The sequence below is a fragment of the Quercus suber genome, unplaced genomic scaffold (assembly GCF_002906115.3).
Source record: "Quercus suber isolate HL8 unplaced genomic scaffold, Cork oak 2.0 scaffold_114, whole genome shotgun sequence".
In the NCBI taxonomy this organism is placed as follows: Eukaryota; Viridiplantae; Streptophyta; class Magnoliopsida; order Fagales; family Fagaceae; genus Quercus; species Quercus suber.
In genome coordinates, this window is record NW_027069579.1 from 159,284 (window position 1) to 230,852 (window position 71,569).

The 71,569-nt window shown below is 34.0% G+C and overlaps 5 protein-coding genes, 11 non-coding genes and 1 pseudogene across 17 annotated transcripts; 5 read left to right on the forward strand and 12 right to left on the reverse strand.

Moving 5' to 3' along the window:
* The first annotated feature begins 1,436 nt into the window (after positions 1-1,436).
* On the forward strand, positions 1,437-6,058 carry LOC136068407 (F-box/FBD/LRR-repeat protein At5g22660-like). Its single transcript, XM_065775533.1, has 3 exons — positions 1,437-3,332; positions 4,799-4,981; positions 5,530-6,058. The coding sequence occupies exons 1-3, from the start codon at positions 1,668-1,670 to the stop codon at positions 5,710-5,712; spliced, it is 2,031 nt and encodes a 676-aa protein (XP_065631605.1). The 5' UTR covers positions 1,437-1,667; the 3' UTR covers positions 5,713-6,058.
* Positions 6,059-9,958: 3,900 nt separating this feature from the next.
* LOC112014956 (putative pentatricopeptide repeat-containing protein At1g03510) lies at positions 9,959-12,620 on the forward strand. The gene is made up of 2 exons (XM_024047340.2): positions 9,959-11,848; positions 12,161-12,620. The coding sequence occupies exon 1, from the start codon at positions 10,365-10,367 to the stop codon at positions 11,649-11,651; it is 1,287 nt and encodes a 428-aa protein (XP_023903108.1). The 5' UTR covers positions 9,959-10,364; the 3' UTR covers positions 11,652-11,848; positions 12,161-12,620.
* A 16,619-nt stretch (positions 12,621-29,239) lies between these two features.
* Positions 29,240-29,342, reverse strand: LOC112014963 (small nucleolar RNA snoR97). The gene has a single exon (XR_002883122.1). It is a non-coding gene; the product is annotated as a small nucleolar RNA snoR97 (small nucleolar RNA).
* Positions 29,343-29,754: 412 nt separating this feature from the next.
* Positions 29,755-29,871, reverse strand: LOC112014970 (small nucleolar RNA Z278). The gene has a single exon (XR_002883129.1). It is a non-coding gene; the product is annotated as a small nucleolar RNA Z278 (small nucleolar RNA).
* Positions 29,872-30,164: 293 nt separating this feature from the next.
* Positions 30,165-30,257, reverse strand: LOC112014969 (small nucleolar RNA Z223). Its single transcript, XR_002883128.1, has one exon. It is a non-coding gene; the product is annotated as a small nucleolar RNA Z223 (small nucleolar RNA).
* Positions 30,258-30,349: 92 nt separating this feature from the next.
* On the reverse strand, positions 30,350-30,437 carry LOC112014966 (small nucleolar RNA U36a). Its single transcript, XR_002883125.1, has one exon. It is a non-coding gene; the product is annotated as a small nucleolar RNA U36a (small nucleolar RNA).
* Positions 30,438-31,428: 991 nt separating this feature from the next.
* LOC112014962 (small nucleolar RNA snoR97) lies at positions 31,429-31,531 on the reverse strand. Its single transcript, XR_002883121.1, has one exon. It is a non-coding gene; the product is annotated as a small nucleolar RNA snoR97 (small nucleolar RNA).
* Positions 31,532-31,670: 139 nt separating this feature from the next.
* On the reverse strand, positions 31,671-31,792 carry LOC112014961 (small nucleolar RNA Z278). The gene has a single exon (XR_002883120.1). It is a non-coding gene; the product is annotated as a small nucleolar RNA Z278 (small nucleolar RNA).
* Positions 31,793-32,020: 228 nt separating this feature from the next.
* LOC112014971 (small nucleolar RNA Z278) lies at positions 32,021-32,136 on the reverse strand. Its single transcript, XR_002883130.1, has one exon. It is a non-coding gene; the product is annotated as a small nucleolar RNA Z278 (small nucleolar RNA).
* Positions 32,137-32,255: 119 nt separating this feature from the next.
* LOC112014960 (small nucleolar RNA Z278) lies at positions 32,256-32,358 on the reverse strand. The gene has a single exon (XR_002883119.1). It is a non-coding gene; the product is annotated as a small nucleolar RNA Z278 (small nucleolar RNA).
* Positions 32,359-32,453: 95 nt separating this feature from the next.
* On the reverse strand, positions 32,454-32,547 carry LOC112014968 (small nucleolar RNA Z223). The gene has a single exon (XR_002883127.1). It is a non-coding gene; the product is annotated as a small nucleolar RNA Z223 (small nucleolar RNA).
* A 99-nt stretch (positions 32,548-32,646) lies between these two features.
* On the reverse strand, positions 32,647-32,736 carry LOC112014965 (small nucleolar RNA U36a). Its single transcript, XR_002883124.1, has one exon. It is a non-coding gene; the product is annotated as a small nucleolar RNA U36a (small nucleolar RNA).
* A 345-nt stretch (positions 32,737-33,081) lies between these two features.
* LOC112014967 (small nucleolar RNA snoR134) lies at positions 33,082-33,228 on the reverse strand. The gene has a single exon (XR_002883126.1). It is a non-coding gene; the product is annotated as a small nucleolar RNA snoR134 (small nucleolar RNA).
* Positions 33,229-35,356: 2,128 nt separating this feature from the next.
* LOC112014928 (uncharacterized) lies at positions 35,357-38,669 on the reverse strand. Of its 2 annotated transcripts, XM_065775548.1 has the most exons (3): positions 38,242-38,669; positions 36,143-36,648; positions 35,357-35,734 (listed from the first exon to the last, which is right to left on the reverse strand). In XM_065775548.1, exons 1-3 carry the CDS (start codon positions 38,603-38,605, stop codon positions 35,693-35,695), a joined length of 912 nt encoding a protein of 303 aa, XP_065631620.1. In that variant the 5' UTR covers positions 38,606-38,669; the 3' UTR covers positions 35,357-35,692. The 2 variants fall into 2 exon arrangements, with proteins under 2 accessions (XP_065631620.1, XP_023903076.2); XM_024047308.2 differs by lacking the exon at positions 35,357-35,734 and having other exon boundaries at positions 35,831-36,648; positions 38,242-38,667.
* A 21,398-nt stretch (positions 38,670-60,067) lies between these two features.
* On the forward strand, positions 60,068-60,691 carry LOC136068413 (uncharacterized). The gene has a single exon (XM_065775536.1). The coding sequence runs from the start codon at positions 60,068-60,070 to the stop codon at positions 60,689-60,691; it is 624 nt and encodes a 207-aa protein (XP_065631608.1).
* A 54-nt stretch (positions 60,692-60,745) lies between these two features.
* LOC112014932 (uncharacterized) lies at positions 60,746-63,648 on the forward strand. Its single transcript, XM_065775537.1, has 3 exons — positions 60,746-61,307; positions 62,865-62,946; positions 63,543-63,648. Exons 1-3 carry the CDS (start codon positions 60,746-60,748, stop codon positions 63,646-63,648), a joined length of 750 nt encoding a protein of 249 aa, XP_065631609.1.
* Positions 63,649-69,349: 5,701 nt separating this feature from the next.
* The window catches only part of LOC112014930 (LRR receptor-like serine/threonine-protein kinase EFR), a 4,513-nt pseudogene continuing 2,293 nt past the window's right edge, over positions 69,350-71,569 (forward strand).

The following is a 71,569-nucleotide window of genomic DNA, read 5'->3' on the forward strand; positions in this document are numbered from 1 at the left end:
AAAAAAAAAAAAGCCTCTGATTGGATCATTGGGCTTTAGTGTGAACAGATTTTTTGTACTGGAAAATAGGCAAAGAGGCTACTTCTCCCTACTCCCTACTCCCTAATCAACTGGAAACAAATTTTTTGAAGCACGAGGTATAACAACCACGTGTGATGTAGGGTACAAGCAGTTGAAACTTGAAACATGTTTTATATTTTTTTTTAATAAAACAAAGATTATTAATGGGGTGGCTTTTCTTTTGATATATTTTTTTTTCACTTTTATATTTCCTAAGCAAAAAGAGTGCTAATCAAGTTACAAAGTGCCCAAGTTTTTTGTCTTGGTTGTTTTTAGAACATTGTTAGATTGCATATATTAGTGCCTAAGTTTTATTGACTTTGTCATATGTATTCTCTTAAGGTAATAATTGTTTTATTATTAGTATAATTGTTCCATTTTTTCTCAAGCTCATCTCTTTCATATGAAATTATCCCTAACAATTGTTGTACCTTTTACTACAACTTCTTTTCATTTTTTTCAAGAAAATACGTTTTTTTTAATTAAATGATATTATTGGTGATTAAGTACTTGCTAATGTTGACAGCTTTTCTTATAATTTTTTCTTTTAAGGATTAAATACAACTTCACAATTCCCATTAAAAAATAAAAACAACATGAGAGTTGAGATGTGTAGAGCCTTTCCTATTTAATTTATTTATTTTGGTTTTCAGGTATTTAAATTTTTTTGTTATGGATGTGTACTTAGTGGCTACATTATAGGACTAAGTGGCTATCTTATAGGATTTTTTTTTTTTTTTTAACTTGATAACTCTCATTTAAATAAAAATTAAAAAAAAAATTAAAAAAACTTGATAACAAAACAAAATAATGTGAGAAATTTTCCTATTTAATTTTTTTTTTTTGGTTTTTTAGGCATTGAAATTTTTGTTATGAAAGTTTACTTAGTGGCTACATTATAGGATCATCACACCCTTAGTTTTTTTTTTTTTTTTTTTAGTAATTGGAAATGTAATAATCTCAAATTATAATATATGCAAATTACTAACTTTTTATAAATAAAAAAATATATAAAAGTTTTTGAGCATGCGCATGAGAGACTAGTTTTCTTTATACTTTTGGCCAGAAATTATTATTATTAGTTTATATATTATTTTATGGACAAAATTTAGATACAGTAGGGTACCTCAGTACTGTTTTTTAGGTTCTACTTTTAAAATTCTGTCATGTGACTACTTAACTAAAAAAAACGCTTCATCCCATAAAAAAAATAAAAAATAAAAAAACCACATAATAAAATTTTAAAAACAGAACCTAAAAAACAGCACATATATACTATAATTAAATCTTGTCCTTACTAGAACTGGATTCAAAGCCATAACCCATAACAATAGCGGTACCTTCCCTATATATATTTTTCTATAAGAGGCCGCGCAGCAATTACTACTACATATTATCTTCTTTCTTTGAACGGAAATCAAAATCCTAGTAGATCTCGGCATCTTTAAACCTTTTTATTTTTCCTGAGAGATACTAACAGACTAGACAGATTGAAGATTCAACCTCCTCCTATATTAGCCGCGTTGTTTTCCTACTCTCGTGCAAAACCCAGACCAGAATTCCGCTTCGTTGAAATTTTATCAAAGAAAAAAAAAAGGAATTCCGGAATGAAAAGAAGAAGAACAACACCACCACCACCACAACAACAAAACGCCGCCATGAATCCCAATTACCTTGATCGGTTTTCAGACTTGCCCGAACCCATCATCCACCATATCGTGTCCTTCGTCCCCACCAATTACGCGGCTCGAACCAGTGCACTCTCGAAGAGATTCAGGTCCGCTTGGCTTTCCTTCCCGATTATCGATTTCGATGCAACTTTGTTTCCAGGACGGTATAGAGACACGACCACTCAATTCACCACGTTCGTGCGCGACTCTCTTAATCGTCGTGATCCCAATGCTTGTTTAGAAAAGTTAAGGATTAGGGGTCTCTTTCATGGCTCTACGTTCAATCATTGGCTCATCAATTATGCTTTGGATAAGCACGTAAAAGAGATTTATCTTTTCGATGATTCCTACGTTGATACGTGTTTGCCACAGAGGATGTTTTGTGCGAATTCAATTCGGGTTTTGGAGTTAAAAGGATTTAAAGTAGAAGTCCCCGATTTGATTTTAAGCTGTCCTTTGATTGAGGATTTTAGGGTCACTGACTGTTCTGGGTTGAAAAGTATTAGGGTTTCAGGAGCTAAAAAACTCAAAGCTGTAAAATTGGACACCTGCTCTGGACTGGAGAAAATTGATATTGATGAGCAAAATCTTGAATCTTTTTCATATACTGGGTGTCGTGATGTTGATCCTAGTCAGCCTTCTCAGCCATGTGAGATCCTTATGACCACTTGTAAGTCTCTTAAAAGCTTATCCTTAGAGTTTGCTAGCATCATGGACCTGTGGCTCTATGACCATGTTTCTAAATTTCCTTTTCTTAAGATTCTGAAACTATATGAATGTCGAGGATTGAAATATATCGGTTTATTTCATACTAATATCGAAGAGATTGAATTGAAAAATTGTGATGGACTAGAGATGGTTGGCATAGTAGCACAAAATCTTCAATCCTTTGTATACAGAATGAATCGGCGCAAGCAATGTGACATCAATATTTCTGCTGGCAGATTCCTTAGGAATTTAATTTTACACGGTGCTACCATAACGGACAGGTGGATTGAAGATAACATGTCTGCGTTTTGTTTACTTGAGAGACTAGGATTGGAATGCTGCACCTTGTTGCAGAAGATTAAGTTTCATAATGCCAATATCAAAGAAATCGAGTTGAAAAATTGTGATGGACTAGAGATGGTTGACATTGTAGCACAAAATCTTCAATCTTTTGTATACTGTATGGATCGGTCCAAACAATGTGACATCAATATCTCTGCTTGCAAATGCCTTAGGAATTTAATTTTGCGTGGTGCTACCATGACAGACAGGTGGATTGAAGATAACATTTCTGCATTTTGTTTACTTGAGAGACTAAGATTGGAATGTTGCAAGGTGTTGCAGAAGATTAAGTTTCATAATGAGCTGCTTACATGTTTTCAATTGCATGAATGCGATGTGGAGGAGGCCGAAATCGATGCTCCAAATCTGAATTCATTTGAGTACACTGGGCAAATAATGGCACCTCCGGTGATTATTTCTTCTCATTGGGATGCTATGATCAAGTTGAAAGAAACTGATCTTCCTCCGTACTTGTGGTTCAAAAAATTGAGAGAATTTCTTCTGGGCTTTGATACTTGCAAAGTATTGACACTGATTTGCAACAATGATAAGGTAACTATTCTCTATAATTTCTATATTTTAATCTTCACTTCTTCTTCTTTTTTCCTTATTTTGTTTTTGTTTCCCCACATACATATATCTTAAATTACAAATATATGAGACATATCTTAAAATAATTTTAAGATATATGAGATATATCTTAAAATAATTTTAAGATATATGAGATATATCTTAAAATTAATTTAAGATATGTTATTTATATATGTGTGTGTGTGTGTATGCTGTTGTGATGGCAGAAACTTTGATATTAGTTTGTTGAAATTTGAGACTAGTAGAAGCATAATCACACAAACAAGAAATAAAAACATTCACATTAGGCACCAAAATTTATTGTGATTCGGCTAGTTTCTTATCTACATCTATGAGCAACACTAATTAACATTCACTAGCACCGATATGAATTACAACCATATGGCAAATTCTCACCAAACCAAATCCATGGACGCCCTCACAAAAAACACTCACAACATTTACAATCAAAACTCTCAGAACACAAGCTAACTTAGATCCCATTATGCCTAAAGCAAACTCTTAATTCCAACTGAAAAACCCACAAATGAGACACTTGCTTTACCAAAACCCCCTACATTCAATGGTGCTTTCTCACCTCAACAATCATCAAACAATCAAATTACCCTTCCAAGCCAATATATTCTTCTAAGAGTAGTCTCTTCTCCTTATGTGTGAGGACTTTTGGGTCAAAAGCACTAAACCTTTCACTATGCTTCAATTGATAGATTAGGAATATATATCTTGACAAGAAATACCATAATTATTATTTTTACTAAGGGATAGACTTTCTTTTCAGTATAAAAAAAATCCAAATTATTTAAGTCAAAATGGGGAGTTGAAGCAATTGTTAACACATATATTAATATATATTTTGGAGTACGGAAGCATGCATGTTTGAATTTGTGTGGAGTGTTTGCATGAGGTGGGGGAGTGTTGAAAAATGGAGATAAGTGGAAGCCTAGGGCATATGACCTTAGGGTTCACATAGAGCCCCCAGTAGAGGATATATGTATAATATGCTTGCAAGACTTTTTACAAACATGTTCATATTTTTGCCTTACTGATTTATTTGATCATTGTAGTTTGAGTTCTTGATTGTAGTTTGCCAGTGTAGTTTGGTCGATTTTATTGTTAATACAATTTTTGCCACTTATCAAAAAAAAAAAAAAAAAGACTTTTTACAATTAATTTGTGAATGTTTTCTTCTTTTGGTTTCGGGCTCCTTACACACGATTTTCACAAATTAGTGTAACTACAAAGGCTTTAGAGTCTCTAGATACTTGTAAAATGTTTTAATATAAACGCTCCTTTACAATCCCCAAGTTTTCTCACATTTCTAGATAATTATTTTCTATACACATTCTAGTCTCACCCCACATGATAAAATTGTAAATTACCCTGATTCTAATGAGTGGAACCTTTTTCCTTATTATTTTTGCTCTCAGGAATTGATAATTCCAAAAGAATTGACAGAGCAAATGCTTCCTCCGCTATTTGATATCAAGCATCTGAAGATACAATTACATTGCAGAACAGATCTGATGGGATTACTTCAAAGCTTGGTCTGGCTCGTTCCTCGTCCAGAGACCATATCATTTGTTAAGGGCTCCAATGAAGAATCCATAAAGGTAATGTAAATTATCAGTTTTCAAGTTTTTTTTTTTTTTTTTTTTTTTTTGAGAACAGTTTTCAAGTTTCTTAAATGTTGTTATACAAAGATATCATAATTCATACTTAAATTTATGGAGAAACTTTTATTTCTATGTGTCTTTTTAAGTCCAAGAATATTTAATGTTAGAATTGCTGATTTCTTGTTTGACCTTACACCCAATTGTTAAATGTGGCATTCAATATTGATGACACTTTAACAAGGTAATAAATGAGTATGAATTACTTTTGTGACTAATGATACATTAATTTGCAAGGTCTATGTAATAAAATTTATAGTAATTCCCTGGTATCATTTTTATTCTTTTTATAACAAGTGTTTTTAGTTCATGACCATAGTGTCCACCCTAATTTGATCTGAACCTTGTTTGATATCCTTTTGTATTTCAAAAGCAGCTACTTGCATACTTTTATGTGGTTGAAGTAGTGTCACATGAAATTCCCTGTCCCCAGTGTCCAGCTCAACGTCTCGAGCTAACATGTTTGGTATTTTGTTTTAAATTTACAGTTTCATTATTATATGTCGGTAGATATGGAAGAAGACTCATGTTGTTGTCGGTATCGCCTTATAAAGTGTTGTACTCATCGTCTCAGAAGTATTGCACTGCATAACTTTGGAGATGTTGCTGACAGAGATAATGTCATGAAGTTTTTTATAAGGAATTCAAAGAGGTTGGAGAATGATCTATGACAACTCAGATGCCTTCAAAATAGTTAAGGGCCAGTTAATATCTTCCTAAATTATTGATGAATGTGAGTCTTTTATTTCAGTAAGGCAGTAAAGCTTCAATATGTTAATTCCTTTGTACTCACAGATGAAGAGGGTAAGACTGTAAGAGCACTCGGTATGCACTTTAGCCCCACAGATCTGAAGATTTTCTGCAATTTTTTTCCCCCTTTTTTTTCTTAAGAAAAAAGCAAAAAAAAAAAAAAAAATGCAAATTTTGTTAATATTGCTGCTTCAAGCAAACGTAGCTTGTGTAATGTAATATCTATGTGTATCAAATTTATATGTATTTTTTTTCAAAAAAGAAATTTATATGGTTATTTCTCGCAAAAAAAAAAAAAAAGGGAATATCAGTGTGACAGTGACTGTCCTATTTGTCTGTTTAAGCCACGCACATAATCTCAGAAATATACTATATGAGATGAACAATAAAATTTTTATAAAAAAATGTGCAGTAAATTAGCTTCTTGCTTTATTACTAGAATACAATACGAAATTGAGAGTTTTTTTTTTTTTTTTGAGTAAACAGTAATTCTTATTAGAATACATACGAAATAGTAATACAGTATGAAATTGAGAATTTGAGAGTAGGTGCAACTTTGTGATAATTTCATAAACTTACAATGGCACTCAAAGATTGCCTGAGTGAAATTTACGACTGGATGCATTGATTGACAAAAATTTTCCATTTAGACTTCCTAGTGTATGGTAAAAGAATAAATTAACACACAAGTTGTGAGATGGTTTTTTTAAGCCTTGGAATTGCTTGCTTCTTTATATGTATGTATGTGTGTGTGTGTATATATATATACACACAAAAGATGTACATTACATTCCCTTACAACATTAGTATTGGTGGTATCAAATTGCTATATTGCCAAATTTAACAACCAATATAAGAAAAATAAGGTTGCATCAATGGAGCTAAAGGTATAATTTTTTTCTCTTAAAAATATATATATTATTTGTCTTATTATTATAATGATTATTTCCTTTTTGTTGTGGTTGTCGTTGTGTTGAATACTAAAATAAAACCATTGACGTTAGGTGTTTTGTAAAGTGAGATGGTAAAATAAATGAAATAGTTTTTTTTTTTTGTGGTGCCAAAAGCTAAAATTTATGGCACCACCAATGCTGATGTTAGCTAGTTACAAAAAATAGTCAAATTCAAATTATACAAGTGTGACTATGTACTAACTACTAACACCACATTAGGGTTGTCCAAGACAACCGAGAACCCAACCCACCTGAAGGACCCAAGCTAAAACTGAATCGATCCGACAAAGTGGCGATCAGTGGCAAATTGGAGCCTTCAGAACTCGATTCTGCCAGGTCGAGTCTTAGTTTCTCTCCTCCAAAATCTGATCAAACCAACCCGACCCATTATCTAAGCAAACTCCGACTAGATCTCAACAAATCCGACAAAATCTCACCATATTTGGTGAGATTTCCACTAGATTCAATGATATTTCAACTCGTTGAGATTTCTCAATAGATTCAGCGAGATCTCACCAAATCTGATGAGATTTCTATCGAATCCGACAAAAATCAAAGAAATTTCTGAGTTCCAGCAAATTCCAGTGATTTTCATTGTCGACCGAATTGATTAGCGTCCACCTAAGCCTTAAACCAACTTGACCCATTGGTGTAAGAGGTCGGCAACAGGTCTCTCTGCCTATTGCTCGATGTGGGCAGGTCAGGACTAGGTTGAGTCCAAAACCGAACCAACCTAAATTGAACCGACCTAACTCATGGACACCCTTACACCTCATTATTTAGATAGGTCAAATTGGGTGGTGGGTTGAGTTTTTTAAATCCCCAAGACCCAACTCAATCCACATATATATATATATATATATATATACATTCATTTCTTGTTAGTCTATATATAACGACTGGATGCATTGATTGACAAAAATTTTCCATTTAGACTTCCTAGTGTATGGTAAAAGAATAAATTAACACACAAGTTGTGAGATGGTTTTTTTAAGCCTTGGAATTGCTTGCTTCTTTATATGTATGTATGTATGTGTCTATATATATATATATATATATAGAAGATGTACATTACATACCCTTACAACATTAGGGACCCACTTTCTCTTGCCAAATTTAACAACCAATATAAGAAAAATAAGGTTGCATCAATGGAGCTAAAGGTATAATTTTTTGCTCTTAAAAAATATATATTATTTGTCTTATTATTATAATGATTATTTCCTTTTTGTTGTGGTTGTCGTTGTTGTTTATTATAGTGGATATATTATTTTATTGTGTTGTTTATATTATTTTAATGTGTTGAATGCTAAAATAAAACCATTGGCGTTAGGTGTTTTGTAAAGTGAGATGATAAAATAGATGAAATAGTTTTTTTGTGGTGTCAAAAGCTAAAATTTATGGCACCACCAATGCTGATGTTAGCTAGTTACAAAAAATAGTCAAATTCAAATTATACAAGTGTGACTATGTACTAACTACTAACACCACATTAGGGTTGTCCAAGACAACCGAGAACCCAACCCACCTGAAGGACCCAAGCTAAAACTGAATCGATCAGACAAAGTGGCGATCGGTGGCAAATTGGAGCCTTCAGAGCTCTATTCCGCCAGGTCAAGTCTTAGTTTCTCTCCTCCAAAATCTGATCAAACCGACCCGACCCATTATCTAAGCAAACTCCGACTAGATCTTAACAAATTCGACAAAATCTCACCCTATTTGGTGAGATTTCCACTGGATTCAGTGATATTTCAACTCGTTGAGATTTCTCAATAGATTCAGCAAGATCTCACCAAATCTGATGAGATTTCTATCGAATCCGACCAAAATCAAAGAAATTTCTAAGTTCCAGCAAATTCCAGTGATTTTCACTGTTGACCGAACTGATTAGCATCCACCTAAGCCTTAAACCAACTTGACCCATTGGTGTAAGAGGTCGGCAACAAGTCTCTTTGCCTATTGCTCGATGTGGGCGGGTCAGGACTAGGTTTAGTCCAAAACCGAACCAACCTAAATTGAACCGACCTAACTCATGGACACCCTTACACCTCATTATTTAGATAGGTCAAATTGGGTGGTGGGTTGAGTTTTTTAAATCCCCAAGACCCGACTCCATCCATATATATATATATACACATTCATTTCTTGTTAGTCTATATATCATATCAAATTTAAATTTTTTATTCTATTTTATTTTATTAACTCCATGATATACATATGCTAAAATGGAAAATGTAATATTTTTTCAACATATTCATAAGTATACATGATGACATTGATATGTTTAAGATTATTTTGGGGAGAAAATGTTAGAAAATTACTCATACTATAAGACGTGTACTTTGATCTATGACAAAGTGGACACTTCCTATAATTTTCTTTAATTGTTTATATTTTAATGCAAGTCCTTCAATGATTAATAGGAAATAATTTTTAAATTATTCATAAATGATAAAATTAATTTTGAAATTTATTATATATACAACACATAACTAAAATTAACCTGCCTAATCCATCGAGATGAAACTGCTCAAATTTTCAACCGACCTACCATTTTTGTGGTTTGCTAGGTTGATGATGGGGTTTGGAATTTTTCCAACCTACCAATGGTGAATTAGTTTAAAATTTCCTCCTCAACCTGTCCAATCTGACCCACAAATGGTGAATTAGTTGTTGACATGTCTTTTTTATTTATTTTTTCTTTTTTAAAGATATCATATGATAGTGCTCCATTAGCCAAGTTATATTACTCTATATTATATAGTTTTAATGGTAATCAGGATCAAATTAATTTAATTTTACAAGTTCAAGGATTAAATTGACTTAATTGATAGTTGGTGGAGCAAAATGAACTCAAGTCCATAAATGGAGGAGTACCGCATGAATAATGTAACATTTCTCTCTCTTTTTTCTCTCTTTTTTTTTTTTTAATATAAGTATCCGGATTCTTAAAGCACCTTTGCATTCTGAGTTCTTTTCAAAACAATTTTCAAATAGTTTTAAAAACAAAAACACAAATACTCTTATTAAATGGGCCTAGGTTTTTAAATACCTAATTAATCAGTCATGTGTTTGTAATATGCACACCACACTCCCATACTCTATTGGAGTAGCAATTTTTTTACACATCTTGTTAATGACAAAGTTCATTTATGTACAAGACTTCCATAAAATTCGTAAAGAAAACATTACAATTTCGTCCAAAAATCTGTAATTAGACACTAGTTCCCGACGTGAGAGAGAGAGTGTGTCGAAAACTCTTAGAACCCCTTACATTAGTTTCCAGTACTCTTTAAAACATTTGACTATTTTCTTGAATCAGCTCTGCGGAGTTGCAATTTACCAAGTCTTATTCATGACAAAGTTTTTGTTTTTTTTTTTTTTGAGAACCTTCATGACAAAGTTATTTCATTTGCAAGACTTGTCCATAAAATTTGTGAAGAAAAGATTACAATTTGATTCAAATTTCGTTGATTTGTGACGCTAGTCCTGCCATTTAATCCAAAAGGGTCAAGAATAAAGCTTATTACTATTAGTATTAGAAGAAAGTTTATTACTATTAGACGACCACTGCCTTGAATAAAGTTTTCCCTCTCCATTGATCATAACCCCAAACCAACATGGCTTCCTACACCTCCAACTACCTTCGTCTCCTTTCCTTCACCAAGCTCTTGTCATCACACGTGAACCAAGGTCGTCATGACCAAGCCCTTTCTCTTTTCCACCACATACAAGCCTCACTTGCCCTTGCTCTCGACCCCCATGTCTTCTCTCTCGTCCTCAAGTCCTGCGCAGCCATTCAACGCCCACAACTTGGCACCGCTATCCATGCCCATATCGCCAAATCCTCCTTCCTCTCAAGCCCATTTGTCGCGTCTGCTCTTGTTGACATGTATGGTAAATGCGTCTCAATTTTGCCTGCACGCAACTTGTTTGATGAAATTCCTCAGAGAAATGTTGTGGTGTGGAATGCCATGATATCGCTTTATACACATTCTAATCGTGTTCCTGATGCTTTGAAATTATTCCAAGTCATGGACATTGCGCCCAATGTGTCAACTTATAATTCAATTATAGCGGGTTTGGCAAAGTTGGATGATGGGTCATTTAAGGCTGTTGCTCTTTATCGGAAAATGAGGGAAATGGGGTTGATTCCAAATGTAATTACGCTTCTTGCTCTATTACCTGCTTGCATAGGTGTGGCGGCTTTGAATTTAATTAAGGAAATTCATAGTTATGCAATTAGAAATGACATTTATTCCCATCCCCAGTTGAGTAGTGGCCTAGTAGAGGCCTATGGGCGATGTGGGTGTCTTGTAAATGCGCATAATGTGTTTTGGGGTATGAAGGAAAGAGATGCGGTTGCATGGAGCAGCATAATATCAGCATATGCACTTCATGGGAAGGCAAGAACTGCACTGGAAATGTTTCAACAAATGGAATTGGCAAAAGTGCAGCCTGATGGAATCACTTTCCTTGGGGTATTAAAAGCTTGTAGCCATGCAGGATTAGCTGACGAAGCAATGGATTACTTTGCTAGAATGCGTACAGATTATGGCGTGGAAGCAAGTAGTGATCACTATTCATGTTTAGTAGATGCGTTGAGCAGAGCCGGGAGACTATATGATGCATATCAGGTGATACGAGAAATGCCAGTTAAGGTGACTGCAAAAGCTTGGGGTGCTCTTCTTGGGGCATGTCGGACTTATGGAGAGTTAGAGCTTGCAGAGATTGCAGGGAAAGCTTTGTCTGAGATTGAACCTGATAATCCTGCCAACTATGTGCTGTTGGCTAGAATATATGCTAGTCAAGGGAGACATGAGGAAGCTGAAAGAATGAGAAGTGAAATGAAGGAGAAGGGAGTGAAGGCTGCCCCTGGTAGTAGTTGGATAGTTTATCAGGATTGATGACAGTGACCTTTGAACTACTTTTTTTTTTTTCCCTGCTGAAGAGGGATAAACGTGCAAGATATATTAATTACTTCAGAGTTCAGACACTGTGCAAAAGCCTCCACTTGATATAATCATGCAGAGACGAAACGATCCCAACAATGACTAATATATGGCGTTATGGTTTGAGAATCAGTTTTGCCACAGTTTTTATGGTACCTCCTCCATCAAAAATTTATTAAAATCTTACTCATCTTTTTGAAATGAATGAATTGGGTTTTATCACATCATCTATAATTTTAATTGATATTAAAATAACAATAGTCATCATTTGTTCAAATATTGATGATGTGATAAAATTTAATCCACTCATCAAAATGTTGAGAGTGATCACATATGAATAATGTTATACGATAGGTACACTCAATATCATACTACATATTTCTAGAATACTGGTTGTCACCATGTGGTCCATGTGGTGTCATAGAAATCAGGTCACATTTGATGGTGTTTGTCTATCTTCCCAGGCTTTTGTAGAAAGGATGCGGTGTCTACAAGTAGCTTACTAGAATGCCAAGATCAAGGTGTGCAGGACAGACAAATTTTGCTTTTATCGCCAAGTCATCAAGAGAGGGTCAGCATTTTCTCGTTCACTGCTACAGCTCTCCATATCAAAATCAAGAAATGAATCAATGTTTAGGGGTAAGAGAAACGTTAAGGAAGGCCAAACTGCTTGGTTTGCAGGTTTATCATCCTAAGTATCAGCAAATAGGTAGAGGTTGTGCGCAAACTCCAGCATTATGCACAGCAAGGCTTACAATTTTTTGTCTATACGGTCCATAGGAAATCTTGACTGAAACATATTTGGTGGCTTATTAGTATCTAAGTCTTCGAAGAGCATTAACATTAGACTGGACCAAATTTTGGTCATATGTAACCCAAAAGGAAATTTTTTTCTATTTTAACTGGTCCAATTTTTCACTTCCAGTAGACTATTTTTCTTTTCACTACTCTACTTTTATTTTTTTGGTAAGGCACTACTCTACTTTAAATTTTAATACTATTCATTTACTCTATTTTATTATTAAAAAATATATATTTCTTATTTAACTATTAGATACTTTACCAATTGAGCTAACTGAAACAATAGAATCTACTGTTCTTAACATTTCTTAAACAAGAATCTTTACACTATTTTTAATATATTTAACATTTGTTGTACTGCATGTCTCTATTTTTTATGCTATGTAAAAAAAAAAAAAAAAAAAAAACCTACCATAATTCGACATGTTATAATAGCAAATGAAGAATTAAAAACCTAAATGTCATAGATACACTAAGAGATACCAATTGATTGCATTACAAAACTCTTGGTACATATTATATTTTACTTGACTTAAAGGATTTATCCACATAAAAAGAAGTAAATAAATAATAATAAAAAGACTCAAATGATTCATCTGATTATGATTTTGAAACATGCTTGTAATTGCAAAGCTAAAGTGGGGAAGGGATTCTAAATTCCAAATAATGTCAAATTTTACTAGCAAATCGAGATGCGTAATGCTATCTCTACAATTTTTACAATAATTTTACAACAAATATTAGATAGCAAGTTATACTAGTTCTAATCTGAACTCATCGCTAAAATTATCTTTTTGCCTAATAGTGATAGTCAATAACAACTGGCTACCTAGCATTTGTTATGAAACTGTTGTGGATGTAACTAAATGATACCATGTTAATCCACTCTTCCTCATTAATAGAATAGTAGATTTTCGACAAGGAACATTGTTGCCCAATAGTAATCTATATTACTTATAACAAAATTCTCCTTTTTGATCTGAACTTTTTTTAAGGTAAAAAAATATTTCATCCACTAACCAATTACTTCTCCTAGATCAATAACATCACAAGATTCCCCATAAAATTTCGTTTCTTGGATTAAATTTTTATGTGGTTCAAAAATACCCTTAATCACTTTCAAATACACATTAAAAAAAAATAAAAAATAAAAAAACGTTCACCTCACAGTCCATTCCAATTCAATGTTTGTGTTCTATTTGAATTCAAATACTAGCCTTAGCCACATACATTTCCTACTCCTTTTAAAAAAAACAATATTCCTCCTTATCCCAATCTTTTCTCTATATGACTTTTATTATTATTGCAGTGGGATAAATCTATAAATTATTCTTTATTATTGTAGAAAGACAAATCTATAAATTTTTCTTGCAACAAGGACAATTTAGGGGTATTTAACAAGGAAGAGGATACCATATCGTACCGTACCGGTACGTGCACTAGTACCGAAACTCCAATGTTTTGTACCGGTTTAAATACCGGCCGATTTCAGGTATTTTGGCCGATACCAGGCGTACTGGCCTATATAGGGAAAAAAAAAACCTTTTTTTTTTTTTTTTTAGTTTTGTAATTTTCGAATTTTTGTAAGAACAGAATGATAACTTATTTGTATTATTTGTTTTCTAAATATGCAATGAACAATTAAACTTTCTATTTTTTGTATTGTGTTTTTTTTCTTTTAGTTGATGCTAAAGTCTAAAACCATGAATAATTTGTTTTGAATTGAGGTAATGTTTTATGATAAACTTTTTATTATTATTATTATTATTATTATTATTATTATTATTAAAAATAGTGGTAAACTTAAAACAGTACACTGGTATTGACCAATGTCGAAATATATCGTTTCACTAGTCAAACCAATACAATTTCCAGTACGAGATTGACTCCCTTAGTATTTAACTCTCTTGGCTTAATGTATCATGATTAATTTCAATTCCAAATCTGTTGCTTCATTCTTCTAACTCAATTACACTATGTAATAAAAAATCACTAGATAATTGTTTTTCTTTTCTTTTCTAGGTTTATGGGTGAAAAAGCAAATCCTTGAAGCAATCTAACTCTAAGAAGAAATAGTATGCTGAGGTATAGTTTCCACATTATTAAAATCTCTTTTAATTTTAATTTTTTTTCAAAATTAGTGGCTTTAATGGATTGCTTCTTTGGTTATTAAAGTAAAAAAGTGGAAAAGATTCAACAAGATCGAAGGGTTTCAATACTAGGGTTGGGATTTCATAGCGGCTTATTTGCTTTGGTCATAATGGTTTTTGTTGGAGGCTGCTTGGAGATTGCACAACTATGATGGTAGAACTTGAGATTTAGCTGAGGGTAGTCAATTGACAGGGTGAGTGTTTGAAGGTATGGCTTTTTTATTTTTATTTTAATTCAAATAGATTTTGGGTGTCCTTTAAAAGCGGAGTTGTTAATTTCTATCTAGAGGTTTCAATTTTAAGTTCCAATTTAACCATTTTTTTTTTTTTTTGGTCACGTGCGTCACTTATTTTTTAATACAAAATTGAAAAATATGTATTCCAGAGAAAATGAATCTCTTTGCAATAAAGAGGATCACTTATGAGATATCAAAGTCTTTTTCCCCATCCACAAGCTTCAATTTTTAGATCTAAATGTTTGAATGGTGTTAATTAGGCTCATCAGTAAAAAATTTCTATTACTTTGATTTTGTAAGCATATAAAAGTTTAGAATGTGTATCTTTTTTGAAGACTTGCACAAGAAGTGCATTGGTTGAATCAAGTTAAGATTTCAGAGGGATTGAATAAAAAAAGTAATATAAAATAAACTTTTTATCTTTCCTGTGATCCTCTCATGCAGTCATTGAAGGACAATGTAAAAAAATTGGCTACTTTTGAAATATACTAAAAACACCCTAGCACAATATTTAGAACCCATAACACAAAGTTTTATTACTAAGTTGATTTTAACATTAAGTTAAACAATATAGTCCAAATGTAAGTTGATGGGGAAAGACAAGTATAACTCGTCCTTGAGTAGTCATCCATAGAATGTATAGCTTGTCCTAAAGTGGTTGTCCATAGGATGTACGATACCATGACAATTGGGTTTGCTCCTACTCACCCATTGTACTATTCATGGGGTGCCTCAAGGGAGGCTAGTCCAGACTAAGGAAGGTCGTCCAAGATATGGACAACCTTTCAATACTTATGAATATTCCTAAGTACAAGGTTTATCTACAATAGCTTATGAATCTGGCCACGTGTAACCATTCTAGTACATGAATGAGATCCTGATTCATCGCTATAACTTCCTGCCAAGCACTCAACTTCCAATGATGGTTATAGAAGATAAGAGTAAATATTATAACTTCTATAGCGGTTGTAAGAGTTAAGTGTAAACCCTCTGACGTCCACAAATATGGGGGAAGTTACAAGACCAGTAACCACTTCAAGAATACACTATATAATCACTCATTCACGACAAGTAAAAGTAAGTTGTGACAATTCCCAAAAAGTTAGAACTCTAGAATTTGAGAGAAAAACTAACTTAATCATCAGAGGGTCCTTGGCCGGTCAGCCCCAGTCTCCTTTGATTGTTTGTTTCCTTTTTAGGCCTTTCAAATCTTTGAAGCCCGAAGCATTCAGCCTACTGATTTTCTATGCATCATCAATTGACGCTGTCTGTGGGAAGTGGTAAATTTCGTGTTCTGTAGTTTATTTTTCTCTGACAAAAGGCTGCATGGTTCGAACAAGATCAAGGGCCATTAGCCCAGGCCACCAGAAGAGTAGGGATGCTTTTAGCAATTCCCACTGTGATTGTTAATCAACGTCTGTCATGCAAACGTCTTCCATCTAACACACACAGTCCATGGCAGCCGTCATGGCGAAGTTAACTTGTCAGAACCAGGAGTTAACTAAAGAGATTAATCTAAGGAGGCAACGTCATGAAGGATACGCTGAAGGACAAGCCTAGAGTCAAGAAGATAGAGGAGGAAATGTTGAGCCCGAGAGCCAGTCAAAGGGTGCCACACTTGTAAAAGGAGATGAGTCAGATGAGGAAGGTCATGGACGAGATGAGGGAGAACATAAGAAGGGAGAATCCCATAGAGGATTTAGTTCATCGAATAGACTCCCCTTTCACGGCTTCCATCAACAATCACCCCTTGCCTTCGAAATTCAAGATGCCTTTCTTGGATTCGTATGATGGAACGCATGACCCTTTTGATCATATTGCTACTTTCAAGACTACAATGAACCTTCAAGGGATTCTATACGAGATTTTGGGTAGGGCCTTCCCTACTACCCTTAAAGGGCCAACATGAGTATAGTTCAGCAAGATACCTCCGAATACTATGAGTTCTTTCGAAGAATTAAGCAAGTTGTTTGTCAACAATTTTACCGGAGGACAAAGGCATAAACGTTCCTTGTCCAACCTCTTAACCATAGAGCAAGGAGAAAACGAAAGCTTGCGGTCTTTCATTACACGTTTCAACAAGGAATTCTTGGCAGTGTATGAGATGGATGACAAGTTGTTGTTGGCGGCCTTTTATAATGGAGTAAACTCCAATCTATTCATCCATAAGCTTTATGAACAAGAGCCTCAAACCCTAGCTGAACTCGTCAACTCAACCCGAAACTTCATGAATGCAAAGGACGCAATTATAGCTAAGAAAAGGAAGAGAGCTAAATGAATGGCAGTAGATCTCTCGCACCATCCTGAGCAGGGTCCTTGTCCAAAGAAGGCAAAGACGGGAGAGAAGAAAGATCAAGATAATAAGAAGGCAAGCTCTTCAACACGGAGTTAGCAATATACGCCCTTGAACATGCCATTTGAACAAATTCTCATGCAAATCAAGGATGATCCTTCCTTGAAGTGGCTGGAAAAAATGAAGGGAGACCCCAACAAGCGCAACATGAACAAGTATTGCTGCTTCCATAGAGACCATAGGCATGACACGGACGAGTATTTTGACTTGAAGCAACAGATAGAAAATCTCATCAGGCAAGGAAAATTGAGAAATTTTCTTAGACGAGATCACAAAGATGAGAAGTTGAAGGCAAAGCTAGAGGAGCCATTAAGACCACTTGGAGAAATAAGAGTCATCATACAGGGAACCACGATATGACAATCTTCCAAGTCAAGGAAGACGTACCTGAAGGTGGTGCAAAACGTCCAACTTTCAGGACAATCTCCAAGGACGAGGACCACAGACGAGCAAGCCATTACATTCACAGACGAAGATGCTGAAAGGGTTCACCACCCACATGACGACGCGATCATCATTACTTTACTTATTGCTGATTATTCGACCAGAAGAGTGTTGGTGGACAATGGAAGTTCGGCGAACATCTTGTTTTATCCTGCTTTCCAGCAAATGAGACTTAGTAGGATTTGGAGGAATGAAAGTGCAACCCATGGGCACCATTATGTTACCTATGGTGGTAGGAGCACACTCACAACAAATAACCAAAGAAGTAGAATTCCTTTTCGTGGACTATTCGTTGTCATACAACGTCATCATTAAAAGACCAACCTTAAACAACTGGAAGACAGTAACGTCTACCTATCACCTATCAGTCAAATTCCTTATAGAGTACAAGGTAGGGCAAGTGCAAGAGGATTAGTTAGCAGTAAGAGAATGTTATTTGGCCTTGCTGGCTATGGACGAAGAGGTTTAGACAATGAGCATCAAGGAGAGGAGAGTTGTGGCAGAGCCCACCAAAGCGCTGGAAGACATTCCTTTGGACAAGAATAATCCTGAGAAGTTTACAAGGGTTGGAGCAGGTATGGAAAGGAAGACAAAGCAAGACCTTGTCCAATTCCTAAATAATATCATTAATGTATTTGCATAGAGTCATGAGGACATGTCAGGTATCAACCCTAGTGTCATCACCCATCATCTAAACATGTAGCCTTCCACCAAACCCATTCATCAAAAGGAAAGAGTCTTTGCTTCTGAACGAGATAATGCAATCAAGGAAGAAGTCCAGAAGTTGACCACAGTGAAATTTATTCGGGAAGTTTATTACCCGGATTGGTTTGCTAATGTAGTAATGGTTAGGAAGGCTAATGGCAAGTGGAGAATGTGCGTGGACTTCACCGATTTGAACAAGGCTTGCCCTAAGGATAGCTATCCATTGCCACATATTAACTAGCTGGTGGACTCAACTACAAGTCATAAATTGCTAAGTTTCATGGATGCTTTCTTGGTTATAATCAAATAAGGATGGACGAGGTGGATCAAGAGAAGACATCCTTCATTACTAGCCAAGGTTTGTTTTGCTACAAGGTGATGCCCTTCGGTTTGAAGAATGCAGGGGCAACTTATCAAAGGCTGGTTAACCATATGTTTCATCCACAGATCGGGAGGAATGTAGAAGTCTATGTGGATGATATGTTGGTAAAAATTTTGAATGGGGAAAAGCATTTAGACGACCTTCAGGAAACTTTTGACACGCTTAAACAATACAACATGAAGTTAAATCCGAGCAAGTATGCTTTCAGAGTCTTGTTTGGTAAGTTTCTTGGGTTCTGGTTTCTCATAGGGGAATTAAGGCGAACCCTGATAAAATACAGGCAATACTGAATATGGAGCTGACAAAGAATATTAAGGAAGTCCAGTCCTTCACCAGACGAGTTGCTACCCTTAACAGGTTCGTAGACAAGTGCTTGCCTTTTTTTTAAGGTTCTTAAGAGGTATTTGAATGGAAGAATGAGTGTCAAAAGGCCTTTCAAGACCTTAAGGCCTACCTCACAATAGCTTCTTTGCTGAGCCCGTCTATGCCAGGTGAGGAATTATACTTGTATTTAGCGGTGTCTCCATATGCAGTAAGTTCAATGTTGATCAGAGAAGTAGGGAAGATTCAGAAGCCAGTTTATTACATAAGTCGAGCGTTAAGAGGGGTAGAGGGACAATACACCATGATGGAAAAGCTAGCTTTTGCTTTGGTCATGGCTTCTAGAAAGTTGAGGCATTACTTTCAGGCTTATGTCATCAATGTTCTGACAGATCATCTACTGAAAAAGGCAATGAACAAGTTGGAAGCCGCAAAACGGCTAATCCAATGGGCCATAGAACTCAGCGAGTTTAATGTCAGGGACCAACCAAGAAACGCGATAAAGGCACAAGTATTGGCGGACTTCATTGTTGAGTTCAGTCCCAATCAAGGTGAGCTAGACGAGGTGGACGAAGTAAAGAGGTGGGTTGTCAATGTAGATGGCTCGTCCACATTATATGCAGGAGGAAATTGAGTTATACTCAAATCCTTGGAAGGAGACAAGTTGAAGTACACAGCCCATCTACAATACCAAACCACCAACAATGAAGCTGAATATGAAGCTCTCCTTAAAGGATTAGAATTGGCTAAGTCCTTAGGGGCAGAGTCAGTAATAGTCCAAAGGGATTCTCAGTTAATCATCAATCAAGTAAATAGAATGTGAGAAACTAAAAAAGATCAGATGAAGAAGTATCTAAACAAGATAAGGCAACTTGTTAAGAAATTCAAAGAGGCCAATTTTGTTTAACTCCCAAAGGAGGAAAACATGGAAGCAGATACTTTGGTGAAAGCAGCTTCGGCAGGGGGAGCCATGGACGAGTATGACAAAGTCCAATATATGCTAAACATAGATCTTTCAAAAGTTTAGCAGATTAAAGGAGAAGAAAAATGGATGACTCCAATAATGATCTATCTCAAGGATGGAAGGCTTTTAAAGGACAAGGACGAGACCAGGAAGTTGAGGATCAAAGCTGCCAAGTATGTCCTAATAGAAAAGGTGTTGTGTAAATGAGGTTTTTCTCAACCCTACTTAAGGTGTTTAGCCCTAGATGAGTCGAACTACGTGCTAAGAGAGGTTCATGAAGGAGCATGCGGAAACCACTCAAGAGCAAGAGCACTAGTCCATAAGGTTATTCGTGTAGGTTACTACTAGCCAACTATTCAAGGAGATGCTAAGGTTTATGTCAAGGTGTGTGACCAATGCCAATGCTTCAGCAATGTCTAGACAACCCTCGGAGTATCTAACCCAATGATGGCCCTATGGCCCTTTACGTAATGGGAACTAGATATCTTAGGTCCCTTTTACACTCAGAACTAGGCAAATGAAGTTTTTGGTAGTAGGGACCGATTACTTCACTAAATGGGTTTAAGCTGAACCCTTAGCGAAAATCACACAACATAATGTTAAGAACTTTGTTTGGAAAAACATTGTGTGCAGGTTTGGGGTGCCTAGGGTATTGATATCAAACAATGGACAGAAATTTGACAATATGCCTTTTAGAGACTTTCGCAAATACTTTGGAATCAAGAATCATTATTCCTCACCCTCCCACCTGCAAGCAAATGGCCAAGCAAAAGTGGCAAACCAATCCTTGTTGAAAATCATCAAAACTCGACTTGAAAGGGCAAAGGGAGTATGGCCAAACGAGCTACCAAGTGTTTTATGGGCTTATAGGACGACTGTGAGGACCCCCACAGGGGAAACCAATTTCAAATTAGTCTATGGAAGCGAAGCAGTCATACCTGCAGAAATGCACATGGCCAACCACAGGGTAATGAAATATCAGCACAATGAGAATGAAGAACAACTTCATCTTAACCTTGATCTCATTGATGAGGTAAGGATGGATGCAGAGCAAAGGATAGCAAGATACAAAAATCTTATAGCTAGGCAGTATAATGCAATGGTGAAACTTAGGCGTTTCAAGATTGGAGACCTCGTCCTAAAAAGGGTCTCTTTGGCAACCAAAAACCCAGCTTATGGGAAATTGGGACCTAATTAGGAAGAATCTTACAGGGTCATTAATTGCAAAAGGCAAGGATCATATTACTTGGAAGCCTTAGATGGACAGAAGCTCGAGCAGCCTTGGAACATTGAGCACTTGAGGAAATACTACCAATAAAGGGTCCGCCAAGACGAGCAACATCATGGACAAATTGAAATGTTTCCCTTATGTTTACTTATGTTTATTACTACTGCTGTGTATTTTGAATATTTTAATTCCCTAAAAAGTGCATTAGACTCTAAGTTATGCACTGTTTAAGGACAAGTTTATGATGGATGAAGTTATGTACTTAGTCTATCTGTTTGAGTATTTTTAATTCCCTAAGGCACTAGCTTCTAAGCATGTGTCATGCTTGTAGACAGTGTTTATGCTATGTATATGAAGTTCAAATTTTCAATAAATGTGATACACGAATCTACTTTCCATAATTTCATCCACAAGAAAGCTTAAGGCTCAAGACGAATAGTCTCTGGATGTAGGGACATAACGTCTACAAGCTTTCCTTGAAATGAGGATAAAGCAAAGAAAAGCCTAAGGTACATTCATCTAATCAATGGACAGGATAAGGCCTGAAGCGTATTCGTCCAAGAAATTTACGAAAAAATGCATGCATGTAACAACATTCAAAATCCATGGATAAACATCCAGCTATAACAATTCAATGCCTGGACGAGCAAATGCTGGAAACGTCCAGCCTATGGATGAAGAGCAAGAAACAGCTACTAAGTCTCTAGATGAGTAAAGCTGGTAAAAAAAATGTCACTCGTAAAGATGAATTATACTTGTAAAAATGTGTAGAATGATAAAAATATTGAACATAAGAAATTTACATTGACATGGACGAACTAAATGCCTCCATGGGTGGACGGACCACATTAAAAAACCAATATAATATGGATGATGTCAACAAAGAAAGATTCGTCCATACAATAGTATTTTCAATAGTAAATAAAAAGTAAAGGAAATAAACATCCATTCATAAAAGTTCAAAAAAAGGGTAGACGACCACCATCCAAAAACCCTTACAAAGTAAAAGCCTAAAAAGCAACTATTGGAAGCTCATCCTAAATATTATGAACGATTAAAATGTACTTTGATAAATTTCAAATGGTCCAAAACAACAGACCTTACAATAAAAAATAAAAAAAAATAAAAAAAGGAAGTAAAATTTGATATTTTCATTGAGGGTCATTTCCAGTGTTTGGGTCGTCTTGGGCAAGTTGATTGGTGGCATCATCTTCAATATTAACATCTTCAAAGTTCATCTGGAGAATAAAGCTTGTAGCAGCACCAAGGTTGAGCTTGATAGAGCTAAAGTCCACTTCAGGGAAGTTTTTCATGGCGTCTATGCAAAAATCTTCGAAACCAGCAATATAATTCACATCTAGAAGATCAATATACTATTTGGAAGCTTTGAATTCCATAACAACATCTTCTTTGGCTTTCTTAAGAAGGGCACTCAGCTTGTTATTTTTCTTTTGAAGATGATCAAGACGAAAGTCCTTTTCGATGACATCAGCCTTGAGCTCTTTGATGAGGTTTTGCATTCCTTTGGCCTCGTCTATAGCCTTGGTTGCCACCTCAACCCAACCCTTGTAGTCGTCCTTCACCCCCTAAATTCTCATCTTAAGCAAAATTCTTGTCTTATCTAGCTCAGTGGCTTGTCTGGACGCTGCAATGAACTTTGACATTGCCTACAAGAAATAAGTGATAAGAATAATGGTTAGACAAGAAAAGCATGAAGTGAAAAAGACAAGACAAAAATGAAATTACGTACCTTGAAAAGATCATGAACACCAGAATCTTCAAAGTCTTTTAAAGACATGTCATAGCATACAGCTATTCCTCATCTGACACAACCTTCTCAAAGCATTCCCAAGCCAAATCCTCATTTTCAATGAGATTCATAGGAATACGTTGAGAAGGTTGGGATGAGGCAGGCACAGTAACCTTGGACGGAGTAATCTCAACAGGGGTGGACGAGTCTACATCAAAAATCTAGATGGACAGTTGGGACATAGGGAGACTAGGCTTGACAGGTTTGGATGAGCCATGCTTTGCCTTCTTTCCTCGACGACTGGGAAGGTTTCCCAAGTTAAGCGTCTTGGATAAGGATTTCCTTTTATCCCCAGCAGAAGGACAAAGTTGGGATTGAGTTTCAGGCCTGTTTGCCTTGTCCATAACCTCATTTTCCTTATTTCCTTTCATAGTTGCCATCCCAAAAAAAAAATGATGACAATTAAAGTTAAACCAAAGAGTATGACAAATAATACTCATATAAATTCCAAGTAAAAAGAAACTCACGTCTACGAACAGTGACCTCGTGAGCAATGGCTTCAGCAGATGGTTCTGGGCCAAGTCCCCACCTAGCAAGACGTCGAAGGGTAACCAATGAATGGAAACTCCTATCAACGTAAAGACAAGTTCTGTGGATGTGGTCATGGTAAAATTTGCTTAAAGATGGCCGTCCAATAGCTATTAAAAAAAAAAGGTTAGACGATAATAAGCAAAATAAAAATAATAAATAGTAAGTTAAAAAAAAAAAAAATACCTACAAGATGAAGATTCCCTAAATCCCCAGTGTAAGGAGCAAATATATCCCTGCCAACCTCAACAGGGTTCCCAACCTAGAAACCAGAGACGAAGAAGAACTCCGTCTTCCAGTTTCTGTTAGACGAGACAAGAGATTTTATTAATCCACAATATGTACCCCTAACTGTAAATTGATAAAAGCCAAGGGACTGGTTAATTTCTGAGAACTTGTAGCAGAAGCAGAACTCGTCCACAGTAAGAGGACGATCCCCTCCATAAAACTTGCATAAAGACAACTAATCTGTTAGGATTAGTGCCCTTAAATCCTATTGTATGATGCTATGTACATTATTATGTGTGACATTATGTATGACTTAATGTTGTGATTAATAAAATTATTTTATTATTATCTAAAATAATAGTAATATGAATATTCAGATATTATCATATAGTCCATGAGATGCATAGTATGTGATTTATGTGAAAAGTCATAGAAGATATAAATCACAAGTTCTTTGTAAACTCAAAATTTTAGTTTATAATCGATGATGAAATTGGGCATTTCATCTGCGAAGACTATAACATATCAATTAAGATGATTTGTCTTGATCATGGAAGTGAAGACTTCTAGTTGATGTGTTGATATGTTTTAAGAGTTAAGACATATTAAACTGGACCACTATGAGATTTATTATTCTCTTAACGACTGTCAAATGAATAATAAATCTCACAACTTCTATTTACATGAACTTTTAATCCTGAGAGGATAATAGACCTGATCATGAAGTGTAGGTTGCTTTGATATATCATGAGTGAAATTTAAAGTAACGATCAAAACCTTAGTATGTTGAGCAACGACATTTAGTGTTGATGGAACATATATTCTCAAGATAGAATTCATAATCTCTTAATGAAAATATAAAATATTCTCTTGAGATAAGTTTAATGAGTTCGATTATTCAGAGAGTTAGGCCTAACCACTTTAGTAAAGAGTTACTAAAGTATATATTTATGAAATTGGATTTCATAAATATATGATGAATAACCTTAAAGGATTAAACTGGGTACTCAAGGATTAAGATGTGATAATTTACAAAGTGGCAATCTTCATTCATGACTTTGTATTACTGCGAATAGTTTATGAAGGGCTTGCATAGATAATAAAGTATTGGGATATAATCAATTAATAAGGCCTAGAGTGCAATTATATTTATATAGTGCTATTAAATATAATTAATGGTAACTTTGGACTTGTCAAAAGTTGACAAAAAAGCCCAAGGCCCATTAGAGCTAGTGTCTTATTTGTTCCCTTTTGGTTCCACTCTAAGTCACATACTAAAACCCAATTAGAAAAGCCCAAGAGGCTAGCCTAATTAGATAATCAATTATAAGGAGAGAAACATACAAAATTTAGTAAGAATATGAAATGGTTAGTATGTAAGTGTTGGACACTTTTTCATTCTCTTTTGAACATACACATATAACTGATTGAGATATCGCACTTCTTGGGCATCAAATGGAATTGGAGTGAAGATTAAAAGTGTTCCCAAGTGCTTTCAATCTTTGTTTTGAAATTCACCACACTAAGGTACACTCTCTTGTTCTTATATTCTGAAATTTACATAGTACATGTTATCAATTGCGAATGAAGTAAATCTGCTAATTTTCATCTGCGTATGTTTTGTATGCAATACAAACATGTAATTTTCCAACATAATTTCCATGCATTAGGGTTAAACTAATATACTGCTAAACCTAACCTAACAAGTAATTCCCTAGCAAAAGCATTAAGGGTAACCTAAGTTCCCTTAAAAGGTAAGCCTCATAAACGCCTATTCCAAAATTAGGGTTGTAACACCACTCCCCACAAACGGCTAACCTAAGGTTAAGCTCGTCTAGAATCTAGTACCACGTCCTAAGTGGGGTTATTCTCTGTTCACTTATTTTGGAAGAGATACCTATAAAACAACTATAAACTGTTTCTACCTCGCCTAAAGGACTAGGTGGAAGGACACTCGCCAAGGTGCCAGCTCTAGCCCCAAAAGCTGCCCTCATCCTAAGTTGTTCCTAAAGGACTTCGAAAGGGACTCCAGGAACACCAGACGTGTACTCCTCGTCTGTGGTGTTCCCCCCCACTACTGTTGTTGCTAGTATTACTATTAGAGCCACTATAGCTGGTTGAATCATGATACTCATCTATAGCCTTATCTATACTATTACTAGACGATGAGATGACAGTTTCAGACATCTTGAAGAAAACTTAAAAGAAAACCTATAAACGAGAATGAAGAAAATACCTGGCTCTAGACGGAAAAGGACTATAAATGCGGAAGAACTTCTAGATGAGGCTCTAGACGACAAATGTCAAGGAAGAAAAATTTTGAAATGAGAAGGGTAGAAGAGGAATTCTACTATTTATAGGTAACAAGGTTTGGCATCCGAAGCGATGTGACCAACCAGGATAGACCACATGGCATCTGTCTTGAAAGATGAAACGTCATTATTGAAATATGCCAAATTTAGGCCACGCGTTATAAAAAAAATTTTAAAAAAAAATAAAAATAAAAAGAGAGAGAGAGAGTACATCTTATGCCTGACAAGACAAGGACAAAGGGGCAACTGATGGGGGAAAGACAAGTATAACTCGTCCTTGAGTAGTCGTCCATAGAATGTATAGCTCGTCCTTGAGTGGTCGTCCATAGGATGTACGATACCATGACAATTGGGCCTGCTCTTACTCGCCCATTGTACTATTCATGGGGTGCCTCAAGGGAGGCTTATCCAGACTAAGGAAGGTCATCCAAGATATGGACGACCCTTCAATACTTAGGAATATTCCTGAGTACAAGGTTTATCTACAATAGCTTATGAATCGGGCCACGTGTAACCATTCTAGTACATGAGTGAGATCCTAATTCATTGCTATAACTTCCTGCCAAGCACTCAACTTCCAATGACGATTATAGAAGATAAGAGTAAATATTATAACTTCTATAGTAGTTGTAAGAGTTGAGTGTAAACCCTCTGACCTCCACAAATATGGGGGAAGTTATAAGACCAATAACCACTTCAAAAGTACACTATATAAACACCCATTCATGACAAGTCAAAGTAAGTTGTGACAACTCCCAAAAAGTTGGAACTCTAAAATTTAAGAGAGAAACTAACTTAATCATCGGAGGATCCTTGGCCGGTCAGCCCCGATTTCCTTTGATTGTTTGTTTTCCTTTTCAGGCCTTCTAAATCTTTGAAGCCCAAAGCATTCAGCCTACTGATTTTCTGTGCATCATCATAAGTTACTTAGCAAATTTCCAAACTAACTAACTACACTACACAAACATGGCACTATAGAAAGCTAGAGGAAATAAAGACCAAGAAAGCAAACTACACATAACACCATAAAGTGTTATGGAAGAGGAAAACCCAAGCCCCAAGCATAAAAACCTCTCCCCTAACCACCCATTGGAAAACTTCACTAGAATGAATAGTTGTACGTAGTACATTGATAACCATAAACCCTCCAAACCTATATCTTCCTATGTATTTAAGTCCTCCAAGCTTTATCTAGCAACCAACTCTACGAGTCTTTTCCTCACCTAGCAAGATGAGCTACCAACGAAAAGCCACAAAAGGATTTGGATTTGGATAAGGCTTCTCACGTTTATAATGCCATTCTCTCACTCACAAGGTTTGTGTTTGTGGATGAAGAAGTTGTTTATAGAATCTCTAACAATAGAAAGAGATGGAAAAGAAAGATGGGAACTTAGTTTTTCTTAAGGAAAAGCTCTCTCTTTTTATACAAAGACTTAGCTTCAATAATCTTTTCTCTCTTGCATATTCAAGGATTTCTTCAACTCTTATTTGAAGCCCTTTGCCATGCATCACAGCTGTGTGTGCTAGTAGATGTGTAGTGGATAGGTACATAGCAGAGTATAGAGATCGTGCATCTCGCAACTTGGTCGCCCCTTAAGGTCGAGAGATGGTCGTGAGGTGCACGTCAACATTCTCATCCATGCTAGGTCGCGAGAAGGTTGCCTCTAGTTTTGTGAGATCACTAGCTAATGTTGCTTCAATTCTTCAAGGAAAGGCTCAAGTACTCCACCCAAAAACACATGAAAACCTAGAAAACAATACATCAACATTAAAAGCATTACAAACAAACTTTTGTCACTGAATTAAGCCAATACTAAAACAAGACTTCTCAACTTTCATGAGTCGATGAAAAATGCTTAATTATTTCAATTAGTTACCCTAATAATCCATAACTGTTTTAATGTGTTAGTTTAGGACAAATATAAAATGAATTTGGTATTTATAGAAAACTAACCTATGCAATTTTTTTCTTGGCATCTGTTTCGGATGAGCTAAGAAATTCATCTTATCTACACTTTTAGTTTATTTTTACACCTTTAACTTATTTTTGTTACTATTCATGAATCTCATTGCACTTTTTGATACTATTCATGAGTCCTACTGTTATTTAGCTTATTTTTTAACATATTTTCTACACTTTTAACAAAAAGTTTTTAGTTTCAACTAAATAAGTTGTTCCCAAACATACACTTGATAGTTTTGAAACTTTTAAGGAATGCAATTACCGCTAACCTAATCATGTTTTTTTTTGAAAATTTTGAAAAATGGCTAGAGTCAAATTATGAAAAACTAGGCTTTAGGTGAATTAATTTTCACCATTATCTAGAACCATTTGGTTTGACTTATACTCTACAAATTTTAATTCTAATTATACTAGTCTCCAAGTGTGTGCTCAAAGAATTTTTTTTTTTTTTTTCCACTTCTAAAAGCTAATAACTTTCATTCATCATAATTCGGAGTAATACATTTTCCAATCTAAAAAATACACAAAATGCTTAGGAGTGTGATTAGATTTATATGTTTGTGGGTGAAAATATAATAACTTTAAATTATGATAAAAGAAAATTATTAACCTTTAGGGGGGAAAAAAATAAAAGAGCCTCTGAAGCATGTGCGACAGAAAATCCCTAAGGGTGTGATGCATTGTTCAATCACCAAAATCCCGTGACAAGATGTATGTGTTTTTAAATGTATTTATATTATGTACTACATCTCATCACACTCCTATCCCTAGGGATTTTGGTGATTAGAAAATACATTAATCTACTAGTGAGCAGTGAGAACAAGAATTGCATCCAAAGACAATGCAGAAGATCCTTGAAATGGAGACTCAAGTCCTAAAAATGCCCCGTAGCAAAAATGGTTGGGTTGGAGCTGTATTGGGTTAACGTGGTTCTTTTCTAGTCAATTCGAGCGTCGATATAGTGGCATGATTATAGAAAACAATTTGAACATAGAAGCACTAGAGCTGGCTAGTCTAACTACAACTAAAATAGAAAAATCCAATCTAGTTCTAATAGCTTCATAATGTGTCAAAATTTTGTGTTAGTGTAAATAACAATTAGGTTCAATAGAGAATTGGAATGTAGTGCTGTTATTTTACTCCAATCTCGTGAATGTGGAGAAGAAGCTGATGACAACAAACAATGTCGGAGTTTTTCAGACTATTCCCACAACAGGTTTCTCAAATATATATATCTATATATATACCATAACAGGGTATGAGTATAGTTAAAACTCAACATATAAAACAAACCGAACGACAATGCTATGTTCCATGAAGTAGATTGCACAAACTCTAAGCAGTTAACTCAAGATGAGTTTGGTTCAACTTTTTAATACTGTGTTTTTTTAAAAAGTTGCGGTATATATATATATATATATGACAATTATTTGTTTTAATTATCAAATTTGATTAAATCTAGGCGCACAACATTTTGAAAATCATCATAGGCTAAAACACAACAAACAGAACAGCAATATCAAGACGGTTACACAGGTCAACATAGGAATCAAAATATATTACACTAAACATATCTATCACGTATACTAAGACAAGGGACATAAAAAGAAAACTAATTTTATATATAATTATAGCCTCAGTTAAATCCATTAATTTCATAATAAGTGTAGCTTCACCAAGTAGGTTCACCCTGCTAGGCAGGATCTTGGCTCCACAACACCTCAACAAGGTGGATTGGATCATCATAGGCATCTATAAAAGCATCAAAGCTAAACTATAAAAACTGGTATTGGGTTAGGATTGAAAAGACAAACAAATTTCTAAATTACAAAACACAATTTTGTTTATAGAAAATGTCAGAATATTCCAGAAATTTCTTAATATAGCAGGCTCAAGTAGGTTCTCTCTGTAAACAGGGGCTTAAAAACATGGAAAAATCATCATCGAAATCTTTCAATTGGGCAATAACAGATTAAAAGAAAAAAATTTACAAATACGAGAAACAATTTTTAAAATCCAAGGCTTTTAAAGATATGATGGATCTAATGGCTCAGATCATAAAACAGCTCTATCAATCACGAATTTTCTGAAGCAGAACTGGCATTAAAGCTGAAAATTTCATCATCACTGCTGATTTATCAACAAAAATCACACTTGCGAAACTCATGAAAACAAATCAGAGAGAAATAGCATATGGGTATTTTCTAAAACCAAAATTTAAAATAAGTTGGCTCATATTAAGAAATTCAACCATTGTTTTTCCTTTTATGCTTCATCGATTTCTCTCAGAAGCGCGGATAAAATATTAAATCACAAAAAAAGTAGAGAGATCCTGCTCCGTAGTCGTTAATAGGGGAGTGAGGGACTTTTGGATGGGTTTACTGGGAAAAGGCCATTTTAAATAGCTTTGAATTATTGGTCCTGTGTAAATTAAAACCCACAAGATAAAGTGGTTTTCGACTGAAAAGTGAGAGTGAGACCCACAACCACGAAAACGAAATGAAAAGGAATTTTTGAAGTTCTTCGTTACAATACAATTTTTTTTTTTTTTTTGGGGAGGGGGGGTGTTTGGCGTGGGGCTAATTCAAATGTTCTCATGTAATATTGTAAAACCACAAGCCCCCATGTCCAACTCTTTCTTCTGAAAAGAAAAACAAAAAACAAAAGGGTTCGTCACCTAAAACTGACCTTTGCAATCACATTACAGATTCTACTTTTAAGTAAATTTTGATGGGTCTCAGATGTAACCTTCAAAAAAAACCATATAAGAAAACTGGCCCACTCTCTATTCATTGGGGTTGGCTAAAGTGAGGATATGAATAAAATTAAAATCTAATAAGACCTTGCTGCCCATGTAAAAGGACATATTCTGACTCCTGCAAGTGCTTGATCAATAAGGAAAAGCTAGCCTTACTAGCTGAAAGATACTCGACTAGCCGACTTCCATTGCCCTATGTCATATGTTGAATTAATTAGACAGTAGTGAGTGAGGACCATTGATTATCAGCAATTCCTGCTCTTTTGGTCAGTGAAATTTTCCTCGTTACAATGTTATCACATCCGAGGCCATACAGCCTTGATCAAAAAGCCAATTGTTACATAGAATGACTATGTTATCCGTCTGTTTTGGACCATATAAACAAGCAGTTGGGAAGTAACAACTGAATAATTTGTAAGAAACCGATTCCTCCTATAACAACTGAACTGTCCATTCACCAGTTTTATGATTGAAGAGCACCATTTAGGAAAATTAATTTATCAAAATTTTTTATTAATGTAAATAAAAATTAGGTTCAATAGAGAATTGGAATGTAGTGCTGTTATTTAACTCCAATCCCGTGAATGTGGAGAAGAAGCTGATGACAACACACAATGTCTGAGTTTTTCAGACTCTATACCCACAACAGGGTATGAGTATAGTTAAAACTCAATATATAACAAACCGAACAACACTATATGTTCCAAGAAGTAGATGGCACAAACTAAGCAGTAAATTATACATCCAAAGACAGCTGAATAAGAAAACAAGAAGACAGTAATTCAACCAGCGCCTCAGTTTACATAGCTTCAGTCAAAGGAAAACGCAGATACACCAAGTAGGTTCTCCCTGTAAAACAGGGTCTTGGGATCCAACGCCCCTCAAACAAGTTGGATTGAAAAACATCATAGGCTGATTATATTTTATGAAACACAAAACTTGAAGGCAGCCTAAACATTGTAACATTAAGTAATAAACTAAATAACAAACACAATTCCAAAACACTACAACAATGGAGAAAACTGAACATCAATATCAAAATAGTTACATAGGTCAACAAAGGAATCAAAATATATTACACTAAACACATCCATCACAAACAAGGGACATAAAATGTAAACTAATTTCACATATGATTATAGCCTCAGCTAAATCCATTACTTTCCTATTAGTGTAGCTTCACCAAGTAGGTTCACCCTGCTAGGCAGGATCTTGGCTCCACAACACCTCAACAAGGTGGATTGGATCATCATAGGCATCTCTTTAATCTATAAAAGCATAAAAACTCAACTAAAAAATTGGTAGTTTGGTCAAGATTGAAAACACGAAAAAAGAAAAATCTAAATCACAAAACACAAATGAATTTTTTTTTTTTTTTTTTAATTTCATACTATGGTATAGCAGCCTAAAGTAAGTTCTCCCTGTAAACAGGGGCTTGAAGCAAACTAACCTCAAAAACATGGAAAAATCATCATCGAAACCTATCAATTGGGAAATAATAGATTTAAAACCAAAAAATTGTACAAATTTGAGAAACAGTTTTCATACAATATATTTTGAAGGTATTATGTATTTAATGGCTCAGATCTTAAAACAGCTCTATCAATCAAGAATTTTCTGAAGCAGAACTGGCATTTAAAGCTGAAATTTTCATCATCACTGCCAATTTATCAACAAAGATCACATTTGCTGAATACAAAATAAATGTACATAAGAACAGAGAGAATTAGCATATGGGTATTTTCTAAAACCAAACTATAAATAAGTTGGCTCATATTAAGAAATTCAACCATTATTTTACCTTTTATGCTTCATCGATTGCTCTCAGAAGCGCGGATAAATATCAAATCATCGCCAACATTAATTCTAATATAAAACTAATTAACTATTTCAAATCTAACAACTAATTACCGAAAAAGCATTTGAGAAGTTGAATCTCAGATTAAAGAAAAAAAAGCTATAGCGGACGTTTTTAGAGGCAAAACTATAGGAAAAAAAGAAATGCTCCACGTGTACACCGCGACATCAATATTTGCCTCCATGACTAGCTTTGCTTTCATTAATGTTTAATGAGAAAACAAGCTAAAGGTGTAGCTGAGGCAAAACAGAAACTACAATAAAAACGACAGCGTTTTTTGGGGAAGAAAAAATAATAGACACGAACATGAAGAGAGAGAGAGAGAGATATATATATATAGATTTAGATGTGGGCGTCATTTTGACACAGCTAAGCCGTGGAGAGAAAGTGGCGAAACTGCAACACTAGACGTCAGTGGTTTTGGCACGATGATTGGGGCTTTCATCGTCATTGTTGAATTTCAGAGAAGCCCGGGGTTGTGCATCGTGCGTGCTATATATGCCCAAAACGAAACCCTAATACTGCTAGAGCGAAATTTGAAATTGAGATAGAGAAAGAGAGAGGGTTGAAAACCCTAATTCTAGAGCTGAGGCTGGGCTGAGAATGAAAATTGTGATGTTATTGAGAGAGTTGAGAGAATGGTTGCGTGAGAATTTGGAGGAGCTTGCGTTTGTTTATATAGGCGTTCTGGGATGAAAGTTATAAAAACCCTAGACAGCTCTCAGAGGCAATAGTAGGTTGTTTTGCCCGGGTTCGGGCCGGGTTTCAACAAACAATTATCAGGCCCAGCTAGTGCAACTGAGGAAGAGAGCAAGTCCAAGCTCACTCAAATGAAGACTGGCTTTGCTCTTATACAAGTAGAACCATCCGGCCCATTAATAGCTCTAATTTCTTCACTTATAAATTGACAGAATTGCTATTTTGGACTCAAAATCCACTTACATCTACAATCCAAATACTTTTCACAGCCCATTCGCTAAGATCAGATGATGGGGAAAGCTGTAACTCTCTTTCTTTTTCTTTTTTTCTTTTTTTGTTAAATTACAAACTACACCCCTAAACAACATCTAGAATCCAAATACTTTTCACAGCCCATTTGGTAAGATCAGATGATGGAGAAAGCTGTAAAATAACTCTAAGACATGGGCTAGAAGATTGAAGATCGAAGATGGGAAGGGCCCTAAAACCAATGTGCAAAAAATGAAAAGACTAACCACCACCACCCCCAAAAAAAAAAAAAATCAATTTAAAGTTTGTGCCCATCTTCGTTAGTCATATCCATTATTATGGGTAATAACTAATAATACAGCAAAACGAAGCAGAAATCTATTAATAAAACTCTACATTTTACCTGAAAGTTATTCATAAGTCAATTTGATGGACATAAAACACATAGGGTAATAAATAAATAAACCTTTATTTAGAGAGAAAATTTTGCTTAGATTAAGAAAATGAAAATGATTCTTCTATGTTAGAAAATGGAAGACGCAAAATTTTTATCAACAATTTCTTGTTCATTCTATTTCTCCTTGCCATCAAAAATATCAGAAAAATAAAAAGATGCTTGAAATTAAAATAGTTTCTTAAATTTGGGATTTTAATTAATAAAATTTAAATTTATGACCTAATATGAAACATGATATAAATTCCAGGAATTTTTATTTGGATATAGACATTGCTGACTAGAATGTAAACATAGTTATCAAAACGTAAATTGTATCATAAATCGATTTTTAATTTTTCGTATTATATATCGTAAGATACACAAACACTTGATAAAATTAATAAAAAATTATAAAATATACATATAGAAAATGTATATTCATTATAAATTTTAAATATATTCAACTAATGACTAATTTATTCATCACTTGTGTAATAATATTTAACAAGCTAACTAAAAAAATCAAACTAGCATATTTATAACATACACATTCAAATTACTTAAATTCAAAATTGCAAATATATATTTTATCCCAAAAAAAGTTATAATATATTACAAATTACCCAAAAATAATTATTTATTTTCATCATATTCATCAAATTGTCTAATCCGCCCCATCTAAGTCAATGCTATCATCATGTTTATAATTTTGCAAACTTATTTCTTCATTAAAATTTTCTTCATCGTTATTCGCCATTAACATTTACTATCTTTTCTTGTTTTTTTTTTTTTTTTTTTTTTTAATAATTTTTTATAAATTTTTAGCATTCTAGTTTTTTGGACTTATAAAAATAACGATTAAAAAAATTATATTGTCAATTAATATTTTATTCATAGTATATAAAACAAATTTATAAATATCAAAGTGAAAGGGTAAGTATATACTGTGTAGTCAAATCGTAGGAGAGAGGAAACTAATAATTTTGTGTTAAAAACAAATCTAACAACTTGTTAGATTCAAATAAAAGTACAAATTTTAACAAAAAATCTCATTTTAAAGCATTTGCCTATATATCATACGATACATACGATTTTATGATAAGATATGATTCATACGATGTGCATACTATATTGTACGATTCATGAGTACTTACGATATGCCAATACAATATAAAAATTTTTACACACAATACGATACTTATCGTATGATACTTATCGTACGATACTGACAACTATGAATGTAAATACTTTTTCGTTTATTCACTGAATGCATTATGTCAAATGAAAATCTCATCTGATTGTGTGCATGAACTCTATTCAGATTTCAGCTTTCCCCATCATCGTCCCTATTAGAAACAAGACAGCCCTTATATCTAACTTGGGGAAACTTTTTTGTGACTGAGAAAATTTCAACAGGAAACAATTTCCAATAAATAGTTTCTAAATTATAGACCTATCTCATCAAAGTTTCCATGCAAAGAGTGCAGATCCATGGCCATCTACCGGCGGTTGAGATACCAGTAAAATTGTATGTTGCAGATGACTCTGAAACCATTACTATATGCCACAGATTATCTGATTTTATCATATTTGCATAGTCTTTGAATCCTAACCTGCATGAAGGAAGAAGAAAGAAGGGGAACAACATAAGCAAGAAATTGTAGTCGCCATTCTATTCTACCCATCAACATGGAAAGATTACTAAGGAATTGAAAAGAATGAAAATTATATTGATTGCCGCCACAATAATTCCTCACACAAGCCAACTCAAAAATGTACAAGGGCAACTTTCCTCAAAACCTATGTAGGCACAAGTCAAGTTATCATGCTCAGACTATCTTCCATGTCAAGTGCCGGTACCCAGCCCACTTAGCAGCAAGATGGATTCCAATGGTAAAGGCTGCAACCAGCAACGGCATTGGAAGCCTCCTATTTGCCATTACAACTTCCACTTCTTCCTTTCCATTGGAAACCTTTTTTGAATGGTGAGAAATAGAAAGAGCCAGATATAAAGCTATTACCAGAACTCTGACCCATGGTTCTCCAACTGCAGCCAGCACAGCCGCAACAGGCAAGGCAGATGAAACATTATCTTTCTTTTTAACAAACCGTGAGAAACCATATAACAACAACAGAAGGGTCCAGAAGAATGGCTCCAAGATGTAACCACACACAGCTGCATACCCAATTAGGCCAGATACTGTGAGAAGATGAGTTTGGCTGTTTACAGAGTTGGGAGAAGCAACTTCTGCAATGGCAAGAACAGCTGAAGCCAGTAGGATAATTGTGGTCAACTCTGGGACAGGTGTATATGCCACTATGGCAGAATGGAGAGCTCGAATGGCATAGAGAGCAGTCTCAATACATCTAATTATTGAAGTTATGGGGTCACCAATGAAGTGGAATACGAGAGCCAGGGCAAGTTTGAAGAGGTATCCCACAAAACTAACAATACCAAGTGCAGCCTTTCGCCAATTAGAAAGTTCAAACAAGACTGCCCTCCATGCATAGACAAGGAAAGCGAGGGCTGCATAATAATCGACAGTAAGTATGAGTTAGTCAGCAGCATATGCATTTTATTTCTTTGAAAAAAAAACGAAAAACAAAATTCACTGAATATTTGAAGCAAGTAAAACAAGTTGTTTATTTATTTATCACTAATTGAAAAAGTTCTATTAAAAAGAAGAGAAACATGCTTCCAATGTACATAGGCAGTATACTAGGGCAACTACAAAAAACCATCTAAAATTACATAAATCTAAACTCGTCAAGTGAAGAAAATGAATGACCAATCAAATCAGCCATCTAATCATACAAAGAACATGACAAAAATAACCCAAGTAGTTTCGTTCTCTGCAAAAAGTCCACATAACACATAGTAGAAATTCCCCCCACAAATCCGCCAGATGATGTCTACCAGGCCCAGCCCTTCCAACAAGCAACAAACCCACTACCCACTTAAGCATAACCCAAGTGAGGCTTTTGGCCTCTATCTAAGAGTGAGTCCATGCCTCTGTGTTTGTGCGCAAATGCATGCAAGCTTGGCAGCCTCTTTTACTACAATGTCAAGGAAAACATTCTTTAAAGAATAATTTAGTATGGAAAAATTTGGTTGGTAAGTTACATGCATGCACCAGTGGGTTTTGAACCCACAAGCCACCCTCCACCTTGGTCTTACAAAAAGAGGAGATACCATTTTGAGCTAGAGCTTATTGGCAGTTTATATCACACAGAAATTATACAAAACAGCTCATGAACACTCGGAAAATTTACACCTTTAAAGATTTCAGCAAAACAGGAACCTCATCAGTTCTAGTGCATTTAAATAAAATAATTCACATCATATGATTCCGCAAAGATATGCAGGAAATAGAACCATGAAAAAATGGTAGTTAGGTGCAGGAATCTGCCTCACAAAAACACTTCTCTTCAACTACATTTCTTCCATCCCTCTACAAAGCATGCAGTTTATCAGTTACAAACTTCTTCCCATAATCTCTTAGGTGAAATTGGCTTATTGTTTTCCACTTTTGCTTACAAAATGTTTGATTTCAATATTGAAATTTTACTTAACTTTCAAAAAAAAAGACTCCATTTTGAGTACTCATAGCATGTAAAGAACCATGATGACATACAATTAATAAAAAAGAGTAATGAAATAGACACATTTATCCAGTACAAAAACAATCGTATTACTATAAAATAATCCTTAATACTCAGCTACGATATTGATTCCCAGTTTCCCACAATTAGTTCATGCACAAGTATAATACACTAAAAGCCACACTACATGAAAAATAATAAACAAACTTGAAACTTCTTTCCTTCCTTTCCTTTTCATTCATTTCTTCACAACCAAATAAAGCACAAAGTAAATTTCCAAATATTTATCCTCTGTTTATAAGCTAAGACAGTCAGGCAAAATGATAAAACAAAAACAAAAATCGAGCTTTATGTTACTCAACATTTATAGGTAATGGAAAACCCAACTCAACCCAAGATCAATACTTGGATCAGACCCAGATTTTCTTTTCTTTTTTATTGTTAAGTTAAACACGCACCAAGTTGAACAGGACCCAATTGAGAAAGAAAAAAAGAAAGTGAAAGAGTTGGAATTTACCTACAAACAAAGGCCATCTGAGTGGTGGGTCAGGAGCTTCTTTGGTCAAGTACCTGAACCGCTCTGGCATAGTGCTTTCCCCTCGAGCCTCTTTCTTAGCTTCTTCATCATCTTCAGCACCACCGCTAACATTCCCTGCAGTTGCACAAACCTTTAAGTCCAACTTTTTCTCAAACACAAAACCCAGTCTTTTCCCGGAAAACCCATGAAAATTTTGGCTTGGTATGGGGCCAAAAGATGGGGGTTTTGTTGGTAATGAACGAAATGGAATGGCTTGGACATGGGTTTTAATTCTGAGGTGAGAAAAGGGAGTGATTTTGAGTGAGGCATTTGGAGATGAGAGTGTGGGAAGAGTCATTGACATGGTGGATTGGGACTATAGAGAGGGTTTTTGCCATTATCTAAGGACGAACAGGGGTTTGGAGAATTCGGATCTTGACCCGATAAATGTAATCGGATCCTACCAATACCCATTTTAATTTTAGTTTTTTTTTTTTTAATATAAGATAATTTTAGTTTTAGTTTTTTGTTTTGTTTTATTTTACGTTTTTGTGCTGAAAATTTTGGAAAAAAATGACCGCATTGCACAATATCTCATCCTACTTAGAAAGAAGTTTTGGATTTTAATTTTTCTATATATTTTTAAATTTTTAGTTTAAATGATTTTAAAGTATAAAGCAACAATTCTTTAAGGGGCAATGTAAAAGCACAAAAATGGCCCCCCACCACACTTAGAATAGTACTAGGTATTTTTTGCCCAACACAGTTAATTTATAAGAGAGCAAGCTTGCTAAGTCAACTATAATGCTCTACATGATCAAAGTATGAAATCAATGAAGTCGTGACTCTTAATATGATGAAAATAAACACAAAACAAGTATAAACCCTTCCTCGAGCTTGTCTGAGGATGCAATGTTCATATATTATTTGCTCAAATCTTGATACAAGTTGATACTCTCTTCCCTTTTGTTCAAGTTCTATTATTCCAACCTCCTTTCTAGAGGGAGCCCCTTCCTTTATATAGTATCTCCTAATGCATCTGACCCCTCCACCTGTACGTCTATGGGTAATAATTGGGATGCTTGTCCCATCAGGACTTTGCTGGAGGTGGTAGAGAGTGTTGTGAACTGTGAAACTATTATTTAGGTGTATTTTCCTCATTAATGTGGCCAACTAAGTTAGTGCAGTGCATTGAATGTGGAGGAGATGGCTACCTTCCCCAAATATTTTCTCTCTTCTTTACTTGCATGTCTTTGATGTCTTCCACGGTGCTTTGTCTTTTGGTGCAAGTGGTCAAATGAGGCAATCCTAAGGTGCATTTGTTCCTCAAGCTCCTCAAATGATGGGTTTGTTCATTTTCCATCCTCAGACCTTTCTCTACATGTCAAGTCTTGATTAGAGTGGTCTCTCTGTCTTCCTTGCTCGGACTTTAGTCCATGTGTTGAGCCCAGATTGGTGCATGAATGGCCTTTGCCCATCCTCGGACTGGGCCCACGGGCTCTAGATTGTGTTCAAATCCTTCCCTCCCACGGGTAAAATGTAAAACACACCCTGAAGTTTGAGAGTATTTGAATTTCATACTCTAAAGTTTCAAATTTTTAAATTACTATTTAACCTCTATTTTAAAATAAATGATTGAATATATATATATAGGGGTATTTTGAGAGTTTTAGTAAAAAAAATTCATTAAATCTAATTTCATTCCCTCTCATTCCTCTCAATTTTAAGGGGAATGAAAATTTGAGGTTTTAAGAGAATAGAGGAATGAGTGTTCCCTCATATTCATTCCATTCCCTCTAGCTTAAACTCCCAAACAAGAGAATGAAAAGTACATTCCCTCTATTAAAACTCCCAAACAATGAGAGGGAATAATATTCTTTTTTCTTTTTTTCTTTTTTTTGGAGAAATGGTAGAAACTTTTATTAAGCAAAAAGAGTATACGTAAGGCTAGCAACAATTGAAACTAGCACAAGAGGGGCAATACCATGGTTGTCAAAATCGCGATTTAGATCATAGGATCGCACAACATTATGATCACACCTTACCAAAATGTTTAGGATCACACTAGGATCATATAAATGGTAGGATCGTATGTAGGATCATATGGGATCCTACCAAAACATCAATTTTTGTGTTTTTTTTTTTTTTTTGGGATAAATTTTTGGTTTCTCGTTTTTTAGGCATTTATTTCCCCAACACTATATGTTTGTGATGATTTGATGATAGCTTGTCAATTATTATGGCAAATATGGTGGATTTGGTGTCAAAACAATTCTGTGCTATAGTGTGTGACATTAACTCGTGTCCATACTGAAGAAGTTGTCAACAGACATTATTGAAGTAATGAAAACTAATAGTAACCATGATTTTGTTGAACATGGGCAGCGGAGGCATTCGTACCCAGGAGTCCAACTAGTCCAAACCATTAACCACATTTTCTGTGCTACATATAAATCACAAATATTGCCTGCTTGTTATGAGTCTAATGTAGATTGTGAATTGTGATACTTATATGGAAGGAAGGTGAATTTGTTTTTAAATAGATTTGTTCCGCGTGAAAAACTTTGCAAAATTTATATAAAATAACTGAAACACCAACAAATATTTGATAGATATAATCTATGAACATATCGCACTAGAACATGCACATGCGCACAAATTATCAATGCTTCTAACTTGAAATTTTGAAATGATGGATTTTGTCTTCACGTTCCTCTTTAGGTTCAACATTTGTTTTGCTATTTTGAATATACAACCAAATGAAGTTGTACTTGCATTAAATTCCAAATATCATTGTAAGAAACTGAAAATTTTCCCTTACATGTCTTACTAAATTACAGAGTATGGCATGGGTGGTGAGGCATCAATAGAAGCAGACGTGTACAGCTATGGTATATTACTACTGGAGATGTTCTTAGGAAAAGAACCCACTGATGACATGTTTAAAGACGGTCTCAATCTCCACAATTTTGTTAAGATGGCACTGTCTAAAAAGCTTGTTCAAATTGTTGGTCCAATCCTTCTACCAAGAGAAGTTGATGAAGCTCCAACCGCAATTATGGCAGCCGAAGATTATAATAATGGCAATGCAATTCAAGAAGATGAAATGGATCCCAATGTGCATAAATGCTTAGTATCAATCCTTGAAACTGGACTTGCATGTTCTATAGAGTCGCTAAAAGACAGAATGAAGATGAAGGAAGTTACTAGAGAACTACATTTGATCAAAAGTGCTTTTCTTGGTTCTGCTATACACAGATCTGAAATTAGGAGAATCCAAGTTTAAGGTGCTTCCTAATATTTTAAATTTTAATTTGTCCAAATAATAATCACCAATGACAATTACATTCAATCAGCAAGGGTTTTTTTTTTTTTAATTGGGTGGTTAATTTTCTGATCTTGATGAATCATTAGAGAAAGAATGTCTTTCTTATCAATTTTATCAATAACTTGACGTTATTAAACTCAGTCTTATTATAAATATTCATGTTAGTGACATTATCAATATCGACCCATGCCTTAATATTGATCTTCTTTCTAAGAAAAAAAAATTGAGAATTTTCCAATACAATTTTTTCTATATGAATATTGTTAGGTTCTAAGGTCTTAAGATTTTATGTATTTAGAACTCTAATGTGTAATGTTGGCAAACCATGATTAAAACACAGTATTCAGTCTTGTTTGGCTTTCTCAAAGTTGGCTTATTATTGTAAAGTTGGAATCGAGTGGCTGCAGAAGTACTTGGGACTTTCGGCCTGGCTCGATCGATCGAAGATTAGACTCGATCGATCGAAAATCGCACAGGTTGAATTTTCTGCAGAATTTCCAACTCAGCCCTACTTCATTAAACGTTTTGGGTTTATGTTTTTACCCTAGGTATATAAACAAAACCCTAGCCACGTTTTTGAGGGTTGCTCCAATTGTATTGTTGCTCATACATTGCTGTTTTGTGTAAATCTCTTGTGAGATCTTTGAGGAGTTTCCTTTACACAAAACTTAGGGTTTTCAAGTTGAAGATAATATCTACATCTTGATGATCAACTTGGTTGCTACCATTGAAGCTTAAAGATAATCAAGCGGGGGTGCTTGTAGCTGATTGAAGAATCCAAGAAAGAAGGAGTCCGTGGATTCGGAGCTTGCACGTGGTCATGTCAGTAAGTTCTACTGGTGGGTAGCATTAGGAAGTCAAGCGGGAAGCTTGTAGTCCTTCTGTATGAACTTCAATTCTTTCGCATAGTGGATTCAGCTTTACCTTGAGGATAGCTAGGTCAAATCCTCCCCAGGTTTTTACCGTGTGGTTTCCTGGGTCATATCTTGTGTTCTTTTATTTTCCGCTGCTTTATATCTTGATATGTTTGTTTGATTGTTTTAACCTAGAATTGTTTAATTTGACTAAGTAACAACTTGGCTAATTAATCTAGGCTACGCAATCTGTTGTTTTTAGGGGTCTAAAACCGTTCAAATTTTTTCTATATATCTATACTATCATCTTTAACGAGAGAGTTATGGATCTACTAAAATGATTGAAGACCATCTTAAGAGTTATAGATTGGCCATTAAGTTTTACAATCTTTTGTTTCCTATTAATTTTGCATAAATGAAATCGTGGTGGATAGCAATTTTATTTTTTATTTTAAATCATGGACGTCTTTTATTATTTTGATAAATGATTTTAATTCTATAAATAGTAATATTTTTCAATTCTCACCAACAATCAAATTTAGACTAAATTTTTTCACACTTTTAGATCCAAAACCTTAGGAAAGGTTCTTTCATATTCTATTTTTTTTTAAAAGGTCTCAAGCAGATGCAATAGTTGTTCTTGTTTCTACTTTTATGTTTTCTTATAGTCCGAGAAAAAACAAACATAGCTAACTTTGTATTTGGACTGCAGTGCAAGAAATTATTAGAAGACGTCACTAAAATCTGAAACTTCTTTCAGTGTTGAGCATATAGGTGTGCTAGTTCAATCTCCTTGCCAAAATGTTTAAGAAATGATTTCATATATTTTTCTTTGGATAAGGCAATCCTACTTGTGTATGCATATCATCACTTTTTGACAGTACAAGCATGTTGAACACTTCTATTATAGGTTCTAGTATAGTGTGTAAGTATTTTGTTTCGTATTGAAAATCAATCTATTACAAAAAAAAAAAAAAAAAAAAAACCCTTTTTGTATTGGGAATATCAACTATGATGCTTTTATTGATAATTTTGATTAGTTATTAAAGATATGACATGTATCTGAAATTCTTGAAATATTGAATGGCAAACATTTGCTAAAGGACACTGAGATTGTGAATCTTGTCCTAGATTAGGCTACTTTTTGTTATTATTTTTTAGTATAACTACAAGGCATGAATATAATATTATTCTATTTCAGTTGTTGGGGTGTGTAAAATAATGTGTGAGTAATAAACACTACACTCCTATTTTAGAAGGCCTTCTTCCATTTGTGCACCTTTAGGTTATTGCTTTAATGGCCCACCCTAGTAAAGGGATAGTACTTAAAAGGCATTTTGCGTCATTTACCAATCCTATTAGGAAATAAATAGATGAGGAAAATTCTAGGTTCACCAGGGTGGCATAGATGGGAAATAAGTCAATAATCACTATAAAATCAAGAAACACTCAAAAATAAAACCAACTAAGCACATCCATGGAAAAACAAACTGTAGAACGCCATCCAAATTAATAAGGGCTTGTTTGGTTTAGGCCTGTTTTGAGTGATATGACTGGAAACTGATAACTCAGTTATGAAAAAGCATGGGACCCACACAATTTTTTTTTGTTTGGTTTGATTTCCTCATTTTGTTTTCATCACTCAAACTCAAAATTTTGAGTGAGAGTGATGAAAACTGAAGACACCAAATTGGTGTTTTCAGTTTCTGAGATACATAACTCAGTGGCACTAAGGTAAATTTTTAGAATTTGTGAGGCCCATAAATTGGTTTTGTCAAGTCTATCAGACCCACTCACCAACGACATTTTCTCCTTCTTCTTTCTTTCCTTTTCTTTTTCTTTCTTTCTTTCTTTTTTCTTCTTCAGACCCACTCCAACGTTTTTTTTTTTTTTTTTTTTTTTTTTTTTTTTTTTTGTCTTCATTCTTTCTTCTTCAGACCACTCCACCATTTTCATACATGCATAAATTTATACCCATAAACAAAAACCCACACCTCATTTTCATGATTTTGATTTTCGATCTAAGGATTCTTAGGTTGGGTTTGGGTTTGGGTTTTCTGTGTTTGTGGTTTGGATTTGGCAATTCGGATCACCAATCTCAAAGATTTTATGTTGGTGGGTTTGGTTTTCTGTTTGTGGTTATGGCTTGAAGTTTGTTCGCTTGGATTTTTTGGTGGAGGTTGTGGTTGTGGATTTCTGGGTTTGCCGTTAGTGGTGGTGGAGCTGGGTTTCGGTGTAGCTGGGTATTGATGCGTGAAATGGGTTTCTGGGAAAAGAGATGTTAATGGGTATTGATGAAAGAAAAAGAAATAGAAATAGAAAGAAGAGTAAAGAAGACCAAACTCGTTTTCGATCTGAGCCGGCGTCGAACAGGTCTGTGTTTGGGTTTGTTTCTGGACTGGGTGTGCTGCATTGGGAGAAAATGTCTTGTGAGAGGTACAAGAAATCCCCATACAGGTACCAACCATAACAAACAGTATGGTGTCAGTGGGTGGCTCCACCATTTTGGCAAAAAGTAGGCTTAAATTTTGAGTTATATGACTGGGTTATGTTGCCAAACAAGAATTTTGGAGTTTTGAGAGAAAGTGTCTTCCATCAACGGCAGCAAGATCGTATGGTGAATCCTTTGCAAATTCAGTTGGCATGGACTCCAGTGTAGACATGGCTCCCAGTCAGCTTCCTTGATGACCTTTAGTATGTCTTCAACAACTATTTTGCTCCCTTCAGCTGATAAATGAATCCAAATATATATATATATATATAGACACACACACACATGTTTTATCACTAAATTATAATTAGAACACAGCCAACAACATATTGATTACTTTGGTACATCACACTTTATTGGCGAAGTCTTGACTGAAGACAAGTTGACTAACATGGTGCGTCTAGAGAAGAATGTGAATGCAATTGGTTTAAATTCAATATCAAAATGACTCCTCTCAAAAACTCAGACTACAAATCTATCACTTGATAACATGAGTGCCAAAAACACTATACCAAAAGATGGTGGTTTTGTTGGTAATGAACGAAATGGAATGGCTTGGACATGGGTTTAATTCTGAGGTGAGAAAAGGGAGTGATTTTGAGTGAGGCATTTGGAGATGAGAGTGTGGGAAGAGTCATTGACATGGTGGATTGGGACTATAGAGAGGGTTTTTGCCATTATCAAATGATGAACAGGGTTTTGGAGAATTCGGATCTTGACCCGATAAATGTAATCGGATCCTACCAATACCCATTTTAATTTTAGTGTTTTTTTTATAAGATAATTTTAGTTTTAGTTTTTTTTTTTTTTTTAATGTTTTATGCTGGAAATTTTGGAATGTATGACACAATATTTCATCCTACTTAGAAAGAAGTTTGGATTTAATTTTCTATATATTTTTAAATTTTTAGCTTAAATGATTTAAAGTATAAAGTAAGAATTCTTTAATGGGTAAATGTAAAACACACCTGAAGTTTGGAGTATTTGAATTTCAACTCTAAAGTTCAAATTTTTTATGTTTATATCCTCATTTTAAAAATAAATGATTGAATATATATATAGGGGTATTTTGAGAGTTTTAGTAAAAAAATTCATTAAATCTATTTATTCCCTCTCATTCCTCTCAATTTAGGGAATGAAAATTAGGCATTTTAAGAGAATAGAGGAATGAGTGTTCCCATTCCATCCTTCCTCCACTTAAACTCCAAACAAGAGAAGAGAAAGTCATTCCCTCCATTAAAACTCCCAAACAATGAGAGGGAAGAATATTCTAATTTTTCTTTTTTTTCATTCTTTTCCATTCCCTTCTCCTAAACGAGGGCTAAGTGTATAATGACTATACTGTTTTGATTAGCAGACTCGTATCAGTTAAGTGTTGATGTGATCCGTTAAGTGCCACATCAACTTGCCATGTATGTTCAGTTGATCCAATAAAAATATGGCATGTGTATAACACTATCATATATAATTAAGAAAATGCTCTAAATTCAAAATTACACTACTTTATATATATAAAAAGTGCATAAAATATTTTTTTCAAATATTTCTGATTTTCCTGAACATTCAACATTTTCCCAAATATATCAAAAAAAATTTCCCAAATAAACACCTAAAAAAATTATCAAATCAAAAACACAACTTAAGCAATCCAAAGCACCCAAACCAATCTCCAGTAAATCAAACCATTTTTTCCATGGGTTTGGATCCATTTCTACCATTCCAATAATTTAGTGTAAAAATCCCACCCACCTCCTTTGAAAGTTGAAACCAAAAGATCCAAAACTGGCCTTTTTTTGCCAAATAACATAATTTTAGGAAAAAGTATATTGCCAAACTTATTTAGTTATGTAGCACTTTTTTGGAACTCGAGTTTGACAAACTCAAGTTCCAAGTGAAACTGAGTTTACCAAACTCGAGTTTCAAGCAATAAGTAATATGATCAAACATAATACTTGGAAATTGAGTTCTATAAACTCAAGTTTGACAAGCTCGAGTTCTAAAAAGTGCTACATAAGAGCATTCATAGTGATGAAGCTAAAAAATTTAGTTTTTAGCAACTCCAAAAACTATTTTATCTATTTTAACAACGCGCTTTACAATACACCAAACATGAATNTGACGAAGTTTTAAGGGTTTTATTTTTCTATGTTGTGATGGTGATGACTTTTTTTTTTATATATATAAATATGTTAACATAAGAAAAATTTTCTAGTTTCTAGTTCACTTGTAATCAAAATGAAGGAATGCTTCATCATTTCTAAATGAAGAATTTATATTGGTTTGCTACCTTTTAAGCTATAATATTGTTAAATTGTGTTGATCGATAGACTAATTTGTGTCTAATATCACTGAAATGTTTTTCTTATATATAATTTTTTAGTATGCTTGTATTTGTATATTGATTGATTGATTTTTTTAGCATGCTCTATAATTGTTGCTAAGTGGTATAACTTGAATAGTTGAGTGTAAGTTCTATCATGATCTCTTTTGTAGTATACAATGGCTACATAGATGATGAATTGGATGATGATGATTAGGATAGTGGTTAAGAACCCTAGTATGAGAATATGTTCACTTCACCTTAATATTCATCTTGCTTTTGGATTTCATATTTTAGTTAGCTAGTTCCATTTGATAACTTAGTTTGGATTTAAACTTGGAACTTGGAAAATATTTCCATATATGTTGATAAATATTTTGGTATTGTGGTTGCCAATAAACCTTTATTAAACTTTTTAGATACATCGGGTCAAAACATAGATATATTTGTTTCGTTAGTATAGACGTAACGATATATGACATGCAAGTACATCATATGATGCAAGATCTATTTTTGTTTTTTTTTTTTTTTGTGGATAAAATCAACAATTTATATGATTATTCAACATACGAAGTCATTGTCAATGTGTTTTTTGCTCTTAAATCTGAAAATGTAGGATCTACGATTCACGTTCGGATCTTACATTCCCGTTCAGATCCTACGATCCACGATCTCACCTACCTCTTCACGATCCTACGTAGAACTCGATTTTGACAACTTAGCGCAACACCAACAAAACAATGGTGTCGCCAAAATGAGGGCTAAATGTATAATGACTATACTGTTTTGATTAGCAGCTCGTCTATCAGTTAAGTGTTGATGTGTCCGTTAAGTGCCACATCAACTTGCCATGTATGTTAGTTGATCCAATAAAAATATGGCATGTGTATAACACTATCATATATAATTAAGACAAATGCTCTAAAATTCAAAGATTACATACTTATATGTATATATAAAGTGCATAAAATATATTTTTTTTTAAATATTTCTGATTTTCCTGAGACATTCAACATTTTCCCAAATATATCAAAAAAAATTCCCAAATAAACACTAAAAAAGTTACAAATCAAAACAACAATCAAGCAATCCGCGCTTTACAATACACCAAACATGAATGGTTCTATATTTTTACCACTTTCATTTAAATATATATATATATATATATATTCTTTCTCTTTTCTTCCATCTCTCTCTTTCTATGAAGCATGAACAAACCCACATCCTCTGCTAGCCACTATCAGCCACCACCACTACTAGAAAACTCAAAACCACCACCACCACCACTGCCACCCATAACCCCTACAAATTGAAACCCCGGTCAAAACCAAATCACAAACCCACAACCCCTATATCACAACCAACCACCAACTACTGCCACAACCACAACTAGCCTACACTGCAACTCTAATTTAAGAAAAAAGAAACAACAACAACAACAACCACCATCACCACAACCATCATAAACCCACCTCAACAACCACCACAAATTGCCACAAAACTGAGCAACCCATTACCCCAGCAACCTACCACCACTGCCACAAACACGTATAGCCCACCCACTACTGCCACAACTGAATCCAACCAAAGCCGACCAAAACCAAATCAACCAAAACCGAAAACATCAAAGAGAGGGGAGAAGACAGTGGTAGTGGTGGCGCTACTGCATGTCAGTGGTGGCCCTCTCATAAGCTTCAAGTTGGGGCTTGGGTTTAGTGGCTTCAGTCTTAGGGCTTTTGTTTGAAGGCTAGGTTAGTGGGTACTAGAGGAAGAAAGGAGAAAAAAAACAAAAAAGAAGAAGAGAATGACTAAAGACACTCGGTGAAGAAAGAGAAAAGAAAAATAGAGAGAGAGAGAGAGACGTGCTTTTTAATTAAAATATGAAAGGAGAAATAAATTTCATTTATGTGTTTTGCTTTGAGCTATAGTGGATTGCCGTAGATGGCAATTTACTATAGTTCAATTGTTAAAAAATTTAGCAATAGCACCTTCACTGCAGCTTCATTTTTGTTGGGTTGGTTGTTAAAAATAGCAATTTGGCACCATCATTGTAAATGCTCTAACTAAATAAGTTTGACCAGACGCTTTTATCCTAAATATTTTCTAAATTTAAGCTATTTGGCAAAATTAGCCTCCTAAACCCACTAAACAAAACACAAATCTTCTCTCTCAAACAAAGCAACCGCTACTCTCTCTCTCTCTCTCTCTCTCTCTCTCACAAAACACAAATCTTCTCACTCAAACAAAGCAACCGCTACTCTCTCTCTCTCTCTGAAAACCTTCAACAACAAAAAATGGGTGAATGAAACTAGGCGATCTAAACTATATACACGACAAGGTCTACTAGGTGACCGAACACCTGACGAATCCAACAAGAAGGAGAAGAAAGACTTAAACCCCAAAAGGAAAAAAACCAAGGAAGACAAATCAAAAGTCAACAATCTTAGAGGCTTTATTTTTTTTTTTCACTCAAATATTTCTTTTTTAGGTAAGCTCAGGGGCTCATCTTAATAAGTTTCATGTTCTCCTATCAATAATCAATTACATGGTAAACGAAAAAGTTTTTAGATCTCATAAGCATTATCCCACTTTTCTAAGGAGGGAGTTAGATGATGCTTTATTTATTATTATTAGTTTTCAAGGAAAAAAACTATCATTCACAAAGATAAGCATTTACATCAAAGAACAAAGCCGCTAAGGCAGGAGAAGGAGGATCTTCCATTCAAGTTACATTAGTAGGAGCATCTCCAATAAATTAAGAGAGAGAGAGAGAGAGAGAGAGAGAGAGAGAGAGAGAGAGAGAGGTACTTTTTAATTAAAGTATGAAAGGAGGAATAAAATATTCATTTATGTGTTTAACTTTGAGCCATAGTGGACTACAATAAATGACAATTTACTATAGTTCAATTGCTAAAAAATTTAGCAATAGCACCTTCATTGCAGATTCATTTTTGCTGGGTTGGTTGTAAAAATAGCAATATAGTAATTTGACACCATCATTGTGAATGCTCTAGCTAAATAAGTTTGACCAAACACTTTTATCCTAAATATTTTCTAAATTTATGCTATTTGGCAAAATTATCCTCCTAAACCCACTAAATAAAACACAAATCTTCTATCTTAAACAAAGCAACCACTACTCTCTCTCTCTCTCTCTCTCTCTCTCTCTCTCTCTCTGTGAAAACCTTCAACAACAAAAAATAGGTGAATGAAACTAGGTAGACTAAACTCTAAACATGACAAGGTCTACTAGGTGACCAAACACCTAACGGATCCAACAAGGAGAAGAAAGACTTAAACCCCAAAAGGAAAATGCCGAGGAAGACAAATAAAATGTCAACAATCTTAGAAGCTTTATTTTTTTCACTCAAATATTTCTTTTTTAGGTAAGCTCGGGGGATCAGCTTAACAGGTTTCATGTTCTCCTATCAATAATCAATTACATGGTAAACAAAAAAGATTTTAGATCTCATAAGCATTATCCCACTTTACTAAGGAGGGAGTTAGATGATGCTTTATTTATTATTATTATTATTTTAGGGGAAAAAAACTATCATTCACAAAGAGAAGCATTTACATCAAAGAATAAAGCCACTAAGGCAGGAGAAGGAGGATCTTCCATTCAAGTTACATCATTAAAGATAGATTTAACAAACATAGCTAAAAGGTGCGCCATTGAGTTACCAAATGATGCTTTATTTAAGCAATTTTAAGTCAAATTATTTCTTTAAGAGTGAGCTTGAGGCTTATACTTAATGAACCCCAACACAAAAGCTAGTACGGCATTCTTTGCAATGTCTCATGTCTATAAATTGAATCCCATACCCCTTCCCATTTTCAACAAAAAGCAGAAAAGAAAAAAAAATTAATCAAGGTTTTTTTTTTTACTAGGTTTGATAACAAAAAAGTCTATTCATTTTTTTTTTTTTTAAATAGATATAGAGAGAATTTATTGAGGAGACATATTATGATTTGTATACAATAAAACTGATATTATGATTTGTATACAATAAAACTGCTATTAATGACAGGTTTATACAAAAAGTAATATTGAATTAATGATTAAACAACTTGTTATCTCAATAGACATAGGTTAACATAAGGGGAAAAAAAAATTATTCATACCTTTCGTAAGGACACAATTTGGTTCCTAAGTCCAAAAGGTAGAAGGATCTAGGCCCAAAGAGCCCAATATAATGAATTTGTAGAGAATGTGTTAGAAAACTAGGCTCTAATGAGTTTGATAACAATTAAAGCGGGTCTAGATGACAAGATAACAAAGATGAATGGGTTTTATCCAAAGAAAATCGTCCTCAACACAATCCGAGGAGATAAGTTCTTATATATATTTCTTTTGAATTTGATTACAAGTTCAGTTCTTATTGATACAATCTTTTCTCTTGATTCTTCGATCCCCCTCTCTTAGGAGCTTCTTTCTCTTTTATATTGTCCTATCTCCTTCATCTTCACCCTCCACGTGCAAGTCAAATTACTGGCTTTGATCCCTGTCACATCAGCACCTTCTTGAAGTATCTAAGAGTAGCTGTAAGACTGAAAATTACGGTTCAAGTATCACTTCCACATTAATGCGGCTAGAGAGTTAGCTGCAAAGCATTAAATGCGGTAGTAGCAACTTTTCTTTAGATATTTCTTAGCTTCCATCTGTCCTAAGCTTTTATGATGTTTATCTTTATTAATAGAATCTTCTAGAGTGTTGCTCTTGATGGCAGACCACACCTCCTGACTTCTGCTTTGCTTAGATGAGGAGGCACTCCTCCTCAGACTACCTTGCTGAACCCTCATGACTAGATCCCTTTCTTCATTCATTAATGTGGACTTCCGCGATAACGTTTACCTGTCCTCAGACTACTAGGTGTCCTCGGATAGGGGCCATGGCCCAATATGTATTACTGGGCCTATCATCCCTACACCTTTAAAAAGTGATTTAAAAAAAAAAAAAAAAAAAGCTAATAATAAGACCTCAAATTCTTAATGTAACAATTTATTCTCGTTCAAAAAAATTTGTGTAATAAACAATAACATGAGGGATAATTATACATAATAACATAATATATGTAAGTTGTACTTGCATCTATTTAACGATTAAAAATATTTTTATTCATAAGTGAAAATTTAAACTTGAAAAAATAATCAGAAAATGGAATAATCATGCAAAAAAATTTTAAAGATAAACAAATGTAAGGAATATTCTATATTTTTTGGGTTTTCTTACAATAAAATATCAATTTTTTTTTTCTTTTAGAAACAAAATACCAGTTAAGGTACACATAAATGACTTTTATATTTCATATTGGTTGAAAATATGCCAAATGAATAACTCACCCTCTAAGTTTGAGTTTTGTTATTTTAGTCCTTGAAGTTTCATTCTTTCCCAACTAAAATTAAGAAATAAATAAAAATAAATAAATATTAACTAAGGTCTAAAATGATATTGTTTTGGTAAGTTAATGACAGAAACTAATAGCACAGTAACTGAGGACTCAATTGGTAAAAAATGAAATTTAGAGGACTAAAATGACAAAATCCAAACTTATAAGACTGAAATGAAAAATGTTGAACTTAGAGATTAATTTTTGCATTTTAACCTTAAAAATACTATATATATGTTTGAGTGAATATATGAGTATAAATTTTATGGCTTAAAGTCAAATTATAGTTCCCCACTAACTAGCGGCATAGCCAGGATTTCAGTCAAGGGAGGACAAAAATAAAATAATATTAAAAGGAAGTTAAGTATTTTTTTTTTCTAATAATTATGTGTTACTTATGGGGACCACTAATTGAATTACTAGGAAAAAAAATGAGATAAGTAAGATTTTCACAATACTTTCACAACAAATCATAAGTAGTAAGTTATTACTGGTTCAAATTTCAACCCACCACCGAAATTACTTTTTTGTTCACCAATAACAGCTAGTAACAACCTGTTACTTAAGATTTGTTGTGAAAGTGTTGTTAAAATGTTGTGGATATAGAATTTCTCAAAACTAAAATGACTATAAATTTTACTGTAAAAAGCTCACAAACTGATGTGACAAAAATGTATTATACTTAAAAAATGTAATAAATAAATATTTGAATGAATTTTTTTATGATTGATAACACGTCAATTTGTAAATTTTGTAGTATTCATAATATTTTTTTTTTTTTTTTGATAACTGTAGTATTCATAATATTGTTCCACAAGAAAATAGTTGTGAATAGTAAACTGAAAATAATGATTAAGAAAAAAAAGGAACAATGAAATTGTTGGAGATGTACATGGTGAGATAAAACTAATGAAAATAGTAAATTTAATGAAAAAGTGATATGATTTGGTATGTGGGAGTGGGAGAATTTTTTTTTCCTACTTTCTTGGTGTTAAGGGTCCGTACATGTATTAAAGTGGGAGTCTCTTTTTTTTTTTTTTTTTTTTTTTCTTTTTGGTCAAGGTAAAGTAGTATTAAAGTGGGAGTCTCTTTTTTTTTTTTTTTTTTTTTTTCTTTTTGGTCAAGGTAAAGTATCAAAAAATAGTTCATAATATACCTACTTCAAGAATTTTTTTTCTAGAGCCAGGGGCAACTGCCCACCCCTCGATCTCCCTGCCCGTTGCCGATCTCCCTGCCCATTGCCCTTATCTCCCTATAAAAAAAGTCATACATTCATAGTATTGCTCAAAAAATAAAAAAGTGTGGACAGCACATCATTAACGCAGCAACAGTAGATGCCTGGAGAAATAGAAGTATGAAACACATTGTATTAAGAAAATGACACCTAGTGGTCCAATAAGTCTAAATTTGTATTTTTGTGATTATAACTGACCACGACATGTTTTTGACAGTAGGCTTGCAAGTAATTAGAGGCCAACAATTTAGCCCTGTATCGTGCAACGTCGGTTCAATACTTAAGTGGCTTTTTTAAGTTTATATAACTATTGTGCATTTTTAGTGTGATGGTTATTTCACAAGTATATATAGCGGCCGTTTGGACTCAGCGTTTTGCTGAGTCCACGTTTTGCGTATTGCTGCTTTTTCTTTTTTTCTTTTTTTTTCCCCGGAAAGTGAACAGTAAAATCACATGATTTTACTGTTCAGGAGACAAAACACTGTTCATGCACTGTTTGACACTGTTCACGTACTAAAAAACATTAAAAATGGGTCCCACGGTACTATTTACACATTTAAAAATTATTTTCCTACAGTATTTTCAGTTTTCAGTTTTCAATTTTCAGTTTCAGCAACAATAAGTTCAATCCAAACGGACCCATAGGGTGTGAGGGACAAAAACCAGACTTCAAGTCTCCAAAAAGGAAATTCTCACACATATACACTTTTTTCGTTTTTTCTTTTTTTTATAAAGATTAAGCTAAGACAAAACCATGCAGGACGAGGGTGAAAACCTCATCCTTTGGCACTGCCTCACCCTGTTTTCATCCCTATTACATTTTGCACTAAAATATTTCCAAGTCTCAATATCAGTTTTCCACTACACTTATTCTTAGAGTTTGTTTGAAATTTATTTATCATGTTTATGCAAAGTTTTGTGAAAGCTAAACCGTTACAACTTTTTAAAATATAATTTATTGTTTAAAGAAAATAAGTCAATAAAAATAAGTTCATCTAAACTTACTCTAAATAATGAGAATAATAAAGAGAAAAAGTTCAATATAACCGTTATGGATATTTTATTACAAAAACTATTACATTATTTAAAATGTGCTTGTAATCCAGTTTGTGCAGCTCCCTCCTAAGTGTGCTTTACAAGAAATAATTGAAACAATGATAACCATTTTCCCTTCTTTCTCTCTTGCTACTTGTTTTTCTAAATATCTTATTCAAGATTTTCATTCTTCAAATTCAAGTAGGCAGCTTTTACATGGGGATGAAGACAAATGACATATCTTATGCTCTGTTTGGATTGAGAGAGAGTAGAGGGGAAGGAGGGAGAATGATTTAAATTTACCTTGTTTGGATGTTTATTAAAGGAGGAGAGAGAGAGGTTTGGGGAAATCTTAAGAACTTTAAACCCCTTATTTTTAATTCTCCAAAATTGGAGAGATTTGGAGGGGGAATAGAGGAGAGTGATTGTAGAGCTAATTAAACATTTTGAATTATCTATTTTATCCTTCACCATTTTTAGCAATTACAAAATATACCCATGTACACATTTCTCTCTCAGATCAAACACACGCTCTCTACCCCTCTCTAGCTCCTCTTACGCATTGCTCTTCCACGCTAGTCTCTCGCTCTTCTCTTTGAAGTTGCTCTCTCGGTCTTCTTTCTCATACAAAGCTCTCTCTTATAGGTAAACTCTACCTTTATTTCTCTCTTGGGTTTCTATTATTTAACCCCTCATTTTTAATTCCCCAAATTGGAGAGATTTAGAGGGGAGTAGAGGAGAGTGATTGTAGAGCTAATTAAACATTTTGAATTACCTATTTTACCATTCACCATTTTTAGCAATTACAAAATATACCCACGTACAAATTTCTCTCTCAGATTAGACACACGCTCTCTGCTCCTCTCTCTCTCTCTCTCTCTCTCTCTCTTACACGCTGCTCTTACACACTGCTCTCTCGCTCTTCTATCTGACATTGCTCTCTCACTCTTCTTTCTCACACCCAGCTCTCTTTCATAAGCAAACTCTATCTTTATTTCTCTCTTGGGTTTTATTGTTTAATTTTGGGTTAATTTGGATTTATAATTTCGCTGATTCATATGCTTTTTTTGGATTTTTTCAATCTCTAGTTATTTTGCGGTTTGAGGTATCTATTCTACACATATTTGGTTTATGGGTTATGTTGAAATGGTGATTTTTGACTTGATGGTTTTTTTCCAAGAATTTTAAAGTTTGAAAAAGTTGCTCACAATGTGTTTGATAAATTACTTGAGTGATTGTGTATAGAGATAGAGTTGTTATTTTTTTGGAAGCTCCAATAGTAAGAGGACAAGGCCAAGTTTTAAGTCTTAACTTTGTTGCGTGAATCGTGCTTTGTGTTTGTTCTTATATTTAATTAACAACACGATCCTAAAATAAAGTGTTAAGTAAAGAAACTGAAATTCTTTTTAGGCACGTTTTCTTTTCTTTTCTTTTTTTCGTTTTTTAAACCTTTGGTCCTTACTTCTAAATAATTTCAATTGATACTCCCTTAAGAAATGTGAACTGCTGTCATTCGTAACTTCGAACTTCTGGGATGTCTTAGATATTTGAATGGTTGCAATGATCTTCTTGCATCTGCTTAACAAAACACAAGGAGTCATGATGTATGACTTTGTGATATTTGCTTAATTCTAAAATTTTTGTAAATTTGTAATGCACAAATTTTCCGCCTTATTGATTCATAATTTGTTAATGACGATAGTAATTTTACATTGAGGCTTAAAAAAAGGCATCATATCAAGAGAAACTTATATTCATATCAACATTTTTCGATTAATAAGGAGCAATAATGAGAAAATAATAATGATAGAAGTGCATTGAGGTTAATATATTTCATAATTCAGTTAGGAGAAGGAGTAGTTTTACTTGAATGGAAATTAATAATAATAATAATAATAATAATTGTAAGGACACGTTTTGCGGCTCAAGCCCAAAATATAAGGGATATTGGCCCAGGGAGCCTAGTACAATAGATTTGTAGAGAGTGGGTCAAAGAACTAGGCCCTAATGAGCTTAACAATGGCTAGTATGGACTTGTAGGATGATCAAGCAAGAATCATGCACATAAAACTAAATAAATTCACAGTCCGAGGAGACAAATCTTATTATAAATCGATAAAACTGATTACAAGTGCAACTTTGATTACTACAGTATCCTCCCTTTCTTTTTCGGTCCCCCTTCCTTCAGAGGTCTCTCACATTATATATCTCCTCCTTGGTGATCTTGGCCCTCCATTTGTCAATCGCCCAAGCCACTACTCGAGTACCCATCTCATCAAACACCCCTTCTAGCTCTCTGTGAGTTGCGGTAGCCAAGGAAGCACTGTTCAGGAGTCTTCTCCGCATAAATGCGGCCAAAAAAGTAACTGCAATGCATTTAATGCAGAAGTAGTAGCTTTTCCGTAGATATTTTTGGGTTCCTTTCCTTCTCCTGTGGTCATGAGGCACGCTTCTAACACTAGAGCTCTTATAGAACCATGGGATTTAGGACCTCCAACAATAGTATGTGAACATTGTGGAGCTCAACTTTGATATGAAGAGAGAACTGTAAAGTCAAAAACGCCTGCAAAACCGAAGTTTAGTTTGTGTTGTTCTGAAGGAAGAGTTGAACTCCCTCTATTGAAAGAACCTCCACCCTTTCTTGGAAACTTACTCAATATTAATAATGATCAAAGATCCATAAACTTCCAACTAGGGATAAGAATCTACAACTCTCTCTTTGCTTTCACTTCTTTGTGTGGTAATGTTGATAGATCAGTGAATAATGGTTCTGGTCCATATGTGTTTCGTGTAAATGGTCAAACTCATCATAGAATTGGATCACTACTTCCTATCCATGGCCAAAAACCTAAGTATGCACTGCTTTATATTTATGAAACTAATAATGAAGTTAAGAATAGAATTGATGCAGTTATACATGAAGATGATAGAAATTATGTGGATCCAGATATTGTTACTGGGTTGATGGAAATGTTAGACCAGTGCAACCAATTAGTTAAATGTTTTAGAATGGTCAGGGATAGATTTGATGAATCAGATATACATAATGTCAGAATTCGTTTAATACGAAGTCGCAATTCTGGTGAAAGGCAATATGACTTACTTGTAACGTCTGAGATAGCTGCTCTTATTGTTGGAGATTTTAATATTGAAAGTTCTGATAGAGATATTATTGTTGAGAATCGAAGTTTAGGATTGCAACATATAAATGGAACTCATCCAAGCTTTATGGCATTACAATATCCATTACTTTTTCCGTATGGTGAGGATGGGTATATGCTTGGTATACCTTATAGGAATTTGAATAGGAGCAATTCTAGAAAAAGGGAATCAATAACAATGAGGGAATACCATGCTTATAGGCTTCAACAACGCTTTCATGAGGGCAAGACACTATTGCTTGGTAGAAGGCTTTTTCAACAATATATAGTGGATGCATACACTTCTATCGAAGAAGAAAGACTACAATGGGTTAGATTCAATAAAAAAAAATTAAGGTCAGAGCTGTACTATGGTTTGAAAGATGCTGTTCTTCATGGTGATACAGATCCCATTACTGTAGGCAAATGAATAGTCCTACCATCCTCATTTACTGGAAGTCCAAGGTACATGGTTCAAAATTATCAAGATGCAATGGCGATATGTAGATGGGCAGGTTACCCAAATTTATTTCTTACATTTACTTGCAATCCAAAATGGCCAGAAATCAATCATTCCTTAGAATTTATAGAAGACTTGAAATATGAGGATCGGCCAGATATTGTAGCAAGGATTTTTAAGATAAAATTGATTGAACTATTACATGATTTGAGGTATAAATCTCATTTTGGAAGAGTTATTGCAATTGTGTATACAATTGAATTCCAAAAAAGAGGACACCTACATGCACATATTCTTCTATTCTTGGATCCAAAGGATAAGTGTCCAAGTCCAACAGACATTGATGGTATCATAATGGTTGAGATACCAGATCCAGATGAGGATCCTGTTTCTAATGAAGTTGTAAAACAATTTATGATGCATGGGCCATGTGGATCTGCAAAACCGAAATCACCGTGCATGATAAATGGTAAATGTACAAAACATTTTCCAAAAAGATTTTATAAAGAAACAATAATTGATGAAGAAGGCTTTCTAGTATATAGAAGGAGAAATGATGGAAAAACAATAGAGAAGAATGGAATTCTTTTGGATAACTAATATGTTGTACCTTATAAGGTAGATCTTTTGGTGAAGTACCAATCCCATTTGAATGTAGAATGGTGTAATAGATCTCGATCAATCAAATATTTGTTTAAATATATAAACAAAGGATCAGATAGAGCAACAGTTGTTGTAGAAGAGAATTTCCCAAATATTGGGAGTGATGGACAAGAGACCAACATTGTTGTTGATGAGACAAAAGCATACTTGGATTGTAGATATATTTCAGCTTCTGAAGCATGTTGGAGAATATTTGAATTTCCAATTTAGTTTCGATATCCACCTGTTGAAAGATTAAATTTTCATTTGGAAGACGAACATCCCATCATTTATCTGGAAAATACAAGCTTGGATAATGTTTTAAATATACCTGGTATTGAAGAAACAAAGTTTCAGAATGGATGAAAACAAATGAGGCTTTTGAAGATGCTCGAGAGTTGACTTATGCTGAATTTCCTACAAAATGGGTATGGCATAGTAATGACAAGTAATGGCAAAGAAGGTAATCTAAATATTGTATTGGAAGAGTGTATTACGCACATCCTTCAAGTGGTGAAAGGTTTTATTTGAGAATGTTGCTTAACATTGTCAAAGATCCAAGAAACTTTGAAGAATTAAGGACTATAAACGATGTTAATTATCCAACTTATAAGGAAGCCTGTTATGCACTTGGACTTCTTGATGATGACAAAGAATGGCATGATTCCCTAATTGAAGCTTCGAGTTGGGCTAGTGGGCAACAATTGCGTCAGCTATTTGTTACAATGCTATTGTTCTATGAAGTAGCTGATCCATTAAGTCTTTGGGAATCCAACTGGAAACTAATTACAGAAGATATACTAAATAGGCAAAGGCGTATCCTCCAATTCCAAGAACTAATCTTATCAGATGACCAATTGAGAAATTATGGGTTGTATGAAATTGAACAAATCCTCCAACAATATGGAAGATCACTGAGAGATTATCCACAAATGCCCCAGCCAAATATGGATCTTATTCAGAATGGGAATAGACTTATTCAAGAAGAAATGTCATATGATGTATCAAGTTTGAAAAGAGAACATGAGATCCTAATTTCTGGCTTAAACAATGAACAAAGAATAATCTACAGTTCTATAATGGAAGCTGTTGCTACCAAAAGAGGGGGAATGTTTTTTGTCTATGGACATGGTGGAACGGGCAAAACGTATCTTTATAGAACCATCCTGTCTGGTATAAGATCAAAAGGCAAAATTGCTCTTGCTGTTGCGTCTTCAGGAATTGCTGCTTTGTTGCTTCCTGGTGGAAGGACTGCTCACTCAAGATTTCATATCCCAATTAATGTAAATGATGACTCTACCTGTGACATAAAGCAAAGAACACAAGTAGCGGAACTTCTCTCAAAAACAAGTATTATACTTTGGGATGAAGCATCGATGGCACATAGGAATTGTTTTGAAGCTGTTGACCGCACATTACAAGATATACTACGAATTGAAGATCCTAAAAATGCTGAAAAACCTTTAGGTGGTAAAGTTGTAGTTCTAGGTGGTGATTTTCGACAAATACTTCTAGTTGTGATAAAGGGAAGACGAGAAGATATAGTCCAATCCTGAATTAGTAAGTCATATCTATGGAATGATTGTCATGTTTTTAAACTCCAAACAAATATGAGGCTTTTACAGAACAATATGAGTGGAATAGAAACATCATCTATAAAGGACTTTAGTGAGTGGATTCTTAAAATAGGTAATGGTGAATTGGGAGAAGGAGATGGGGATCACAACATTTCAATTCCAAGTGATTTGATTATCCAACCTTCAGAGAATCCATTGCAAGATATTATTGACAACACATATCTAGTTTTGGAAAATAAATACACAGATCCAAGTTACTTACAGGATAGGGCAATTCTCGCCCCTACAAATGAAGTTGTAGAAGAACTAAATGACTACATTGTGTCATCCTTAAATGGAGAAGTTCATGAATATCTAAGTTCAGATTCTATATGCAAGGCTTCTTCAAATGTTCCTAACCAAGATCTCCTGTATACTGTTGAATTTTTGAACACGTTGAGATTTCCAGGATTGCCAAACCATAAACTGACATTAAAAATAGGTTTGCCTGTAATGTTGCTTAGAAACCTGAATCAAAATGAAGGTCTTTGTAATGGAACAAGACTCATTATAACAAGATTGGCTACATGGGTGATAGAAGCAGAAATCATAACTGGTACTAATATAGGCAAACGTGTGTTCATTCCAAGAATAACATTATCTCCAAGTGATTCAAAATGGCCATTCGTTTTAAAAAGACGACAATTTCCAATTTCAGTGTGCTTTGCAATGACTATAAATAAAAGCCAGGGACAATCATTGAAACATGTTGAAGTGTATTTGCCAAAACCTGTTTTTAGTCATGGGCAATTATATGTTGCAGTGTCTAGAGTTACAAGCAGAAATGAACTAAAATTCCTCATTATTAACGATGAGACTGAAAAAAAGTCTGAAACAAAAAATATTGTGTATAAAGAAGTTTTACCAATCTTTGACTCAAGAAACCAACTAATAAAGGTAACAAAATTTTATATATTGTTTATTTTTCTGTCTATCTCGTCCAAATTGATTTAGCCACTTCGTATATGCTTACTGTTTTGTTAAATTTCATGTCTATAACATAATTGAATTACAAGCTAATTACTATTTTCTATATTTAATAAGCTAATTACTTTTTCGTGTCTTTATTATACTGCTACGTTTTGTTTTATTCTATGAAGTATCTAAATGAAAGATAGAATTTTTATAAACTTTCAAATTTATTAATCTATACAGGTAGGGATCCAAGATGATGCAATATTCTCTCCTTAATCAGCTTTGTATTGACAAACACAAAGAAAATTGGAAAGTCAAGATCAGAATATCAAGGATGTGGAATGCAATCAACTCAAAAAATAATGATATTATTAGTTTAGATATGATTTTAATCGATGAGTTTAGATATGATTTTAATCGATGAGCAGGTTTGTTTTTCTTCTATAGCTTTTAATATTGTTCGATCATTATAGATACAATGAACTCTATCTAAATAAAACCGGTGCACTTTACTTGCAAAATAATTCAATACATGCAATCATTCGAAATAATATTGCTAAAAAGTTCAAGCCTCTTCTGCAAGAAGGAAAATTGTATGAACTCTCTTATTTTCAAGTGGTTGATGGCAATGCATTGTATAGACCAGTAGACAATGACATCAAGATCATGTTCACATTGAAAACTAGCATTAAGGAAATAAAGGAGACTGATGTTGATATACCGCGTCATAAATTCGAATTTGTTGACTACAATAAAATACATCAACGCGTTAATAAACATGTCCAACTATCAGGTATCTCTATATATATTATGCGTTATATTAAATTTTTTAATAATTATGCATTATATTATTGTTATATATGAAAATAATTACATCCACATCTTTCTAATGCCTAGATATCATTGCAAATGTGATTGGTGTTGGACCGATTGAACAACCTTGCATCAAAGGATCAAATGTCTCAATGAGAAACATAAATGTCATGACTATAGAGTATGTCTTTTTTTTTTTTTAAATAAATAAATTATTTTCAATACATGCACCTTTTTTTTTTTTTTTTTTTTTTTTTTTTTTATTCANAACTGCATAAGAAATCATCCAATTGTTTGAAATACAAGATACTATGCCCTATAATCTAGACCTCTCTTTGTTATAGTAATGTACTTTTTTTTTTCTAATGAATCCCTTGAATTGCAGGAGAGTATAACTTATCCTCAACAAGTGCAACGAGAGTTTATATTGATTTGGACATTCCTGAGACTGCTGAATTCAAAGATCAGTAAGTGCTTGGTTTTGGATACACATTTTTAATATATTTACAATCTCTACAATACTATGTCTAATATTTTTATGTGATATTATAGGCTGGTGGAAAATAACCAACCAATAGTACAAATGCCAAAGCAATTCAAACTACAATTAACAATTCAAGAAGAGATGAACATCAACAGAAGAAGCATAAGTGAAATAAAAAAAAAAAATTATGTGGGACTCTGATAATGAGGTAAGAAAAAAATATACCTTCAACAATAACATTTTGTACTTAACATTGCTTTATGTACTATAGACTTGCTTTTACAAAATTTAACTATAAAATTATAAATTGATTGATATTAAATTCAATTTCTAGGAAACTATCTTTACCTGTCAAGGAAAGATTATAAACATTGACATAAACAATTTGGTTGGTACTTTATCTCTTGGAAGTATGTCGTAAAAAGGTAAAGTCAAAAGAACAATTTTTATGGTGTGACAATTGCAACAAAAAGGCATGCTTCCCAATCCCAAGGTACACGAAATGAAAATGTTTACTTTTTATATTAAAATACATAACAACTAATATAATATTAAAATTATATGTCATATCTTTTATAGGTATAGAATTCAATTAAAGGTTGAAGATAGTTCAGGAATGGCCACATTCATTTTATTTGATTCAGAAGCAGAAAAATTACTCAACATATCACCAAAGACCTTTTGAACAAATCTTTAGAGGTGAGAATGTGGAAGATAAAATTAGTATTTAATATTAAATAAACTTTACTTGAGTGTACAATTTGAAAAATGTTACTTTTGTTAGGAGCCCGATGAAGTCATCATTCCTGTGCAAATAGAAAATCTGAAAGGAAAAAATTTGTTTTCCAAATACAACTAAATGACTATAATCTCAACTATGGATGGGAATTCTACACCGTTAAGAAACTTTTTGACTCTTTTGAAAAAACTGACAAAGCAATTCAACTTGATAAAATGAAGAAGTAAGTATTCTTTATTTAGCAAAACTACAAATATGATATTTAAGATGTATATGTTCTAATACATTCTTCAACCTGTTCTATTGCCAGGCTTACATCAGTGATACTTCAAATGAATGTAGCAACAACATATCAATTGATGAAGATGGTGATTGTACAAAAATTCAAAAACTTGATGTTCAAAGCAATGTGCAACTCACACCAACATCTTACTCAAGGAAAACAAAAGGGCATATTCAGGGACTACTACAAAGCAACAAAGGAAAAAGATACAAAAAACACTTTAAAGTTGTCTTTCAATCTTTTAGATTTTCTATGCACAATTTGGTTTTAATGAATTTGTGATTTTGGTACTAAAGACGTATTGGAACAAAGGAAATTTTTTTTGCTTTTATGCACAATTTGGTTTTAAATTTAAACAGAGAGGAATTAAACTCTTATATTTAGTTATTTGATGATACAACTTTACTTCAACATTTTTTAAAATTTAATGAATACATTGAATATTTAGTGGAAGAAATCAAATAAGAAATTGAAAAATAAACTTGCTCACCAACTGAAACTTCCACTTACTAAGAATGTGCTACTACAGAATCGATGCTGAATTCCAATAGCTAATGTCACATCATTTGGAGATTCATCTTAATTTTTATTTATTTTAAATTAAAAAAATTGGTAGCTTTCCTGTGCATCGCACGGGTTGGCGACTATATTATATAATTAGGAGCAAAGTGTTTGACACTTCACAAGACATAAATTTTCCTTTGCTTGTTGGCTTCCACCTTAGGCGGTTATATTATATAATTAGGAGCAAATTATTTTCCACCCAAGTTGCCTTTTCCACATTAGATGAACTGGACCATGATCATTTTCCACCGTGTTTAATACTGCAAAATTTTTAAACTTTTTGCTCTATTTGTCACTTTATTATATCCTTAATTCATGTCTAAATTGAAACTATTTTGACATAAACTTGTTGATCACTCACAATCTGATTTCTTCATGAATTTTCATGATCCTACAAAAGTATTACTTAATTATGTTTGCCATAGGAACAAAATTCCTTGATTCAAGAAATAAAAACAACATTTTATCTAAAACACTAATGCTATGTTAGAAAGTTTGGAGGGAGAAAGAGTAGTGGAGAGGAGAGTAGAGGAGAATGGTTACCCTCCATCTCGTTTGGATATTTTTAAAATTAAGTATGGGGGAAGAGAATAATTAGCCATTTCTTATGTTTTGATGTTTCAAAAATTAGGATTGGAAGAAGAGGAAATTATTATTATTATTAATATTATTGTAAGGATAAGGGCTCAAAATTATATATTGGGCCTTAGGCCTGTCCAGGACATCGGCACGTCCAAAGAGGGACAATTAGTTATGAGAGATTCCAGTTTAGAGTCTCGTGAATAAAGAAGGGGCAGAAGGTAGTCTGAGGAGGAATTCCTCCTCGGCCATGGCAAGTATAGCTCAGATATGCATTCCAATGGTGAAAATGACCCCATAGGAGCTCTAGTGTTAGAAGCATGCCTCATGACCACAAGAGAAGAAAGGAACCCAAAAATATCTAGAAAAAGCTACTACCTCCGTATTAAATGCATTGAGTACTTTTCTGGCCGCATTTATGTGGAGAAGACCCCTGAACAATGCTTCCTTGGCTACCGCAACTCACAGAGAGCCAGAATGGGTGTTTGATGGGATGGGTACTCAGTAGTGGTGGACGATTGACAAATGGAGGGCCAAGATCACTAGGGAGGAGATATATAATGTGAGAGACCCTGAAGGAAGGGGGACCGAAAAAGAAAGGGAGGATTGTAGTAATCAAAGTTGCACTTGTAATCAGTTTTATCGATTTATAATAAGATTTGTCTCCTCGGACTGTGAATTTATTCAGTTTTATGTGCATGATTCTTGGTTGATCATCCTACAAGTCCATACTAGCCATTGTTAAGCTCATTAGGCCTATCAACATTACCGTCCAAAGAAGTGAAAGCAAAGAGAGAGTTGTAGATTCTTATCCCTAGTTGGAAGTTTATGGATCTTTGATCATTATTAATATTGAGTAATTGCCAAGAAAGGGTGGAGGTTCTTTCAATAGAGGGAGTTCAACTCTTCCTTCAGAACAGCACAAACTAAACTTTGGTTTTGCAGGCGTTTTTGACTTTACAGTTCTCTCTTCATACCAAAGTTTGAGCTCCACAATGTTCACATACTATTGTTGGAGGTCCTAAATCCAATGGTTTGTAAATTTCCCTATGACAACAAAAAACAAAATTTATTTTTTCTTCCTAATTTTAGAACTTTTTGGGAGAACTAAAAAATGTAGCATTTACGTTGTTTTCTACTTTCATCATTAATGCTATATTGTCTACGTCGAACACTCCTTTCAAATGGCTCGTCATCTCTTGTTCTTTTTGGCCGAGGTTACATACTAATTATTAGGTTACATACTAATTATGAGTTTTTTAAAGAAAAATATTTTTTTAATATCTCAATATCGTACCCCTTCTATTTCTCTTTTCAGATAAAATTAATCTTCATCTCAATCTTGCATAGAAAGCAGACTCCATGCTTGGGTAATAAACCAAAATCAAAGCATTCACAAAATTTTAATTCATAAATATAACTATATAGCAAAGAAAAATTAAAGAAAAATATAGCATTCACATACTAACTTCAGAATTTAAAAAAAAAAAAAAAAAACACAAATTAAATACAATAAAGATCACACTCTACAAACACAAATTAATCTTCTCTCTACAAACATATTACCAATAAATATGCAATAAACAGTACAAAATAAAGAAAAGACTGGTAAATACCTGACTTTCCTCGTCTTTAGTTGTATTACCAAATAAACCCCTACCTGCAAAACAGTAACAATCTAATTTTTAGCCAAGAATCATTAAAAGAAGAGAAATAGTGCAGTGCAAAAAGTTTGAAATAGTGCAGTTTGATTACAAACATCACCATCATTACTTTTAGCCATGAAAATATCCAAAATAAGCATATTCCCATAAATAAAAAAATTATCACCACAGACATACAATAGGCAGTACACTACCACCGCATTACAATGTACACATATATCCAGTAACTTCTTCATCACAAACGCAAAACAAAAAGAAGAAAAAAACCATTGCACCATATTGAAAGACCATTATTAAGAAAAAAAATCCAAATTTGTGAACAGAACACTACAATATACTATGATATTAAAACTCCAAGCATAAATGCAGATTTAAAATTTGAGAATGCTCTTTAAGAGTGACAATCCACATGTGCAATATAGACCACCCCAATAAGAGCAATTGATGAATTTTGAATGTTTCCTAAATCCTATATTAGACCTTGTTACAATAGTGCAGCCAAAAAAAAAAAATTGTACAATACTATCAACTATTACCAAAACTATCTAAATGTTATTTTCATTAATCATAAAAATTTCAAATCCATACCAATCCCAATATCTAACATATGAATCATAAAAGAATTTCAAATACACAATCTCAAAGAATTAGAAATTAAAATTACCAATCCCAATATCTAACATATGAATCATAAAAGAATTTCAAATACACAATCTCATTAAATTAGAAATTAAAATTCCTTATGAGGAACACATCATGTCAACAGGACATTATAAAGCAAACCTAAAGGAATACAATTCACAAAAATTGCAACCTAAAAGAAGTAGAATAAATAAACTCTACATTAGAACATGCTTCTAAAGCCTAATTCAAACTACAACTGCCTAAAAAATAATGATATCAAATTGATAACCAAGAGCTCAATATCATTAAAATGTATAATTGTTTCTTTCTCTCAAAATGACCCACATTAAGCAAAGGGGCATCTTTTCCATGTACACCTTCTTCATTTACTAAACAAATAAATTTAACATTAAGACAACAATGCCACAGTAGCAAAGGCTTCTCATATTCGAAATTCCCGATAAGAAAATCCCTAAAATGTTAAAAGTAAGTCATTCTCAACAACCCTGTCTAACATATGAATCATAAAAGAATTTCAAATACACATTCTCAAAGAATTAGAAATTAAAATTACCAATCCCAATATCTAACATATGAATCATAAAAGAATTTCAAGTACACAATCTCATTAAATTAGAAATTAAAATTCCTTATGAGGAACACATCATGTCGACAGGACATTATAAAGCAAACCTAAAGGAATACAATTCACAAAAATTGCAACCTAAAAGAAGTAGAATAAATAAACTCTACATTAGAACATGCTTCTAAAGCCTAATTCAAACTACAACTGCCTAAAAAATAATGATATCAAATTGATAACCAAGAGCTCAATATCATTAAAATGTATAATTGTTTCTATCTCTCAAAATGACCCACATTAAGCAAAGGGGCATCTTTTCCAAGTACAACTTCTTCATTTACTAAACAAATAAATTTAAGATTAAGACAACAATGCCACAGCAGCAAAGGCTTCTCATATTCAAAATTCCCGATAAGAAAATCCCTAAAATGTTAAAAGTAAGTCATTCTCAACAACCCTGTCTAACATATAAATCATAAAAGAATTTCAAATACACAATCTCAAAGAATTAGAAATTAAAATGACCAATCCCAATATCTAACATATGAATCATAAAAGAATTTCAAATACACAATCTCATTAAATTAGAAATTAAAATTCCTTATGAGAAACACATCATGTCAACAGGACATTATAAAGCAAACCTAAAGGAATACAATTCACAAACCAAAAGTAAGTCATTCTCAACAACCCTGTCTGGAGTCACATGTAAAATCTTTAGGATGGAATCAAGGCCCCTCACTTAGCCAAACCAAAACTATTCTTTGTTATGGGCTGACCCTTGTGAAGTTACTATGTATAAATGCTTCATACATAAAGGTAATTAATGTCACTCTCTATTTGAAATTTTAGCAAACAAATAGAGAGTGAAGCTTATAACTCAACCCAAATAAAAATTTTAGCAAACAAATAGAGAGTTTTGAAGCGGTAGCCACATGAACCCAAATAAAAATTCACAAAAAATGTAATGAATAACTAACCTCAATGTACTCCACACCAATTTCGCTAAGATTATCAGGAAGCAAGCTGATTACTCCTCCTCGCTTAGTTTCCACTAAACAAAGAAGAATCAAAACATTCAAAACTAATCTGATCAGTGACCACAATACCAAAACTTAAATCATATTTCCAAATTTAAAAAAGTGGAAAGAATCTAAACTAAAAGCTATAAAACAAAATTGGTATTATATATATATATATATATATACATATTCGGTCAGAAATACACCCAACCCAACCCGTCGAAACCCCACCATCCAACTTGTCATTTTTATATCATTGGGGATATGGTGGTCATTTCAATTCGTTGATATATGCATATATGCTGTACGTGAGCCAACATTCCACTAGTTTGCCTATACAACACCAAATATATCACCAACTTCCTTAATCCTTCTCCAAACCAAATGACGCTTCACCAAACCAATTTGTGTGCATCCTCGTCTTTTTCCATATACCTTCATCTCATGATTCTTCTCTTTCTCATTTTCCCACTCTGCTTGCAACCCACCATTACTGCTACTACTCCAACAAACAAGACTGATCATTTCGCTTTGCTCAAATTCAAAGAATTTGTGCCTCAGGATCCCTATAACATATTGAGCTCATTCCCTCATGGAATGACTCTATGCACTTCTGCAACTGGCTAGGAGTTAAATGCGGCCGTCGGCACCAAAGAGTCACAGACTTAGACCTACAAGGCCACAAGTTACGTGGAACTCTATCACCTTACATTGGCAACCTTAGCTTTCTAAGGTCTGTCATCCTCCAGAATAATAGCTTCTATGGCGAAATTCCACAAGAAATTGGTCATTTGTTCAGACTGCAAGGGCCCTTTCTCAACAATAACACAATGGAAGGGGAAATACCATCCAGCTTGTCCAACTGCTCCAATCTCAAGTTCTTAAATCTTTATGGGAATAAGCTTAAAGGGAAGGTTCCAACTGAGCTAGGCTCTTTGATGAAGCTCAAATTACTTCAGCTTAGCACTAACAATTTGGTAGGAGGGATTCCACCTTCTCTAGGAAATCTTTCTTCACTCACAAAGTTTGGTGTTGGAGACAATAATTTGGTGGGAAATATTCCAGATGCCATAGGCCAATTAAATGGCTTAGTGTTTTTCACAATTCGATTAATAAATTGTCAGGTATGACCCCTTTCTCTCTTTACAATGTGTCATCTCTCCAAATCTTTTCAATTTCAGGCAACCAACTTAATGGCACACTTCCAGCCAACATAGGCCTAAATCTTCCAAATCTCCAAAAATTCTATGTTGGCGGAAATGAGTTCTCTGGGTCAATCCCTACTTCATTATGCAATGCAACTCAGCTTCAAAGAATTGATTTAGTTAAGAACAAGTTTTTGGGATCAATTCCAACAAATTAGGAAATTTGCTGAATCTTTCATGGCTTGATTTGAGTCGCAATTATCTAGGAAATAGCCTCCGTTTCTTAACATCGTTGACAAACTGTAGTAGACTTAAAAAATTAGGTTTAGCTTTAAACCAATTTGATGATGTTCTGCCCAATTCTGTATCAAACTTGTCAAACGAACTCATTATATTATATTTTGGAAACAATGAAATATCTGGAACTATTCCTGGATCATTAACGAATCTCGTTAACTTAATTAGCTTGGGCTTAAATGAGAACCACTTCACAGGCATCATTCCTACTGCTTTTGGGAAGTTCGAGAAGATGCAAGCATTGGGTTTATATGGAAATAGATTGTCAGGAGAAATACCAACCTCCATAGGCAACCTTACTCAGTTGTTTAGAATCGACTTACAAGATAACATATTCGAAGGAACCATATCTCCAAGTTTACTAAACTGGCAAAATTTGCAACACTTGGACCTTTCACAAAATAACCTTAATGGATTCATACCCCTGCAGCTTATTGGTACTTCTTCTTTACCATTAGTAAACATTAATTTATCTCACAACTCATTCATGGGCAAACTACCATTTGAAGCAGGTAATTTGAAAAATATCAACGAAATGGATATCTCTAACAATAATTTGTCTGTTGAAATTCCTACATCTGTAGGAAATTGTTTGATCTTAGAATATCTTTATCTGCAAGGGAATTCCTTTTGGGGAGCCATACCATCATCTATGGCTTCTTTGAAAGGTTTACGACTTTTAGATGTTTCACAAAATAACCTTTCAGGACCCATTCCAGAGGGTTTAGAGAAGCTACTCTTCTTAGAAAAATTGAATCTTTCATTCAATAATTTTGAGGGCGAGGTACCAATCAAAGGGGTTTTCAAAAACATTAGTGCCATATCATTGATTGGACATACTAAACTTTGTGGTGGTATACAAAAATTGCAATTGCCAAAATGCCCTGTAAATGTTATGAAACCAAGAAAATCCATTAGATTCAAACATGCAATTGTAATTATTTCTGTTGTTCAAATTTTCCTTATGTTTTCATCTTTTATTGTTTGGATTAAAAAATCAAGAAAGAAATCACCTTCAATGGTTTCAACAATGGACCTCCTTCTAAATGTTTCATACAAAGAACTCTATTAGGCAACCAATGGATTTTCCCCAAATAATTTAATTG

Coding starts and splice junctions, on each gene's coding strand:
- LOC112014928 (XM_024047308.2), bottom strand. CDS start 38,605: ATGTCAATGACTCTTCCCACACTCTCATCTCCAAATGCCTCACTCAAA. Junction 36,649..38,241: donor CAGATGGCCTTTGTTTGTAG/GTAAATTCCAAC, acceptor ATTATTATGCAG/CCCTCGCTTTCCTTGTCTAT.
- LOC112014932 (XM_065775537.1), top strand. CDS start 60,746: ATGAGGCTTTTACAGAACAATATGAGTGGAATAGAAACATCATCTATA. Junction 61,308..62,864: donor AGAAGCAGAAATCATAACTG/GTACTAATATAG, acceptor CTTGAATTGCAG/GAGAGTATAACTTATCCTCA. Junction 62,947..63,542: donor ACTGCTGAATTCAAAGATCA/GTAAGTGCTTGG, acceptor TATCTTTTATAG/GTATAGAATTCAATTAAAGG.
- LOC112014956 (XM_024047340.2), top strand. CDS start 10,365: ATGGCTTCCTACACCTCCAACTACCTTCGTCTCCTTTCCTTCACCAAG.
- LOC136068407 (XM_065775533.1), top strand. CDS start 1,668: ATGAAAAGAAGAAGAACAACACCACCACCACCACAACAACAAAACGCC. Junction 3,333..4,798: donor TGATTTGCAACAATGATAAG/GTAACTATTCTC, acceptor TTTTGCTCTCAG/GAATTGATAATTCCAAAAGA. Junction 4,982..5,529: donor CCAATGAAGAATCCATAAAG/GTAATGTAAATT, acceptor TTAAATTTACAG/TTTCATTATTATATGTCGGT.
- LOC136068413 (XM_065775536.1), top strand. CDS start 60,068: ATGCCCCAGCCAAATATGGATCTTATTCAGAATGGGAATAGACTTATT.